At 38.1% G+C, this 63,508-nt stretch overlaps 3 protein-coding genes across 3 annotated transcripts; 2 read left to right on the forward strand and 1 right to left on the reverse strand.

Annotated features, from left to right (window-relative positions):
- The first annotated feature begins 31,823 nt into the window (after positions 1 to 31,823).
- On the forward strand, positions 31,824 to 33,008 carry LOC117621750 (bromodomain-containing protein 2-like). Its single transcript, XM_034352302.1, has one exon. It carries the CDS (start codon positions 31,824 to 31,826, stop codon positions 33,006 to 33,008), a length of 1,185 nt encoding a protein of 394 aa, XP_034208193.1.
- Positions 33,009 to 34,306: 1,298 nt separating this feature from the next.
- Positions 34,307 to 36,927, reverse strand: LOC117622181 (reticulon-like protein B17). The gene is made up of 8 exons (XM_034352767.1): positions 36,179 to 36,927; positions 35,948 to 36,098; positions 35,784 to 35,858; positions 35,545 to 35,686; positions 35,380 to 35,449; positions 35,193 to 35,258; positions 34,980 to 35,102; positions 34,307 to 34,632 (listed from the first exon to the last, which is right to left on the reverse strand). Exons 1-8 carry the CDS (start codon positions 36,696 to 36,698, stop codon positions 34,445 to 34,447), a joined length of 1,335 nt encoding a protein of 444 aa, XP_034208658.1. The 5' UTR covers positions 36,699 to 36,927; the 3' UTR covers positions 34,307 to 34,444.
- A 19,718-nt stretch (positions 36,928 to 56,645) lies between these two features.
- Positions 56,646 to 59,198, forward strand: LOC117621751 (tyrosine aminotransferase-like). Its single transcript, XM_034352303.1, has 4 exons — positions 56,646 to 56,700; positions 56,965 to 57,212; positions 58,706 to 59,044; positions 59,169 to 59,198. The coding sequence occupies exons 1-4, from the start codon at positions 56,646 to 56,648 to the stop codon at positions 59,196 to 59,198; spliced, it is 672 nt and encodes a 223-aa protein (XP_034208194.1).
- The last annotated feature ends 4,310 nt before the right edge of the window (positions 59,199 to 63,508 follow it).

Raw genomic sequence — 63,508 nt, forward strand, 5'->3', positions numbered from 1 at the left:
ACGACATGGTTTAGGCTTTAAACGACGTCATTTTAATATGTAAGTCGGTTTATATAATTTACAACGTCTTTAATTTCTTAACCCCGACGTGGTTTTTCAGTCGTCATTATATAAAAATATTCAAAATAAATTTAAAATTAATCCGAAAAATGAAGCTTCAAAATGATTGGCCTTACGTTCTTAATCCGAAAAATGAAGTTTCCGTCGTGGAATATTAAATTTACGTCGGTCCTTGTAGAACTTTAGCCTTGGTTTTTCTTTCGACGTTTAAAAACGCGCGCGCTATAAAAATTTTCGCGCGACCTAAATTTTTTAGATTTGGCTCTTATTCTTATACTTTGAACCCTGAAAACTAAAATTTTCAGATTTCGCGCGACATAACATTTCGCTCTCTCACTTCTGCTCTAATTAAAAGTTGCACTCTCAAGGCTCCGTCGAATCTGTGAGCTCGTCCAACCTGTAAGTACAAACCCTATCTTCCCCTTGTAAATTCATTGAATGATATTAGGTTGTATGCTTTGCGATCAGTTAATAATGTGCTTATAGGTATGGGTTCATGGATTTTCTGTTTAATGGGTTCATGGATTACATTATCTGTTATGTTGAATTTGGAATGGATTTAATTTTGTGGGATCTTTTAATCACCCTATGTTATGTTAAATTGGGAATGGATTTATTGTTTTCATGCTTGGTTTCATGTATATGTTGGTTTCTTGCTTGGTTTCATGTATATGTTGGTTTCTTGCTTGGTTTCATGCATATGTTGGTTTCTTGCTTGGTTTCATATATATGTTGTGTTCTTAATGGGTTTTGTGTTCTTGAAAATAAACTGAAACACGACGAATTTTTTGGCATACGACGACGATTACACGACGGTTTTTTTAAACTACCGTCGTTGTATTACTTATACACGACGGTTGTTTCATAAACCGTCGTTTGTATTACTTATAATAGACGACGTATGTTGAAAATCCGTTGTCTATATATTCCAAATACGTCTGTTTTTGTTTAAAACCCGTCGTCTCTGTTTTGTATTACTTGCTATTAAATCTTTGTATAATCTGCTATAGTGATGGTCATTGCCCGTATTTTCTCTTTATTATAGATAATAGGTTATAGTGTCGGAGATGGATAAGTCATGGATGCACTCGGATAGAAGATCGAAGGCATATGAATTTGGGGTGGAAGCATTTTTGAACTTTGCTGTAGAAAATCTTCTAACAACAACACATATCCGTTGTCCATGTGTTAAATGTGTTAATTTGAATTTGTTTGGGGTTAGAATTATAAGAGATCACGTATACTTTAATGGAATTGACCAAAGCTATAAGAATTGGACATTTCACGGAGAACCTTGGGAAGCAACTACTAATGCTAGTAGAAATGTTGAATAACAAAGTGGCTGCAGGATAAGCACAATAGCACTTTCATTCAATGGCTACGCTTCAAGGTATATGTTGTTGAATAACATATTTCTCTTTTAATTTTCTTCTTATTTCTATGTTATATTGAATTAAGATTTGATTAATTTGCAGGTTCAAAGTGAACTTGAGGAAGACAATCATGGCGTATCAGAAAATTTAAGGTGGCTGGCAGCTGGTCCAAACATGGCAGTGCCATTATATAGGAGCTATCTTATTAAAGGTATTAAATTCAATATCAAGGCACAAGATGATGTGCGGACAACTCAAAATAGTGGAGTTTATTTACTTGCACAAACCATGCAAGTTGCTAGTGCCAAGGATAAAAAGCCAATTCTCTCAAATATGGGTTTCTATGGTGTCATTCAAGAAATTTGGGACCTTGACTACCAAAAGTTTACAATCCCAGTCTTTTGGTGTGATTGGATAGATAGTTCTGGTCTTGTAGTCGACGAACTTGGATTTACCCTTGTAGATTTGAGTAAAATTGGACATAGGAATGACCAATTTGTTTTGGCTTCTCAAGTCAAACAAATATTTTTTGTTGGCGACCCGATGCATCGTGGTTGGTCGGTAGTTTTATCAATGCCTAATAGAGAATATAATGATGTTATTGGTGATGAAGTCTTAGGTGATGTGATAATTGAGTGTGAGCCATTTACTAGAGGATGCCAAATGTTGACACATTTGATGAACTGGTGGGTGAGTTAGGTGGTCAAAATATTCGAGATGGGTGTGAAGATATATATATGGATTGAATGATGCTTATGTAATTGGCAGTGTATGACATTCATTTTATAATATATTGTAATTTGATTTCTTCACTTTCATTATACAGGTTTTGGCCACAAAATAATCAGTGCAAAAAATATTGGATCCAGATTACATCATTATATTCTGCATAAAAAACAACGTCTGTTCAAATAAAACACGACGTTATGGTTAACCATTTATTCAGCATATTTACCGGCGTCTTAAAGCAACGTAACAATGAAGAACCACGACGCTATTGTGAAGCAATTATCCAGGATATCACGTCGGGGCCGGATTAAGAACCGCCATGTAATCCAAAATAACACGACTCCCAATAACATAATACCGACGTCTAAAAATGAGATAAATTATCTGAACATTAATTTGGAACCGACGTGGTTTAATAAACGCGTCGTAAATAATGATGTTGTTTAGAAGTTCAACGTCGTCTACATTAATAAGTACGTCGTGAGTAATGAATACATATAAATACAACGTCGACTATATAAATACCACGACGTTGTTTCACATTTCAACGTCAACTACATAAATACATACGTCGTAAATAATGACACTGACACCTATATCCACGTCATCATTTTTAGAAAAATCGAAGTGGAAAACTTATTTCACGACGGTAGTTTGGAAATAAACGACGTAGTAGTTTTCAATAACATCGTCTTCTCATGTATTTAAAAATGTCATATTTTTTCTTGTCGTGAAAATTATATTTAACAGCGTAGTGTTTTAGTTATCGTCGTTGTATGTCTATCTTGCGGCCTTGTTCTTCTAATATTTGTCATATTTTTCCTTTTTAACGACGGTGATTTGTTTGTGTTGGTCGTCTATTCTCATCCTCGACTATTTTTTAAAACTTATGCAGACTAAACACGTCTGTTTTTATTTTTTTCGACGTTGTTTTATTTAACAACGCCTAATATTTATCGTCGTTGTTTGTTTCTGAAAATAGGACGTACAAATTTTGTAATACGACTCTCATATATTAGTAACCGACGTTGTTTGTTTTTTCAACGTCTATTATATAAATACATACGTCATAAATAATGACACCGACAACTATTTCCACGTCATCTTTTATAGAAAAATCGAAGTGGAAAATGTATTATACGACGGCTGTTTTTATCTAGGCGACGTAGTAGGAGTAAATAACGTCGTCTTCTAATGTCCTTAAAGACGTCATATTTGTTGTTGTCGTGAAAATAATATTTAACGGCGTATTATTTTAATTTTCGTCGTTGTATGTCTATTTTGCGACCTTGTTCTGTTAATATGTGTCATATTTTTCCTTTTTAACGACGGTTTGTTTAGAGAGTTGGTCGTATATTCTCATCCCCGACTGCTTTTTTCGATCTTTTTGCAGTAAAAAGACGTCATTTTTTATTTGTTGATGACGTTGTATATTTTAACAACGACGGTGATTTAGCGTCGTGGTTTATTAGGGAAAAGATGACGGTGGATTCCACAACCGCTGAAAAACTGAATACACGACGGTGATTTACCGTCGTCTTTTTGCTTTTTTGTAGTAGTGTCTCTAGAATCATTGTTACAAACACCATACCCTTCAAAGTCTTGAGCTTTTCTTTCCTCAGCCATGCTCTTTGAAATCCCATTCATTTTACTACTATAGGCATCTCAATAGCCATCACAGCCAAACAATTAAACCACCATAGCCACAGCTTCAAATAATAAATTCTCAACACCCAAACTCAAGCATATCAAACACCAACCCAATCACAAGCATTCTCATTTCCTAAACTTGTGGGTCTTTAGCTCCCACACGCCAAGCTCTCATGCCAAGCTCATATAATCTCAGATCAACTTCAGCAAGTCATCTTCAACTCATCTAGAGCAAGCAACATCCTTACTAATTACTGGAATCTTCAATCTCAAGCCGTGTTCTTCCATATTCTTCCTTTCCCTCCCATAAACACATCCAGAGAGAGCAAGCATTACCACTCACCTTTAGAACCCTTCGATTTCAAGCTATGTTATTCCATTTCTTCCCTTTTTTTCCTTCTGGCAAGCCACCCAAGTGCCTGACAAAGCTTTCGTCAAGCTGCTGAAAATCTACTCAAGCCACCCGCCTTCTTTCTTTCTCTCTTTCTCTCTCTCTCTCTCTCTCTCTCTCTCTCTCTCTCTCTCTCTCAAAAAAGCTCCATCCCATATATGAAACACCTAACCTTTCATGCCAAGTCTAGTAGTATCTTAATTTACAAAGCAAACTCTCATGCCGAGTCTGTGTAACATCAATGCACCATCTTCGACTTTTCGTCAAGTTGCCAGAAACATCCGCACAAAACACTCAGTCGCTGGAAGAAGAACAAAGTACTCCCTTGGGACTTGCTTCTCCCTCGGGATACTTTGGGCCTAGTTCTCTCTAACTCAGAAATGGGCAACGAAGGCTTGATTCACCACTCTATGGAGGTCCAAAAATCAATAAGCCCGGATGAGCCTTCTGACAGAAAAAGACCCAAACAAGTTGCAATTAGGCTAGGAGCACACATTGCTAAAGAGCCACCCATATTGCCATTTGAGTCATGCACAATCAGACCAATTCCCCAAAGACCTTCCTTCGTATCCAACACACCATCAACATAATGTTTAAAATAACCAGCCAGTGGGGGGCGTCAATTTCTATCCGTGATTTGACAAAGAAACACTCCTATGGTGTGATGCATTAATTTGGTGATACTCCGCATCATATTTCTTCGGACAGAAGAGAATACGCTCCGCAGACATCGGTTCAGAACAAAAAAGGACTCCATTTTTGTCATTCCAAATTAACCACAAAACAATAGCAAACATAGATTGCTTAGCAACTCAACTGGGATCATCTCCAATGCAGCCAACAACCAAAAGCAGCATCATCCACTATCAAGGCTAGAAAAGTTTGTGGCAAGTCCAACTGCTCCTAGACTTGATGAATTGCCTGCCGCACAGTGTCAGTCTCGTAGGGCATGAACAGCGGTTTCGCAGCCATCAGAACATCTGAAACAATTTTCCTCAGTTAACATCTTCCGTTGACGAAGGACAGCTCTTGTCGAAAGGTTGTTCTGAGCTAATCACCATAGAAAATGCTGTATTAATTGAAGTTTGAATCTTTTTGATATTTGAATCTTCAGAGAGAGTTTAAAATTTTTTAATCTTCAGAGAGAGAGAGAGAAAACCCTGATATCCATTTGGTTTTTGGTTCAGATGAGTCCTGTTGACTCTCCCATATTTTGGTTATCATATAGGTTTAGTTTTAGTTTCATAGGAAAATATGATTTTGTTATTTTTTAAAAATAACCGTTAATAATTTTTGAGTAGATTTTCTAGAGCCTAAAATTTATTCTATGATTAAAACCAATTTGACATATTACCTAGTGCTAAAATGGTTTAGGTAAATTTTATGCTATTGTGTGTGTGTATTATATAATATGAATTATTCCTTTTACCCTGTCAAAATAAAAGTAAATTCCAAATCCTAAAATGAAAGCTAGGAGGATAAAAGGAAGATCTTGCACATAACTTCTCATTTTGAAATGGGGTGAATTGCAGAAATTGTATTGTTATAGCATGTGTTTTCTTAATAGATTATAAGAAAACTGGAAAATACATTGGAGGATAGGGGATGGACTCAGGATTCCAAATTGAGGTGGGCTAAATCTTCAAGAGAGGAGGAGCAGAGTCCACAGGAGTAGCAGGGCCAGTGACCACTCCAGGAGTCGAAAGTTGAGTAAGCAAAATTTACATGATAAACTCGACGGTGTGAAAAATATTCATGTTAAACTCAACGGTGTAAGTGAATTTTATTTTATATTAAAATAAGCAAAATTTACATATTAAATATATTTTTTTCTGGTGAAGAGGCGACGTCTTTTTTTTCAGAGAGAAGAGAAAAACATGCCTAAAGACAGCATATTCAACACCAAAAACAAAACAAAAAAGTATTAAAAACACACTTACAATAAATTATATAGTATTCTTTACCAACAAACAATTATATATAGTATTGTTTATTTTATACCACCCATGTGTGCTAGCCTGCCCAAGCCCAAGGCAAACATTTATTATTTTTTTAATATTTCTTTAACCTATATATTATATCAATTTATGCCCAAGCCCAAGACAGGTGGGTATTTTTTTAAAGATTGGGGAGGGCTAAAATTTACTTTGGGCTATAAAAAAGTAATAGGTAAGGTTGTACTAAGGCTGTACGGGGTATCTAAGAGCCATCCGATTAAATTGGAAGGTTAGTTTTCAAAATAGGCTGTATTGTAGAATAGAGAGAGGAATGATGTAGCTGATGGGTCGGCTACTTGGAGTCACAATTTGAATATGGGTTGCTGCTTTTTTGAAGGGAGTCCTGCCAGGCTTGGATATCTGTTGCTTAATTATTCGTTGGGAGCTGTTAAGGCTCGTTTGATTAGTGCTGGAGAGAATATGTATTATCTTCTTAGAGCATTTGATGAAAGGTTTCCTGCCTTGAAAATGCTACTATCCTAGTCAGTATTTGAAATGGCTGCATTTGATGTGAGTAGACGAACATGCAAGAGATTTTCAACCTCTTGTCTAAAATAGGAACTGATGATTGAGTTCATTTTTAATGTTTTTTTGGGTCAAGATTAAGGCTGATGATAAGTTAATTCAAGAAGAAGGTGTAGAATCCCTTTCAGAAGAGGAGCTTCGTGAGGTTTGTATGGAGCGCGGCATGCTTGGTTTGCGTTCTGTGGAAGACATGCGCAAGCAGGTATACTATGCTTACACCAGATACTCCTTTCTTTGCTTGCAAATTAGGTGGTTGAAGCTTCAAATACCATTTAGACTTGGTAACTCATAAGTAGTTGATGGCAGATACAAAATGTTGGCTTTCTTATGTACTTCATCTATATGATCTTTTATATTGTCAACAAGTAGAATGAAATAGTGTTTTATAACTATTTTTTAAAAATCTTTTAGTAACAAAATTGTTGTGTTTGCTCATCAATTCATTAACGTCTCTATGTAGCTTCGTGATTGGTTGGATTTGTCTCTCAATCACTCCATGGATTTGTCTCTCATTGAAGTCGATTTTGATCCTTTCCAGGTATTCTTAAGCTCCATCAAATGTATACCCAACTTTTTGGGTTTTGTTTATTTCTTATTTATTTTTGCATTCAGAAGCCTTACACTTCATGTATATCTTGATAGTGGAGCCATTTTTAATCGTTCTTTGTTTGATGTGTGTGATGCAGGGCTTTCATTATGTCTGGAATTTGTACTGCTGGTGTTTTTTTAGCAAAATTTGTTTGCATGCCTTTGTGGACATGTGGCTCTATATGAAGAGAGCTATCAACGTCGTCAAGAGGGGGAAGAAGATGTACGAGGATGGCCGCTCGAAGGTTTACGAAGCAGGGAAGGCGTTGTAGGCTCATGCTCATCTGCTGAAGGATAAAGAGGTTGCCGAACAGCAGGTGAAGGCTATTGAGGCAAAGCTTGCAAAGATCAGGGTGAACCTGGATGTGGCAGTAGACGCAGCTTGGGAGTTCGAAGAGGCGAAGCAGGTAGTGGAAGTGGTTCTTGAGGCAGCGGAGCAATCAAGGGCTGATGAGATCAAGGCAGCTGTGAAGAAAGTAATTACCCAGTATCGATCATCTGAAGACTTCACAGTTCTTCTTGACAGGGAGGTGCGTGCGAGGATGGTGGATCTGATTTACAGATTCAAATGCTTCAACCTTGGAAAAAAGTTGAATCTTAACTTCCTAGCCAATTTCCCACCATTGCCGGAGGTGCTGATGGAGGATTATGAGAGTGAATATGCCCCTGCTAAGAAGTCTACCGAAGGCACGACCTCAAATGTTGTCGATGCTGTCACTGACACTGCCGTTTAACCTTCCAGTCTTTTGTTTTGTGTTTGTAATATTTTTGAACAAAGTTTGCCATAAGGCACTTATTTCGAACAACGTGTTAAAAGGTAATGGTATTTAAGCTTTAAACGTCGTGTCTTTTATGACTTTGTCGTTTAACTCATATGTATGTTGCACATATATATATATATATATATATTAAATTTGTTTGCCGATGGCTAACACAACATGCATTGGAACATATTTCAGTTGTTTATTGCAGAAGGTATGTACCCTTATTGGCTATTGTTGTGTGTTCATAGCCGTTTATTGAATATGTTCTTAAGATTGCCTCGATGGGCCTTTCATTGATCATATGCCGAACGGTTGAACTAATAACAAAGTGTAAATGCCGAGGGTATTCTTAGACTAGAAATAGCAACAAAAACTTGTCAATGGCTAAGATACTTCTATTTGTAAAAAGATCTAAAAAAGCAGTCGAGGATGAGAATAGACGACCAACTCTCTAAAAAAACCATCGTTAAAAAGGAAAAATATGACACATATTAACAGAACAAGGCCGCAAGATAGACATACAACGACGAAAATTAAAATAAGACGCCGTTAAATATCATTTTCACAACAATAAAAAATATGACGTCTTTAAATAAATTAGAAGACGACGTTATTGATTCCTATTACGTCGCCTATATAGAAACAACCGTCGTAAAATAAGTTTTCCACTTCGATTTTTCTATAAAAGATGACGTGGAAATAGTTGTCAGTGTCATTATTTACGACGTATGTATTTATAAAGTAGACGTTGAACAACGAAACAACGTCGGTTACAAATATATGAGAGTCGTATTACAAAATTTATACGTCCTATTTTCAGAAACAAACAACGACGATAAATATTAGGCGTTGTTAAATAAAACAACGTCGAAAACAAATAAAAACAGACGTGTTTAGTCTGCTAAAGTTTTAAAAAAATAGTCGAGGATGAGAATAGACGACCAACTCAAACAAATCACCGTCGTTAAAAAGGAAAAATATGACACATATTAAAAGAACCAGGCCGCAAGATAGACATACAACGACGACAACTAAAACACTACGTCTTTAAATACATGAGAAGACGACGTTATTGAAATCTACTACGTCTCTTATTTACAAACAACCGTCGTGAAATAAATTTTCCACTTCGATTTTTCTATAAAAGATGACGTGGAAATAGTTGTCAGTGTCATTATTTACGACGTATGTATTTATATAGTTGACGTTGAAATGCAAAACAACGTCGGTGGCATTTATATAGTCGACGTTGTATTTATATGTATTCATTACTCACGCCGCACTTATTAATGTAGACGGCGTTGAACTTCTAAACAACGTCGGTTCCAAATAAATGAGAGCCGTATTACAGAACATATAGACGGCGTTGATTATGATGAGAGCCGTATTACAAATAACGTCGTTTAATTGATATTAGGCGGCGGTTATAATGAATTACCGTCGGAATTCATTTCGTTCCTCTTCGTTTATAAAAGAACTTGCGACGTGGAAAATGTATGATGGCGTCGTATTTTTTAACGTTCAGATTATTTATCTCGTTTTTTAGACGTCGGTATTATGGGATTGGAGTCGTGTTATTTTGAATTACATGGCGGTTCTTAATCCTTCCCCGACGTGATATCCTGAATATTTGCTTCACAATAGCGTCGTGGTTCTTCATTGTTACGTTGCTTTAAGACGTCGGTAAATATGCTGAATAAATGGTTCACCACAACGTCGTGTTTTATTTGAACAGACGTCGTTTTTTATGCAGAATATAATGATGTAATCTGGATCCAGTATTTTTTGCACTGATTGTTTTGTGGCAAAAACCTGTATAATGAAAGTGAAGAAATCACATTACAATATATTACAAAATTAATGTCATACACTGCCAATTACATAAGCATCATTCAATCCATATATCTTCACACCCACCTCGAATATTTTGACCACCTAACTCACCCACCAGTTCATCAAATGTGTCAACATTTGGCATCCCTCTAGTAAATGGCTCACACTCAATTATCACATCACCTAAGACTTCATCACCAATAACATCATTATATTCTCTATTAGGCATTGATAACACTACCGACCAACAACGATGCATCGGGTCGTCAACAAAAAATATTTGTTTGACTTGAGAAGCCAAAACAAATTGGTCATTCCTATGTCCAATTTTACTCAAATCTACAAGGGTAAATCCAAGTTCGTCGACTACAAGACCAGAACTATCTATCCAATCACACCTAAAGGCTGGGATTGTAAACTTTTGGTAGTCAAGGTCCCAAATTTCTTGAATGACACCATAGAAACCCATATTTGAGAGAATTGGGTTTTTATCCTTGGCACTAACAACTTGCATGGTATGTGCAAGTAAATAAACTCCACTATTTTGAGTTGTCCGCACATCATCTTGTGCCTTGATATTGAATTTAATACCTTTAATAAGATAGCTCCTATATAATGGCACTGCCATGTTTGGACCAGCTGCTAGCCACCTTAAATTTTCGGATACGCCATGATTGTCTTCCTCAAGTTCACTTTGAACCTGCAAATTAATCAAATCTTAATTCAATCTAACATAGAAATAAGAAGAAAATTAAAAGAAAAATATGTTATTCAACAACATATACCTTGAAGCGTAGCCATTGAATGAAAGTGCTATTGTGCTTATCCTGCAGCCACTTTGTTCTCTTTCTAAATTTTGGATAAGCGGTCTTGATGTGGATCATATGTTGCCTACATGACACGAAAAATTCAAGCATTACGGTCCCAAATATATAAGATAAACATAAAAAATAATTTAAAATGGAAACTTAAAGAATAAAACTCATACGTACTCGATATAAGGTAGGACTTCCTCCGTATTCTCCAAGACATATAGATGTGCTTGATTCACCAGGTCCTGATCAACTACGCTCACTGTGCAACCTGATAATGGCTTTGAAACTCCCATCTTTTGGCTTGAAGGCACTCCAACTGTACTAACATCGGATAAATGCTGAGTACAAAACTCTACCGCTTCTTCAGCTATATACCGCTCAGCAATGCAACCTTCGGGACGAGTACGATTCTGAACATACCCCTTCAGCACTTTCATATATCTTTCAAGCGGATACATCCACCTAAAATATACTGGCCCACATAGACGAACTTCTCTGACAAGATGTACTACTAGATGAACCATGATATCAAAGAATGAAGGGGGAAAGTACTTCTCAAGCAAAAACAGAGTAACTACTACATCTTCTTCCAACTTATCTAGCTTGGAAACATCAACAGTCTTTGCACATATAGCATTGAAGAAGAAGCACAAGCGAGTTATTGCATACCTTGCAGGCTTCTCCAAAACAGAACGAATTGCCACAGGGAGCAATTGTTGCATTAAGGTATGACAATCATGTGATTTAAGGCAAAGAAGTCTTGAATCTTGTAAAGATACAAGATTTTTAATATTTGAAGAATAACCTTCAGGGACCTTCATACCATAGAAAAAATTGCAAACCTCTCTCTTCTCTGCTCTTGACAAATTCCAAGGCCCAGGAGGCAAACGAGTGCGTCTTTCTCCATACTTGGGTTGCAAATCAGTTTTGACCCCCATGTTCAATAAATCTAATCGAGCAGCAATCCCATCTTTATTTTTTCCAGGGATCTCCAGCAATGTACCAATGATACTATCGCAAACATTCTTCTCAATGTGCATAACATCTAGGGCATGCCTCACGGGAAGGTATTTCCAATACTCGAGATCAAAGAATATTGATTTCTTCTTCCAACAAACTCTGTCACCATTTTCAACCATATGCAGCACTTCTTCTCGGTTAATGGCTCGGGAGGTATGCCATATTCAGGTTTCCCATTAAAAGCTGCACGTTGCCTCCTATATGGATGATTGATTGGTAACCATTTTCTATGCCCAATGTAACAAATTTTGTGGCCATTTTTCAACCTGTGACTAGGTGTATCATCGCCGCATATTGGACAAGCTTTATATCCTTTAACAACACAAACAGATAAGTTTCCATAGGCGGGGAAATCATTAATTGTCCACATTAATGCAGCTCTGAGTGTAAAGTATTCTCCATTATGTGCATCATACACTCCTCTAATCCCAACCCACAAAGATTTTAAATCATCAATCAAAGGCTCCAAGAAGACGTCTATATCATTTTCGGGTTGTTTAGGACCGGAAATCAATAAGGTTAACATCATGAACTTTCGTTTCATGCACAGCCATGGAGGAGATTATATGTAACTAAGATAACCGGCCAACAACTATATCTGCTACTTAGAGAACTGTGGGGATTGAATCCATCAGATGAAAGAGCCAATCTCAAGTTTCTCGGCTCATTACCAAACTCAGGCCATTTATCATCAAGAAGTTTCCAAGGCGGGGAATCCGCCGGATGAGACAGCTGACCGTCAATTGATTTTCTAGCAGCATGCCAAGTCAAACTCTTAGCTGTCTCATGTGATTGAAACATCCTTTTAAACCTTGGAATTGGAGGAAAATACCACACCACCTTCGCTGGCACACCCTCTTTCAAGATTGAATCTTTGCCTTCCTTCCACCTTGATATACCACAAGTAGGACAATTAGTTGAATCCTCATACTCCTTCCTATACAAGATGCAATCATTGGGGCATGCGTGCATTTTCTCATAATTCAGCCCCAATGCACACAAAGTCTTTTTAGCCTCATACATAGAGGTTGGTATTGTATTTCCTTCTGGAAGCAAATCGCCTTGAAGTATCAATAATTCTGTAAAGCAGACATCACTCATCCCATGTTTTGCCTTCAAATTATACAACTTCACTAATGCCGATAACTTCGTGTACTTTCTACAACCAGGGTACACTGGTTGATCTCCATCCCCAATCACATTGGCAAACTAATACGGATCGGAACCAAAATCACCAAAATCACCAAAATCATTATCATCCATATCAATTTCTTGAGACACAAAACTGTACCTACTATGGCCATCATCTTCTTCAACATTTCTACTAGCATTAGTAGTTGCTTCCCAAGGTTCTCAGTGAAATGTCCAATTCTTATAGCTTTGGTCAATTCCATTAAAGTATATGTGATCCCTTATAATTCCAACCCCAAACAACTTCAAATTAACACATTTAACACATGGACAACGGATATGTGTTGTAGTTAAAAGATTTTCTACAGCAAAGTTCAAAAATGCTTCCACCCCAAATTCATATGCCTTCGATCTTCTATCCGAGTGCATCCATGACTTATCCATCTCCGACACTATAACCTATATCTATAATAAAGTGAAAATACAGGCAATGACCATCACTATAGCAGATTATACAAAGATCTAATAGCAAGTAATACACAACAGAGACGACGGGTTTTAAACAAAAACAGGCGTATTTGGCATATATAGACGACGGATTTTCAACAGACGTCGTCTATTATAAGTAATACAAGCGACGGTTTATGAAAAAACCGTCGTGTATAAGTAATACAACGACGGTAGTTTAAAAAAACCGTCGTGTAATTGTCGTCGTATGCCTAAAAAGGCGTCGTGTCTCAGTTTATTTTCAAGAACCCAAAACCCATTAAGAACACAACATATATATGAAACCAAGCAAGAAACCAACATATACATGAAACCAAGCATGAAAACAATAAATCCATTCCCAATTCAACATAACATAGGGTGATTAAAAAATCCGACAAAATTAAATCCATTCCCAATTCAACATAACAGATAATGTAATCCATGAACCCATTAAACAGAAAATCCATGAACCCATACCTATAAGCACATTATTAACAGATCGAAAAGCATATACCTAAAACCCTTTAACAAAACAACCTAATATCATTCAATGAATTTACAAAGGGAAGATAGGGTTTGTACTTACAGGTTGGACGAGCTCACAGATTCGACGGAGCCTGGAGAGTGCAACTTTTAATTAAAGCAGAAGTGAGAGAGCGAAATGTTATGTTGCGCGAAATCTGAAAATTTTAGGGTTCAGGGGTCAAAGTATAAGAATAAGAGCCAAATCTAAAAAATTTAGGTCGCGCGAAAATTTTTAGAGAGCGCGCGCTTTAAAACGTCGAAAGAAAAACCATGGCGAAAGTTCTACAAGGAACGACGTAAATTTAATATTCCACGACGGAAACTTCATTTTTCGGAAAAAGAACGTAAGGCCGTTTATTTTGAAGCTTCATTTTTCGGATTAATTTTAAATTTATTTTGAATATTTTTATATAAAGACGACTGAAAAACCCCGTCGGGGTTAAGAAATTAAAGACGTTGTAAATTATAATAGACGACTTACATATTAAAATGACGTCGTTTAAAGTAGAAACCATGTCGGATATTTTACTGCACGACGTAAAATATGTATTCCACGACTCAACCACCGTCGTTAAAAATTAATACCCTAAACCCTTAAAACTAAATTATACAATTTAAAAAAATTAAGTTTATAAAAGGGTTTATGGTTTTACAGCCTAATATATACCCTAGACTACCAAAAAATTATACTTTAAAAATAAACCCCAATAAATAAAAACCCTAATCTCTAAACCCTAGACTCTAAACCCTAAACCATAAAACTAGAAGTGATTTTATGACTCATCAAAAAAATTTTGTTTTGGAAGGTCATTTTAAATTTTTGTTATTCAAAATGAATTTTTTCAAGGTTTAGGGGGAAGAAAATATATCAATGACTTCATAGGAGTTGACTTTTCTTTTTTCTGATTTATTTTAAATTTATTTTGAATATTTTGATATAAAAATAATAAAATATTCTTATCACAATAACAAACCACGTCGGGGTTAAGAAATTGAAGACGTTGTAAATTATAATAGACGACTTACATATTAAAATGGCGTCGTTTAAAGTAGAAACCATGTCGGATATTTTACTGCACGACGTAACATATGTATTCCACGACTCAACCACCGTCGTTAAAAATTAATACCCTAAACCCTTAAAACTAAATTATATAATTTAAAATTTTAAGTTTATAAAAGGGTTTATGGTTTTACAGCCTAATATATACCCTATACTACCCAAAAATTATACTTTAAAAATAAACCCCAAAAAATAACAACCCTAATCTCTAAACCCTAGACTCTAAACCCTAAACCATAAAACTAGAAGTGATTTTATGACTCATCAAAACAATTTTGTTTTGGATGGTCATTTTAAATTTTTGTGATTCAAAATGAATTTTTTCAAGGTTTATGGGGAAGAAAATATATCAATGACTTCATAGGAGTTGACTTTTCATTTTTCTGACTTATTTTAAATTTATTTTGAATATTTTGATATAAAAATAATAAAATATTCTTATCACAACAACAAACCACGTCGGTGTTAATAAATTGTAGGCGTTGTAAATTGTAATAGACGACTAAGTTGTTAAAATGACGTCGTTTAAATGAGAAACCATGGCGGCTATTTAACTATCCGACGTAAAATATATATTCCACGACTTAACCGTTGTCGTTACAAAGTACTACCCTGAACCCTTAAGAAATTGAAGATGTTATAAACCATAAACGACTCAATTGTTCAAAGAACGTCGTCTAAATATCCTTTTACGTCGTATTTGTTTAAAGCGAAACAACAAAATACGACGGTTTTTGATTTTATTAGGTCGTTGGAAAGGTATTACACGTCGGTTACGCAATTTGTATGTTTTTTTTTTTAATTTAAGAAAACCTCAACAAATTTTTACATTATATATTATAGACAAAATTTGTACATTATACATAAATATCAAGTGTTCAATAATTCCCCTGTTCAATAATTTGGAAAACAAACTCTGCCCATTCATTCCGGACTTCATCAATTGCTTCTTGGGGGTATGAAGCTTCTTGGTTTCCCTTGGCATACTGCATAAACAATGACTATTAGGGTTTATAAATAAAAAGAAATTCAATCACAGACGACGATATTTTTCATAACCGGCGTAGTATATCTATTCAACGACGGTAATTTTACATGACCGTCGTTGATAATACAAAAAACGACGTGAAATGTATGAAGGTAATTTCTTCTTACTTTCTTCTCAAACGCCAAGGAAGGATCCATGATGATGTCCCTCATGAAGCGCATCACATAATACCCGCATTCGACACTGTTGGGTTGCTTTGGTGTGCCTGACAGAGTTTTCCAAATTACTGCTTTACGGCCTACTCTGGCTATGTGAGAATTATATATTTTTATAGCACTGTTCACGATGTTTTTGGCCTCTTCATCGACCACACGATTTCCGGGCAGAGGATCCAGAAAATAGACGGTTTCCCTCTTTGCTCTCACAATCAGCAAGATCCAATGGCGGCTGCACAAAATTAATATAAAAACGACGGTTATTTACAAAAACGACGTATTATAATATTTCACACAACGAAATAAAGTAGCAATCGACGACATTATATATTTATCACGACGATAAATAACTACCGGCGTGGTTAGTAGTTTCAAACGACTCAATAAAATAAAACACCGACGTGGTTAGTTTATACGTTGTCATTTATTGAAAATCATAAAAACAAAATCCTGTTAAGGAGACTAACCCTGGATTGTAAGGCATCATGAAAATCTGTTCGCCGTCCGTCTTCTGAAGTCGAGCTGCTACCAATCGTGATCTGTCAGCTATTGTGCCAGAGTTGGCACTAACTGTAGTAGGGTCGATAAAGCCAACCATGCTGCACATATTTGCTTGTTTCAAAACATCATGTAAGTACCTAAATACATAAAATAATATAAACAAGTCAGCAAAAAAAAACACACGACGGTTATGTATAACAAAACGACGTATTATAAAATTTCACATGACGTACTGAAATAGACAAGGACGTTATAATATATTTATCACGACGGTACATACTAACGACGTGGTTAGTTAGTTAAGACGACGCAATATATAAACCAACGACGTATTATTTTAGAATGACAACCTCATATATACAGCAACCACAGTAGCTCCTATTTCTTCCATGCCTGCAAATTGTGTAATATCTTCAGGCAGGAGGAAGGTATCGCGTTCACGACCAAACACCTCCTTATCAATTGTAAATTGCGGGGTCTTATCCTCAGGCACGAGTGTCGTTTCCACATAACGACAAAGGGTTTTTAAAGAAGATGGCGCCTCCATATTTGAATAATCACCAACTTCAATAACCTGTTTAAAAAAATAAAAAAAATGACGTGGTAATTCAATAAAAACGACGGTTTAAGGAATAAAACGTCGTCTGAAAAGAATTTAACCGACGGTGAAAAAACCGTCGTGGTGAATAATTTATTACGTCTTAGAAAAAAATTCCGCCGTCTAAGTTGTAAACAAACGACGGTTTAAAGAAAAATATCGTCGTCTGAAATTTTGAAAAACAAATAAAAAAGGCAAAGTTATGTGAACATACCTTGTCGTCATGCTTTTCTTCATCTTCTTTCTCCTTTTCATCTTGTTTTTCTTCTTTCTTCTCTTCATCTTTTTTTTCTTCTTCCTTCACTTCATCTTCCTGATGTTTCCCATTTTTGGCAGTATCATCCTCAAAATGTAGGGATCTCACATCACCTCCAGAGCAGCTTGCTTTGTCGGACATTGGATTTTTGGGACTTTGGCTAATTCTTGGTTTAAGCATGCTTGGATCAAAATTGGGAATTAATTGGGAAAGCTGACTAAGGAAATGCTCCCTCTCAGCCTCTACCAATTGTTTGGTTCTAGCCTCCATCCTTAAGGCCTCTTCCCTTGCCTTAGCCTCCATCTTTTTAGTCTCTTCTTGAAGGAGAACTCTTAAACTCTCCTTCAAGCGGTCGTCAAAGCTAACCCTCTGTGGTTTGGGTAAATTGAAATACTGCCTTGGGGAAATCCCAGCACCTACTCCGCTCAATCTGCCAGGATGCTCGGGGCCCAAAGCCATGGTCAGCACATCATTGCTGCCATATACACTGACTTTGCCTTCCGAGACTTTTTTTTGCAATTCATCCTAAAACAAAGATATATAAAAAAGTAAGAACAAAAAACACACGACGGTTATTTATATACAAACGGCGTATTATATAATTTCACACGACGCAATAACATATAAACCGACGTTATTATAATTTATCGCGACGGTAGTTATACCGACGTGGTTAGTTTTTTAAAACGACGAAATGAATAAACCACCGACGTCTTATGCTATAATTACAGAAAACAGAGTAGTGATTCCTTATTTAGACCTTTAACGACGTTTTTTAAAAAGTTTTGACGTGGTAATATCATTCACACGACGCTAAAATGAACCACCGACATCTTATGCTATAATTAAAGAAAACAGAGTAGTGATTCCTGATTTAGACCTTTAACGACGTTTTTTAAAAAGTTTCGACGTGGTAATATCATTCACACGACGAAAAAATATAACATAAGGCGTAATAAGAATTTTTCACAGTTTAATAAAAATTTAAAACAGAGTGAGTAGGCTTACAATTAATTTTGCTTTTTCTGCCACCTTTGGATCGGGGATGTTACCATGTTTGTCCTGTCTAGCTCTCTTCCATAAGGTAGATCGATCAATTTCTACCCCAGGCATGGTTTCCTCCAATTGATCCTCCAATCCAGCATATCCTTTTTGAGACAATCGATGATTGTACTCAAGTTTCTCCCTAATCTGTGCATGTTGAGAATGCACAGACTCAAAATCTTTGGATAACCTTGAAGCTACAAAGGCATCCCATTGTGCTTTCTCTATGAATTTATATGTTTCGGGGGGTTGGCTTAATTTCTCCTTGTCATTGGTGTATGGAAGGATATAATGCCTCGTTAGTGTAGACTTGAAATCCTTCCATTTCTTGGCAACAGAAGATAAAACAGAGTTCTTGCCCCCTTGACCTACCACAAAAGCCATGTCAACTGCTTCCCAAATCTGCTCCTTTATATCCTTGGGGATTTGAGACCATTTCATGTCCACAAGTGGAACTCTAGAGCGTGCCAAAACACCAATGTAGGACTGCATCTCACTATGTGCTTGGCCAATTCCTTTCCCCCTTTTATTGTACTCAACAATTGGCCTCAGTTTCTGAATTTTTCTCTTCACAACACGAGGCATTGTGCTCATACCTCGACCAGACTTTGAATCATCAGAGATTTTTGTCTGGCTGGTTGGTTCTGTCTCAGCAGATGATGAAGCAAACTTCATCTTCTTCGAAGACTTCATCTTCTTCGAAGACTTCTCTTGAGGAGCTACCATTCCAAGCTCCTTACCTCCATTTTTCTTGGAGCCAGAGTCCTTACTTTGGTGTTGAGAAACCATTTTTACAGACAAAACTGCAAGTGAAAATATTTCAGGAAAAGATTAAGAACACAAACGACGGTTATTAATAAAATACGACGTATGATATGATTTTAAGCGACGCAATGAAATAATCTCAGACGTAATAAATGTTTAAAACCATTATTTATATAACGTCGTGGTATTTATGTTCACACGACGTCAATAGTAATACACCGTCGTCTATATAAGGATCAAAAACCCTTCTTTCTTTCTCTGTGAATGTTTGATTGCAGATCCAAAACCCTAAAATACCACGTCGTGGTATTAACATTCACACGACGTAAAACAATAAGATATACTATCGTCTATATTAGATACCAACCCTACTTTCTTTTTCTTTATATTTTATCAAATTAGGGAAAAACAAAAACCATTGTTCAGAGAAATCAAACCTGCAATTAAACAAGCAAAAAAAAAAAAGACTATAATTTTAAAAACAACTTTGTCAATTTTCAGACGACGCTAGAACCACTGACGAACCGTCGTGGTCTACATATTTAACCACGTAAATAAGAAGCTACCGTCGTCTTATTTAGTTGAGGTAGTTGTCTTCAAAGTTGGAAACTTTCCCTCTTTGTCTGTATATTTTATCAAACTTGGAAAAAAGTAAAATGATTTTGGCCAGAAAAAAGGTAAAAAGATTTTTCAAACAAAAAGCGTATGAGCATGCAAAACAGTAACCAAAATAGTGAAAATGAAAGCTTACCTTTTGCGTGCAATGAAAGCAAGAGGAAGACGATCGATGTTTAAGTTCAGAGACGACGAAGAAGGCGAGAGGAAGACGATGAGATACTCTAACAGTGCTCTGACAAGGAAAAAAGACGAAAAGTTTTCTCTGGGAGATTGAAATTTTTAATCGGGTTTGGAAACAGTGCATGTGTAAGTCAGGTAGACGAAAAGTTGCTTATATATAAAACCATTTCAAAAAAATAATACGGCGGTTACATATAACTACGTCGTTTTTAACTAACACGACGCAATATTTGTTGTACGACGTGGAATCTTTTCATTTAACGTCGTTAGGTTTAATATAACCAACGTGGATTTTAATTTTTAAATTACGGCGGTTACATATAAATATGACGTATAAATTACAAAATACGATGGTACATTTAACTTCGGACGTGGTAAATAAATACGACAGTAGTGTTGTAGGTACCGTCGTAGTAAACTCAAAAATTAAATTACATAAGTAATAACTCGCGTCATGGTAGATTATTTAACACGTCGTTTTTATTAATTTACCGACGTGGATTTCTGTAATATACGTCGGTCATACCGACGTTGATTTTACAATTTAAACGGCGGTTTTTTTTTGTAAGGACCGCCGTTGGTTTTAAAAATTTATTCTATAAATTTGTCGCTTTCATTCATTTTCGGTTTACATTTAGGGTTCCAAGTTCTTCCTCTCTCAGAGACACTGTCTCTCTCATCTCAAAGACAATAATTTGGATGTCTTTCTCAAAGAGAAATTGAGCTTACTCGCATCAAATCTATGTCCACAAGAAGAAGCTTGTCAACTAGCCTTCTCACTTCCTTGATCAAGCCTGATAGGACACTTAGTGCTTCTGAATACTCCTTGCTTTCCATCCACCACAGCGTACTTAACTTGGCCTTTACCCTGTGGCATTGGGCCAATGAGATCGAGTCCCTATTGGGAGATGTGCATCACCTGAGGGGGATGTGATAAGTTGCCAAGATTTACTAGTACTTTTGTGGGTCCCCAGTTCCACATGTCATTCTTTGGTTGGCCGGTCAGATATAAGCTTTACGACAATACTTCCCTCCTTACCTTTAAGGAGTAACTCCTCCCTACCTTGTATTATGGCTCAACCACAAAGTGGCATGTGTCCTCTCTTTTTTAATTGTCAAAACAACTTTATAAAACCCCCCAAACTATATGGTCATTTTCAAGTTCATACCCAATTTTAGAGACATTTGCGAGTACATACTCAAACTCCCGGAAACCCCACAATTTGCCCCATATGTTACCTAAACTGTTAGTGAATTTGTTAAATGCTGATGTGGCAAATGTGGGACCCATTTTTTGATGATGTGGACTTCCAAGTGGACAAAAAATTAATTTATGGTTTAAATTATTTCAAAATTGAAAAAGCAAAAATTAAAAATAAAAAAAAAATCTAGCAAAACCTAGCGGTGTAACACCCTGACCCTAATTTAATTATCCATCTTAATTAATTAATTTAATTAATTGCAAAATTCCAATTTTGTCCTTGGTAGGGGTATTATGGTCACTTTTTAATCCAAAAGGATTTGGGGGAAATGATTGGTACTTTTACGTAGATCGTACCGAGATGAGTCCATAGACACGTAGTGGGCATGAATCGAAGTTATAACGAAGAAGTTACGATCAAAACAAACTCAATGGCACAATTGTAATTATTTCGAAGTGGGTTTAATAAAAATATGAAAAACCCTCATTTCTCTCTCTCTCTCTCCCTCTCGTCGCGTTTTTCCCCCCCACCCCAAACAGCGGCACGGCTTCTCTCCTTTGCGGCCGCCACTCGTGCCGGGACCGGTCCCAAAATGACCGGCTAGTCTTCCTCTTCCAGCCCCAACCCATCCCAGCTGCCACCGCTGCCGGCAATCCTCGAAAATTGCTGAAAAACTGCCGAAATTTCGTCCAAACTTCTGACCTTGTTTCGAACGATTTCGGCTACCAAATCTTGTGAACTAGGTATGCTTTTTCATCCTCTCAATGTGATCTAGCTGCTGGTTGTGTTGTTTATGATCAATTTCTGCGTTGTGGTTGTTGAATAAGAGATATAAGTTTTGGCCTGTTTCGGCCCGTGTTTCCAGCCACTTTCGGCCACTTTTTGGGGTAGGTCAAAGACCAAAAGTTGCTCCACTCAATGTCTTGATCGGCTGTTTGGATATTTTCCAATCGCCGAAATCTCTTTGGACACCCACGCGACGGCAGCGCATGGGCAATGTTTTGGTGTCCCTCTTGGTCCCAAATGTTCCTTATGTAGTCACGAACAAGACGGTATGCTCGGATTTGAATAAGGTTATCGTTTGACCGTCGATCGGATATCGCATATTAGGAGTTATCCGGGTTTGATATGTTCGAACTGTTGGATCGACGCCAATTTAATATATGTTGATCTAGGCATCCCTAGGATCGTTTAGGATTTTGCGGATCATGAATAGGAGCCCCAGATGTTCCGATTCAGTAACTTAAAGTTTGCCTTAAATGATAACCGTCCGATCATGAGCAACCCGACCGTTCGATCCGAACCAAACTTGCAGGACATGTATTCTAAACCTTGTGGAATCCATAGGGACTTCCTGATCGAAAATAGGAGGTCATGGGCCCTGCGGGCCCCGTTAACCCAATTTGGAAAGTTTGATTGCTCGATTGACCCAATTTGGAAAGTTTGACTGCCCCGATTGACCCAATTTGGAAAGTTTGACAACTCGCTTCCCGTATCCCTATCTCTTTTTAGGTTGGCATAACAAAGAAAGAGAGTGCCAAGAAACAACACATACCCCCCCGCTTGACCGAGCATCTTCCGAGGCTATCGCATCATCCGAAACACGTAGTTGGACTTTCAGAACGTCTCGTTCCTTGTGCACTTACTTGAAACCAGGGAAAACTAGGATTTTAATTTAAAGTTTCCTTTCAAGGCGTTTTATATTAATTTCGTACTCATATTCTGAAATAGGTACTTCAACCAAGCGTACGCAGCAGGCGGGACCCTCCCAGGGTCAAGTAGCGTGAGACTACTTCAAATAATAAGCATTGTTTTATGATGGAAAAAGTATGCATATTGATTATATGGTTTATTGAATATATTATATATTCAATTGTGGAATTTAATATTTTCGTATAGTATTTGCATTATATTCAGGTTTTGGCATATTTGAGTATCTTGAGTTTATATATCTGGATTTTGAGAATTTCTATCTCTGATTGGTTATGTGTGGGGTACGTGGGATGTTGGTTTGAGATTGTGAAAAGAGAGCGGATTATAGTTATGCCAGTTTGAAGTGCTATAAGCACTACCCTATGTACTTCCCTGAATTTGGAACTTTGGATTTGGATTGTTGAGATACTTGGATATGTTGTAACCCGGGCACCCTTGACATGGTGTTTCATAAACCCTTAGCGGGGTGGTCTGCATGCATAGGACTTGTCATAGGCGTATGAGTATTGAGATTTCCGCTGTACGTGCTGGTGAGCTTAGTCCTAGTTGGACGGCTTGCTCTCTAGCCACATGGTCCATTGAGGATTCTTCCATGTGGACTAGTCAAACAATCCCCTAGTTGGATTGTTTCCCCGGTACAAACTAGGTGGTATCTTACTTATTTATATATATAAACATGTCATATTATATAAACTTATATATATATAACTATTCTTTCATTATTATTTGTCAGTCAGGATACTTCCTCGCTCGCCGTGCCAACAGCACGCATCTTGAAAGAATGGTTCTGGTATATTAAAAAGGTTTGATTGGGTTGAGAAACAAAGTACCTTTATGCGAGTTCAGATTTCTTTATGGTTTTGATTCAACGATTTATACATATATGGCTATTTCAATTTTGAATGCATATGGTTTTGGCATCGTTTTCTAAACGGTGGGGTTATACTATGTTGGTTTCAATTATGAACTAAACTTATTTTTGTCCACTCACACTTTTTTATTTTGCGCCCCCCAGCCAGTAGTGGACTGAACTGAGCAGTAGAGCCGGGTTGCGAGCTTCTGAATCCTGACCTTACGTTGGATGAACTTTTAATCCTTTCTATTTTGTTGAACTTCATTTTCATTTGTAAACTGAATTCTCTAGATATGCTTTGTTATCGCCCATTCTAATGCTGGAGGCCTATTATGTAAACTGATTGAATCTTTCTGTTGCATGCTGCCTTTTGGGATATTAAATTGTGTTTTCAACATGTTGAAAATTTGGTAAATGTCCAATTTATAGGGGAGACTCTGCCGAAATTTTGGCAGAAAGTCTCGGTCTTTAGTAAATGGGCCTGACATCGGGATGATGCCGGAAATACCACGGGATTCGTCCCGGATTCCAAGGAATTCAGGGCGAGTCCTATCATGCAGCCACCCCTCCCCCAACCCCAAACCGAGCAGCCCCCCACAGCTCTGACAAGCGACATCCAAACTCAGCCAAGCTTCAGTAATTTTCAGGCAATGGTATGAAACCCATATTCCCTGAGTTTGGAGAAATTTTAGACACCCAAGCTCAGAAACATTAACAACCAAATCAGACTGCAAGTGAAAGGGGAACTTTTTGATTTCAATTTCCATTTTGGATTTCAAAATTTTTTGTTTTCCAAGCAAACGTCGTGGGCCATCCAAATCCATGGATCCAAACAAAGTGGAAATCGAGCGCTTGCTATTGGACTTCACATCCAAGATCTAAGCAGCTGCCGCCACTTCACAATTCTAATTCAAGAGATCGAGCAGCTATTGGACAACTTAGATAAGATCTTGGCCGTCACCAGCTCCTGGCCACCTACAAGCGAGTCAACCACCCCAACTAGTACACAATTCTCCAGGTTGAAGCCCATGGCGGCTGGAGATGGTTATGGGTTGGGATGAGAGATGACGCAATCGCCAAACTTCATCTTCGTCGCCAAGAGAGGGAGAGAGAAAGAGAAAGAGATCGAGAAAGGGGTAGGTGTGGTTGATTGGGTTATGGTGGTGGGTGGTTGGTTGGGCTACGGTGGTGGGTGGTTAGTTGCGCTATGGTGGAGGCTGCTAGGGTTGGTTGGGTGGTGTTGGTTGGGTGGAGAGGAGAGAGGGGAGATAATTTTTGTTTTAAGTTTTTATTTATTTATTTAATATAATTTTACTTTTTTTAATATTTGAAAAAATAAAGAAGTTTTTATAAATTTTTGGTCCACTTGGAAATCCACATAATCAAAAAATGGGTCCCAAATTTTCCACATCAACATTTAACAGATTCACTAACAGTTTAGGTAATTGAGGGGGCAATTTGTTGGGGTTCCGGGAATTTGAGTATGTACTCGTAAATGTCTCTAAAATTGGGTATGAACTTGGAAATGACCATATAATTGGGGGTTTTTTTATGTAGTTTGTCCTGTATTTTTACACTTTGACTAAACCCCTCGCTTTTTACCAAAACAGAAAATAAATAAAAATAAAAATTTCCCATTGTTTTTTTTTTTGTCACTTTGATTTCTCAATCATTTTTTAAAAAAATTATGATTTTCCTTCCTTTGTCTAAATTTTAAGTCTTTGTAGTCCTTTCTAACTCTGATTTTAATAATCCCTCTGCAACCAAAGTTACCACTGGCAACATTTGTAAACATAGTTTCTTCATAGAGGTTTTTTCAATACATTCTCAAAACTTTTGAAGTAAATTTTGTTGAAGAACTTTATACTCTATCATGTTAAGTTGTTTTTTGTTTTTTGTTTTTGTTTTTATTTTTATCAACACAATCCTTTATTTTTTTTTTACTTTTTAAGGTATGTCAAAAAAAAAAAAAAAGGGACGAAATTAAAAATTATGCCAAGCTCTTCTATTGAACTAAAAATAAAATGGAAAACAGAAAAATAATCTGGGCCTCGTTGGAAAAAAAAAAAAAAAAAAAACAAACAACAGTTTGACTTCCAATATTATGGTCAAACATCAGAAGTCCAAATAAAGCTTTGGGCTATGACAAGACTTCTTTTCTCTTCAGAACCGGCTTTCGTCCATCGCCTGACCCAACCCTGTTGCCTCTCAAAATCCCCAAATTTATTCGACAAAACAAAATCCCTGAACCTAATCCTCAGAACGACGTCGTCGCTTGCACCATCGGAGTGTCATGAGCCCTCAGTCAAGTTGGTAAAGAGAAGGTACACACTGGCTCTTTCCAATGCTATCTAATCAGTTTAAAGATTGCATCTTTTTAAATCTAATAGACAAGTGCATCTTGGTTTTGTTTCCTTTTTATTGTGATTTCTATTTTAATTATGTTTATTCCATAATTGATTGGAATTGTGAAGTTAAAGAGAGAAAGTTATAACACTTGTCGCTGCTAAAATATGAATATGGTTTGAATGTATTAGGTTGAATTATATTATTCTCCATAAGGAGGTATATGTAGGAGTTTACATGAGTGCTTTATAAGGAAATAGATACAATAATCAATTAGGATAGTATCTCCTAATTATACAAAGATTTGTCAACTAAATAAAATGGGAAAGTAAATCCCTTAATTAATCAAGGAAATAAATCTTCTTGATTAATTAGGAGACTCACGTCAACACTTCTCCTTAAGTTGGTGCATATATGTCACTAATACCCACCTTGGTAAGTGAGTAATGAAATACTCTGCCACAAACAACTTTTGTTAAGATATATGCTAGTTGATCTTATGATTTTACGAATGGTAGGCGGATGATCTTCTTCTCAATCTTCTCTTTGATAAAATATCTATCCACTTCAACATGTTTGGTTCTATCATGTTGAACTGGATTATAGGCAATGTCAATGGCTGATTTGTTATCACAATGTAACTCCATTGGCTTTCCTGGCTTGAAACCCAATTCTGTCAATAGTCTTCTGATCCACATTAGTTCACAAACTCCGTAAGCCATTCCTCGATAGTCTGCTTCTGCACTAGACCGAGAAACCACATTTTATTTTTTACTCCGCCAAGTGACTAGATTACCTCCCATGAAGGTAAAGTAACCTGAAGTAGAATGTCTATCAGTAATAGAGACAGCCCAATCAGCATATGTATATCCAACAACTTCGAGATCTCTATTTTTTGAGAACATTAATCATTTCCCAAGTGCTGACTTCAAGTATCTTAAGATCCGATCAACTGCATTCCTATGGGACACACTAGGTGAATGCATAAACTGACTAACCACACTTACAACATATGCAATATCTGGTCTTGTGTGTGCTAAATATATCAACCTTCCAACAAGGCGTTGGTACTGTTCCTTATTGGTTGGTTCTTGATCCATGCCTTCACATAACTTGTGATTCATCTCGATGAGTGTATCAATAGGTTTGCATCCAAGCATTCATGTTTCAGTAAGCAGATCTAATAAATACTTCATTTGAGACAGAAATATACCAGTTGTGGACCTGGCTACTTCAATTCTTAGAAAGTAATTCAAATCACCTAAATCCTTCATCTCAAATTCCTGAGACAAATACTTCTGCAGTTTCAGTTGCTCTCATGTGTCATTTCCAGTTACGACTATGTCATCCACATAAACAATCAATGCAGTAAGTTTTATTTCATCACGCTTCAAGAATAAAGTGTGATATGTATTACTCTATATATATCCAAAATTCTTCATGGATTTAGTGAATCTGTCAAACCATACGCTGGGGGATTGCTTTAACCCATATAATAACTTTCTGAGCTTGCAAACTTGACTCTCCTTGTCACGAGCTAAGTTACATCCTGGTGGTATGTCCATATATACTTCTTCTTCCAAGTCTCCATGTAAGAATGCCTTTTTTTTACATCAAACTAATAGAGACAAAAGGACTCTGATAGTTTTAATCTTGGCTACTGAGGCAAAGGTCTCTTGGTAGTCTATCCCATATCTTTGTGTGTACCCCTTCGCCACCAATCTAGCTTTATATCTTTCAATGGATCCATCTTCTTTGAGTTTCACAATATAAATCCACCTGCATCCCATTGTCTTCTTTCCATGAGGTAATGGCACGAGTTCCCATGTGCCATTCTTCTGGAGAGCTCGCATTTCTTCATTCATGGCTTTTTTCCATTTTGGGTCTTCCAGTGCTTCAGTTACACTGTTGGGAACAGGTATGTCGGCCAACTGTTCCACAAAGTGTACCCGTGACTCTAATAATCTGCTGATGGATACATAATTGTTGTTAGGATATTTTCCTTTGGCATTTAGATCTGCTTCGTAGTGTACTGGAAGTTTGCACAGTTCTTTCGTTTTGGAATCTGATATGCAGGCTCTGTGCCTTCTGAAATCAAATTATCATGGGATATTTCATTAATGTTATCAATTTCACGACAAGATGTTACTTGAATGACATCCTCAGCAGGTGATTGGTGTGGTACTGGAGCTAAAGATATCTCCGGAGTGGGCAAAATCTTATCAGTTTCCTCATCTTGAGTTGGACAGCAAGGAGACGACAGATCAGGCTGAGGCTGGTTTTCGGGTAGCGACCGGTCGCTTCCAAGCTGTTACCGGTAGTTTTCTGGCAGAGTCATAAGCAACTAGTCATTATTAGGCTGCGATCGGTCATTTTCAGGCAGATTCATTGGCGACTGGTTGCTTTCAACATGCGATCGATCGCTTTCAGGTTAGGACGATTCTAGAGGAAAAAAGTCAAAAATTTGAGAAGTGTTGGTGTCTCAATGCTCCTCCTGTGCAGTTGAAAAAATATGTCGTTTTCCCGGAACACAACATCCATAGAAGTATAGACTTTCTGATTAGGAGGATGATAACATTGGTATCCTTTCTGATGAGGTGCATAGCCAATGAAAACACACTTTTCGGCTTGGGGATCTAATTTGCTTCGTTGGTGATCATGTAAGTGGACAAATACAACACAACCAAAAATTCGGGTTTCCAGGCTTGGGGTAAGAGGTGTTTGGATATGGTGGTGAAGTGTTTGAAGTGGTGTTTGAAACTTTAGGATACTAGAGGGAATTTGATTGATAAGGTATGTTGCAAAAACGACGGCTTCGCCCCAAAATGATTGTGGCATATTGGCACCAAAGAGAGAGGCACGAACGACTTCCAATCAGTGTCTGTTTTTTCTTTCAGCCACCCTAGTGTAAGGGCATAAGCTTTGATGTATGATGTCATGATCTTGTAAAAATTGGTTAAGAAATTCTCCGCCATTGTCAGAACGAAGAACCTAAATTTTGGCATGAAACTGAGTTTCCATCATTTGATAAAACTGTTGAAACCTAGAACTGACTTCCCCTTTTGTTTTGAGAAGGGAAACCCAAGTCATGCGTGTGCAATCATCTATAAATGTAACAAACCATCGCGCCCCTCCCGGAGTGGCAATTTTAGCAGGTCCCCAAACATAAAATGAACAAGGAAAAATGGAACCAAACTTTGATTTGAACTTAATGGGAACGGGACACGATGACTCTTAGCCAATTCACACGTATCACACTAGAAGCTGGAAACATTAAGACTAGAAAATAATGATGGAAACAACTTCTTAAGATAACCGAACGAGGCATGCCCAAAACGTTTATGCCATAACCAAATTTTATCTCTCTCCCCCTTAAGACGAGTTCCACTGGTTGTGAAAGCTTGACCACCCTTGACCTCACTATCTAGTGCCCAATCCAAGTAATAGAGTTTGCCCCGCCGAGTACCTAAACCAATTGTCGTTCCTGTGAGGATGTCCCAAAAAACACAATGATTTGGCCAAAATGTTACAGTACACCCTAAAGTAGTACTAAGTTGTGCAACAGATAACAAGTTATGGTCCAAAGTAGTACCATTAGCATTAGACACCACCAACGGAGTGGATGATTTGCGATTAATAAGTTGGCCAGGATCAAGTGTCATGTGATCCGTAGTGCTCAAGTCGATAATCCATGCGGAGTTTTCGGAGGACGTATGAAAAGTAGAACATTTGGTGGTGGTGATAGAAGCAAGAGTCCGAGTAGCCGGGTCAGCAGATTGACCGCATGCTTCTGTGAGTCTGCAATAAGATGGAGAATTGTAGGGGTTCCTGACATCGCAGCGGAAGTAAGATGTGATATGAGAAGGTGAGAAATTTGATGTAGGAATTGGATTTAAGAGGTGTGTGTATAAGATTTGAGGGTATGTGTTTCGGGATTTGGATAAGAGGATTTGAGGACTTTAGATTTGAGGGATTTGGATTTGGGGAATAGATTTGAGGGATTTGGATTTGGGGAAAAAATATGAGGAATTTGATTTAGAGTTTTGGATTTGAATATGAGAAATTTGAGATAAGGGTTTAGAGCCAACCTAGGATCGATTGCTCTGATACTGTGCTAAAATATGAATATGGTTTGAATGTATTAGCTTGAATTATATTCTTCTCCATAAGGAATTATATATAGGAGTTTACATGAGTGCTTTACAAGGAAATAGATACAGTAATCAATTGGGATATTATCTCCTAATTACACAAAGATTTGTCAACTAAATAAAATGGGAAAGTAAATCCCTTAATTAATCAAGGAAATAAATCTCCTTGATTAATTAGGAGACTCACGTCAACAGTCACAGCAATGAAATATTTGCTTCTCGTCGATATTGTGCAAGCGGCAAAACTGTTCCACAGTCAGTGAACATGGTACTTGAGATGGTGGTTTATTTCTTCACCTCTGACGTATTTTGTATATGCCCAATATTTTCATTAAAAATCAAAAAAAAAAAAAAGGGAAGCTTTTTAAAAATAAATTAGCATGAAATATTCATATACTATGCTCACATTACTTCTGGTTGTAGTAAATTAAATCTTCAGGTAATGTGAGCATTAATTTATAGCAAAATGTGTGTGTGTATATATATATTTAAACATTAGAATACAAGTGTTGAATCCATACATAGATAGTCAATCAAAGGCACGTATAGATATAGCCACCTAATGCTTAATCATTATAAAATAAAGTGGAACTTAGAAAGATAGATAGATACAACTCATGATTGATCAGTTGATCAGTTTAAGTATCGCGGCATTGATAAAAATCGATCATTTTGATTTCGGTATCATTGGCTTAGTACGACTGAAGATCATATAAAAGCAATTTAGCTTCGAAGCTTATCAGTGATGTTTTATTACCATCACTGATGGAAGTTTTATGCACATTGTTTTTGAATTTTTTGAATTAGTTTTCCATTATTAATTGTTTTATCCATCGTAGAGGGTTTACATTATTAATTGTTTTGAATTTCCTTATAAAATTTTCCATTATTAATGCATATACCTTCATTTTGCCTTTTAACTGATCGACTAGCCCAAAATATTAGTGATCGGGGTAAAAAAAAAAGAAGTCCATTTGGTAATAGGAAAGGAAAATACTTTTTTTTATTATAAATTTTTATCCGCGTGGTTTTTACTTTATCACGCGTATATCACTGCTACAAATTTCACCGAGTGACAGCACCGACCTCCATTCTGGCATACTCCCTCCATTCTCTCTCTCTCTCTCTCTCTCTGTGTTTCGCTGCAAACCCTAAACACTGCACTCTTTAGTTTCCGAAACTCTCTCTTCTCTGCAACGACTGAGTGAGCGAGGCAAGTATTGGGTTGAGTGGTTTAAGAAGCAACGAGTTCTTCCTCTGTTTGCCTGCAACGATCGAGTGGTTTTCTCTTTCTGGGTTCAAGAAGGAGCGAATTTTCTCTCTCTGTTTCTCTACAACCATTTTGTGATTTTTGGGTTCAAAAGCAACGAGCGATTTCTCTCTCTCTCTTTCTCTCTGTGTGCAACGAGCGCATTTTGGGTTTTGAGTTAAGAATCAAGAATGGCGTTGTCTACTCGAAATGGAAAGCGCAGACAATTCGAAGATGGTGTTGGTCCCTTTGAGAAGAGGAAGAGGTCTTGTTCTAGGGTTTCTGAGCCCAAACGGAATGTAGCCGTGGAGGAAAAGCCGACTGCTTGTCTTCCTCTGCGCAAGTCTTCGTCACCCATACAGGGCAAGAAAATTATCCCTTTGGCTTCGTCTGCTAGAAAGCCTAGACAATCCGAGGAGGAATTGGGTTTTGATGGTCTCTGTCAGACCCAGAAGAGCAAGAGGCAAAAACTGGGTTTTGACTGCAAAGAGACGATGTATTGTTCTAAAGTCTTGGTTTATCTGATGAATCTCCCCCATGCGAGGTGTTTCGAGAAGCCTGTTGTCGATCCTGTGGCCGAGAATTTGCCTGGTTATTTCGAAGAAATCTGGAGGCCTATGGATTTCGGTACTGTGAAATCCAAATTGGAGACGGGTGCCTACTCCAGCGCTGATGGCTTTGCTGCTGATGTCAGGCTTATCTTCTCCAACGCTTTCAGATATTATCCGCTTGGGAGGAAAGAGCGTGCAGCAGCCAAGCATCTCAATGGGGTTTTTGAGACCAAGTGGAAAGAAGCTGTGGAGAAAAAGTCAAAGGCTGTTTGTCCTTATCCTCTGCCCAAAGTCGAGGGTTTGTCACCCAAACTGAAGCAGGGCAAGAGCTCTTCTCCTTCCAGGGTTAATCTTCAAAGTCAAGGGCTTGGGGTTTCTCATTCAACCAAAGATGATGACTTGGCCACCCTTGTTCAACATGCCATGGATCAGGCCTCAGAGAATCTTTCTCCATGTAGGGCTAGTCGAATTCAGTTACTAAAGCTACAATTTTCAGATACGATATTAAAAGCAAACAAGACACTTAAGGGGCTACCTGATTCTCCACGAAGGAAAAAATTGATGCAGCGGATGAAGCAAAGGAAATTGGCTCGCCGTGCCATTTTGAACGTGGAGAAGTCAGTGCAATTTGAGGACTCTTTACAGGATCTCAAACAACTTGAGATGCTGTGTGGCTGTGGCAGTGGAGATACTTTTCTACAGGTCCACCTCGGATTGCCGCTTAAGAAGTTGGGTCTATACCTCAAGGAAGACGATGAATTGCAAGGTCAGGATGGGAAGACCTTTTTGAATGGAGATTACGAGGAAGGCGAGATCCATTCATGAAGTATAGGTGGTGTAGAAGGAAACTGAGCATAGGTTATAGGCCACCTTATTTGTTGTATATGATGAATAGGTTAGAGTTTCCACTTTGTAAATGATTTGCAATTCTTTAGGAAGAAACAAATTGAGGATGTGATTCTGAATTACTCATTTTTTTAAAGTGAATGATATTATTGAAGTTTCTATTTCTGTTTGTTCTCTAATTGGAATTTGTTCTCTATTTTCTATCCATTTGAGGAAGTTTGTTTCTATGTTAAAACAGCATACTGGTTCTAAAGTGGAAACTTCACCCTGCCCCTTCTATTTTCTATCTGTTGATTCCTGGTTTATGTGGGAAGCAAAAGTGGATAAGAGTCTTTCCAGTTCTTTGTAGAGATGATAGAGGAGGGGCTTCTCCCTCAGAGGGTTACTTTTGAGACACTCTACAAAGGGCTAATACAATCTGATATTAATTAGCTATTGCAAAATATAACATGTTAGCAAGACATCATAGTTTTAACATGTTTAGTTTGTCAAACTGTAGTAGCATTTACTTTTCTATTTTTGCAGAAATTCATCTTTGGGATATTTCTTCCAGGTAATCACATGCACTGCTGAAATGAGTCTTTTAATTTCCTTTAGATGATTCATATGATATCATTTTCATATTAATTATCTGGTGTGCAAAGGATAATGAAAGTTTAATCCTGGAAAGTCAGATATCTTGGCAACATCTTCTTTCCACTTGTTTCTGGGTAATGAAAGTTTTCGGCCGCTGGAAATCATAAGATTTGCTTAACTTTCTATCACATTTGGTGGAGCCTGCTGGTTTTCTTTTTCATTTCTTTTGCATCATTTGAACATGATATATTGGCAGAAAATGACATTAGAAGGGAACAATGATAATAGGATTACCTTTTGGTATTGCCCGAATGAGAATCCATTACCCTGTAGTAAATTTGAATCAGTTTTTGTTAATACAGAGCCTTCCTTCCCTGCACTAGTACGATTTTCACTGGGAACTTCCGTTATTGAAGTATAGTATTTGCATTTTATGAGATCTTGAGGTAATGTGAGCATGGTATATGGATTAGAATGGCCAGCACCGGTGGATTTTTATTTCAGTAGTAAATTGTTTTTTTTTTGGGGTAAATAGAGCTCTGGTTGGAGTTGATATATTATTGTATTTTTTCACCTTTGTGAATGTTTTCTGTCAATGTTTTCGGGAAATAGTCCTCAGTTTTTCTTTAATCATCAATGACACTGAAAATCAAACAAGGAAACCTTAGGTGTTCCACGTTTTAAGCAATTGCCACCGCTGATGAGGGCACTCCGAAAAAAATATTTGGAAACCATTTTTATTTGTACATGTTGAACATGGTCAATGGATCAGTCACATCACAGGATCAGGTACAAACACATTAGTGTTAAAATGGATGATGGACAAATTGAAACTACAACTACTGCTTGCTTGCTACTTCGGCCACTACTAATGCCTGTTCCTGCTCTTGTTTTCCTTCTGCTTCTGGTTCTGCCACCGCCACCGCCAATGCCTGCTGCTCCTCCTGCTCCACTTCTGCTTCCCCATTCTCCAGCGGTTGCACCATATGTTGCCGGCAGTAACGAAGAATTACAAGAGATAAAAATGCTGCAAAGGTTAAAAAAAACATCATTTCGCATAAGAATCTTCAGGACAAGGATCCTACAAGATTGCAAATAGAAGCCATAACAAACAAGATTGCAAATAGAAGCGATGACATAGATGACTATTAAGTTCTCAGAGAAGTAATTGTATCTTTCACATTAATCTGCGCATTGATCTATTTAAATCACTAGTCAGCAAACTACGAATTAGACAGATTTCAAAAGGCCATAAAATTAAAGGAAAACTAAGAGCGCTTTCGTTATGAATATCTTTGTAAGTTGATCCTAATTTATACCGGTTTCCACATGTTGTTCCAGGGATGAAAATATCCTGCAATGCAATAAAATTACCTGTGAAGATACGGGTTCTCACAGAAGACAGATTCCAAAAAGCTGTGGCTGCCGATGCTGCTACAATCTTTTTGTGTGAGCAAGCTCCCCATGCTTCCAACACCCACCATTTCAAGCATTCAACTGCATACCGAAATTAGATTTCGTTTAGTGCGGGATGAATATAAAGGCAGACTTTATAGACATCAAGTACATTGGTGGGATTCTAAATACCTTTTTGGTTCATTTGGATGGAGTAGCATGAGTACAGTTTTGGGATTGTGAAGCTGATAAAAAAAGCTAGCCATAATTTTACACAATTAGTTAGCAGCATATACTCCCATTAAAGATTTAAAACAACAGAAGAATAAAAAAAAAAAAAATAGTTCATTGATTGGCAGATGGGCATGAAGTCTTATACCAAGCATACAGAGCCTCCAAAGTGTTATAAGATGCCCATACTCCGCTCCCAGAAGAAAGAATGGAGCTACCTGTAACCAGAAAATTGAGCTCACTTTACTAATCATGCAATCAATCCCAAACACTGTCTTAATCCATCAACAATCAGAATTTGTTTTGTGATTACCTTGAGGGTCATGGATGGCTCTCCCGAGAAAAGCGCTCTGGTCTTCGATATGGCAAGATTTGTAGCAGGAAGTATCATTTTGGCTACACCAAGAATGTCACTTTCTTTGAGCATGAAATCAAGCTTTTTCTCAACACCATTTCTGTGAATTGAAATATAGAGATCATTGGCAAATCTTAGCCAACAGAGAAAGACAGGTGGAAATCAAAAGTAATACAAAAAGTAAGTGAAAATTGCACCTTTGACTGATTGAGTTGGAGGCAAATGAAGCACCCAAAAACAAAAGTCCTAGTTGGGAAATCGCTGAGAAAATGCTGAAAGAAAAGAATTGGATACAATTACATGCTTGATACTACCATTGAAATAGGGAAATCAGGGAAATTTGAAAGAGAGAAGTAGTCACCTAAAGTTGATTCCTTTGGCAAAGCAAGAGGACAAGAAGAAAAGAGACCCCAAACCAAACCAAAGGCTTGACCTTGCTACGTCTCTCCACATAATCAGATCATTCATTAGCTGACCGATTCGATCCAGGCTACCGCGGTACTCATCATCGACTATTAACAAATGAAATCATAAAAACCCAAGGAATTGAAAAGACCAAAGAGTGAAAGAAAAGAGAGCAATTGGGACATACTTGATGATGCGCTTGGGGAAGGCAAAGAAAGGACCAAGCTCAGCTTTTCCTTCTTGGACCGCCTTTTCCTTGGCTTTGCAATCTCTTCCACCAAACCCGAATCTTTATCTTCTCGAATCTCAGTCTCTGACCGCCTCCGCGACCTTCGAGTGTTCCTCGGCGAGGCACAGCCCAATAAGCCCATCTGGGCACCTCTGCTTTTGCACCTCCGGCGTGGCCCTGCGGCCTCGACCACGGGCTCATCAGCCATTTCCAGTCGATCCGTGAGACGGGCCTTGGACCTTTTTCGGAGAGGTGAAGGTGAAAGAAGGAGAAGCTCGCGGAGAGGGAGGGAATCGGAAGCTCTGATAGAGTGAGCAGAAGGGGACGGAGTTCTCTTGGGTGATGATGTTATGAGGCCAAGAGAGAGATGAGGAATTTGTCCGCTTTGGGCAAGCCGTGAGGCTGATTTCGTCCTGGACGGTGGTTCCGAATGAGAATGATGATGATAAGGAGGTGTTGCTGCTGCTGTCGAATCCATGAGATTGAGATTGGTGCGTTTTATTTATACGATCAGATTTTGCTAAGGATTTTGTGGGTTGTTAATGAAAGATATCAGTTTCTTGGGTCAAAGATTTTATGGGTCTTGATTCAAAGTGCAAGATCTCTGGGTTTTAATTAAGAGATTGAGGGAAAAGAATTTCGGTTTTGGGAAGGGTTTGTTCTTGGTTCTTGAAAATGGGTTCTGCTGGATTGTGAGGTCTCTGAAGTAGCCGTTAGGGGAATAAGAGCACTATATTTGAATTTTAACGGCGGGGATAGTGGGGCCGTGAGCTCAACGGTAAGAAATTAACGTGCCGTTTATTTGGCACTGTTTGTGGTCGGCTTCGCTCTCCCATACATTATATTATAATTTGGTCAATCCCAATGCAAATAAATTAGGGGGTCTCCTGAGTGACATCTGTATTTTCAAGTATCATTTGCAAAAAAATCTACAAAATCGAAAACCATTTAACCATTTAATTATGTGGTAATCATTTTAGTGTGTATTAATGGTTTATAATTTGTCTAATTTTTTTTCAAGCCTATAAATAAAGAATTGAAAATTAGAGAGTAAAAAAAGGGGCATAACTTATAGACCAATGGTCTTAAGTTCGAACACCTATGGCACTTAATCGTGTGTGTGTGAGAAATTCTCTTTTTTTTGTGGTTTAAACTATTAATTGTATTTTAAAAAAATTAAAAAAGAATCCTCTTGTATCAATTAAATATAAGGTGAAATGGGCCCATAATCGTATAAATTTAAAAATAATGTATGTCTATAAATATATATAAATTGTTTTTAAAAAAAATTGTTTCACCATGCACTAATCACTACCAGAAAAAGGGCATAAAGCCACAGTTTTCCTAGCCACAACATGCCAATTGTGGCTATTGAATAGACTTTATTTCAAAATATTACCAAATTAATCAAATTAGATTTTAGCCTAAAATCAATTAAGTAAAGAAGAAAAAGAAAGTACACAAGATCTTTACTTGGAATACCCCCCAACGATCCTAAAATCTTGAAAATATCCTAAAATTTTTCATTTGCTCAATTTTTCATCGGGCTTTGATCAATTAAAGGTAGCTCGGGCTCAGTAAATTGAATACGATATATGAATACGATGTACTCAGTAAAGGCCTAATAATTTAGGCAAGGTAAGGCAAGTAAAGACATAATAATTCAAGCTCAATCATAGTCTGTTATGATATACCGTGTAAAAATTTCAGAGAGATATACCGTGGGTCACTACTAATGGGTCCAATACTAATAATGTCTCCAACTTGTAGGGGTCTTTTTATTCTAGCAACCTGACGAATGGGCTTGGGCTGCCGTAAAGAAAAGACAAATAAAATTGCCCTTATGCCTGGGTTCGAGAACCAGGCCCCAAGAGCCTTTTCGGGCTTCCTTTCCTTCTGTCAAAAGGCCTCATAACTTTTGGGATACGGCTACTGGAGTAGGCTTGATGGATATGGTGGTTGAAGGACGTACTTCCAATCTTCTTGGCTTTGACTTAGTTCTTTTTCCAGCATGGCAATGACATCTTCCTGGGTGACAAAAGATGGCCCATTTTGTTCAGAACCCTTTCCAACAGCAGCAAATTCTTCTTGGGAAGTTTTCCTGTTTTCTTCGCTTGGCTTGGAGACTGAAATTTTCAGTTCCTTGATTGTGTCCACAATCTCCCTCTAGGTTTCCCCCATAACATGGATGGCCACAACAAGGTCTGTGAGAGTGAAAGTTCCCTCACTTGCATGTTCTTCCTCTCTTGGGGAGGCATTTTGCCTTGATGCTGAGTCACCATGGTCTGGCCCGTCTTGGGAAGCCCTGGTATTGCTTCTGGTCTTCTTTTTCAGAGGCATTGGTGAAGATAGCAGCCTGGTCCCTAGTGAAATCTCCAATTTATGTAAGGGGTTTTTTTGTTCCAGCAGTCTGACGAATGGGCTTGGGATGCCATAAAGAAAAGACATATAAAGTTGCCCCTATGCCTAAGTTCGAGGACCAAGCCCAAGAGTGTTTTGAAAGGGTCGTGGAGCCTTAGAAAACATTTTGGATCCCTTTAACAAATGAACCAGACGATTGTGACAAATCAGTAATATGGCTTGGCTTGAGAAGCTTGTGGCATGAGAGCTAAGTCTTCACGAGTTTAGCAGTAGAGAGAAAGATTGCTTGGATTTCTTATGGAAGCAAAGGTTTAAAGCCAAGGGAGAGAAGTTTGGAGGGATTTTGACTAAGGAATGACAAGACCCGCCCCAAATTTCCTTGGAAACAGGGACGATCCCGTCTTATTACCGACATCACCCTGATGCCAGGCCCACTTACTAAGGATAGAGACTTCCTACTAAAATTTTGGCAGAGTCTCCTTCGTAAATTGAACAATCCCAACAAAATTCAACCTGCACAAAAATATAATATAGTCCCAACCAACAGCATGCATTCAAGATTTAACAGTACACTAAATGGTCTCCGACCTCACAAGTAAAACCTAACATGGGCAATAACAGAGCATCTATCGAATTTAGTTTACAAGAACAATCAGTTGAGTAGAAAGAAATTACTCAAAACCTAAACTACTGAAATTCACGGTTCATGGCCTCGAACACTGCTTGCAACTCTCTTTGAGCGACTACTGTCTGGGGGGCGCAAAACAAAAAACATTTGAGTGGACGAAAACAAAGTTTGCAATCAAAACAACATAATAACCTCGCCGTGTAAAAATAATGCTCAAGACATGCAGATTCATACTTTTAATTAATGATAAAAAACATCATTCTCCGAAACCCTTTAAAACCAAACACTCTATCCAAAAACCTTCTTCACAAAATTTATATTGCTCCCACCAAACCACTACATATACTTTAACTAATTTATACTCATACGTATATATATACTCATTTTGCAGTCAAATGGTGGGATAAGTTCGGAGTCGACATAATTATTCACCAAGTTTAGTCAGATTTTCCACCACTTCAAATGCCACCAGTCAAAGTTACTTCTCCAAGTAGTTCCAGTACCTCCCTCCAGGCAAATCAAAAAGAGAGTTAAAAGAATTAGCAGAACAAATCCTAGCCCAAGTCACTCAAATGCATGATGATGATGATAGCGATGATGCCAGCCCAAAATTCGAATCTTCATCCAGTCAGCAGCCCAGTCAACTTCCATTTAGTCAAAAGCCCAAGCAGAGATGGTCCGACTATGCCCCTGACAGTCAGGATCCTATGCCCGACAGTCAGGATCCCTTTGATTTGAATGCAGATTAGTCTTTTCTTCAAAGTAGCCGAAAGCAAAGATGCAAAGATGCCTACAATCAAAAGATGCCGAGTTAAAGTAGTTTACCCAAAGTTAAAGCAGTTTACTCAGAGTTAAAAGCAGATGCCCAGAGTTAAAGCAACAGATGCCCAAGTCAAAGATGCCTACAGTCAAAAGATGCCGAGTTAAAGTAGTTTACCCAAAGTTAAAGCAGTTACTTAGAGTTAAAGCAGATGCCCAGAGTTAAAGCAACAGATGCCCAAGTTAAAGTAATTTTATTTGCAAAAGTTATTTTGTCCTCTTCCAGATGCCAAGTCTTTAAATTAATGCCTCAAGTCATTTGTAGGAATAACTTCTTTTTACTGTAAAACTCATCATTTGATTTAAAAGAATGTTTTCTACGGGAATAATATCTACTTTTATTAAAGCGTCGATCATTACTTCTTTTGACTTGCCTAGACGGGGGTATAGGAGCTTAGACCATACTGTTTGCAGAAATTACCTAATTCATATTTAGCATTTTTTCTATGCTTCAATTGATTTACTAATTTTTAAATCTACACGCATTTTCATTCCGACTTGATTAATTGTGCTAATTATATTGCCATACGTTAATTCATCAAAATTACTTTGTCCTGACTCATTACTTAAAACTGTTCTAATTTTGTGAGCAAATAAATTCGGAAGACAGTTTATGAATTTTTCTTTCCAAAACGATTGATTACTATCATCTCTTAACATGACTCTGGAAATAAAAACATCTTTATACCATCTAAAATCACTTAATTTAGGGCATCGTAAATTACTTAGTTGATCATGAATCCTAGCCGTTGTGCTACTGGGTGTACCTATGAAGTGCTCAATTATCGTATACAAAAGGACATTAACTCCGTCTTCTATACTTCTTCCTATGCGTTCATCAAAGATAGGATAACCTTCATCATTTGTTTTATAGGCATGGATTATTCTTAATTTTGCGTCTTCTGTGAGATGTTTATCCCACCAGAAACGAAGTGTTCCTGTGAAGCCTGTCTGTAAAAGGGAAACTATTTCTGATTGCTTCAATTGATGATTAGTGGCATAACTATTGGCTACCATGGACATGTGTTGTAATTTGTTGAATATCTCCTGTTTGGACAAGCCATCGATATTCCATTCGTATAGCTTATCAGAAGATACCGAAAACTGACCCTGGGTTCTTTCTTCATATTGGACATCTGGAGGCGTAGGCTTAGGGTACCAATTTTTGGTAAGACTTGTGGGATTGATTTTACTTGTTAGACGACTAACTTTAAGACTCCGGGAATCCTGATTAATTTGTAGATTATTAAAGGCTTGTTCAATTTTAGAAATATTACTAGTTTCTGACTCTTGACTAGAGATTGATTCTAATGACATGGCTGACTCACTATCAGAATTAACTTCACACTGTAAGACTTTAACTGAAGTTTCCTCTTCTTCTTTTCCTTTGTCTTTCTTAGGTTTAACTAGGGTTAATTCCTGAAACGTTTCTTCAATCTTTTTCATGGTTGAATTTACTTTGAAGGAAGACTCGGGTTTTAACCCATTGAACTTAACTAAAGGTTTTTCTTTCTTTGGTTTTAAAGTAATTTCACTGGGGTTTAACTTGTCAATTTTAGTTTCTATTTTATCTAATTGTTTGCCTATGACTATCAGACTTGTGTCGGTGTAATTATTTTGTTCCATGACTCTTTTATCTAAATCATCTTTTGACTCATTAACCTTATAAGGGCTAGCTATGATTTTGGCATTTTTATGATTGATTATTATTGACTCGACTGGGGGGTGTGTACTAATGACTTTGGTGTTGTCGGCTTTTTCCCATTTTTCCTGAGTTAAAGTAACTAACTTTTGACTCATGTATTTACTTTCTATGTAATCTAGATAAGGTGATTCTGACCTAGTTTTTTTTAAGTATTCTTTCCATTCATTGAAAATTTCTTTTCTTTGAACTTTGGGGAAAGAAGCATGATAATTGGCTTTTCTGGATTCATTTTCTGGGGCTTGGAAATGGGCAACTAATTTGGACCAATGAATTTTAAATGGTTTATTAAGAGTTCTTAATTGGGCATCACAAACTTCAAAGGTGGAACCTTCAAAATCTGTTCGTGTAGGTGACTCTGGTTGGACCGGCAAAATTGGTTCAGTTGGGACTTTTCCGTAACTTGGTTGAACTACCTGTTTTTGCTTTCTTAATTCATTAATTTTGAAATCAATTAGGGCTCTATCGGCTTCTAAATTGCGTTCTGTAATTGAGGATGATTCTGCGGATGAATGTCTAGCAGGTATTTTAAAAGACTGACTAGGGGTTGGCAATTGTTCTAACTGGACTGTGGATTTAACTGGCCTATCAAAACTAATTTTAACCGTTCCATCTAAATAAGGTTGAATGTAATCTAAATCGTTCAGACTACGTTGAATCGGCTTTGGAGGGCATTCAGTTGTTAAATACCAATCCTAGGGTAACTTAACATCAGACCATCTAATCATTTGAGGTACTGTGACATTCGCATTTGAAGTATGACTTTGAATTAAAAGTGTTTGATTCTTTGGGCTTTTCTTAAGGGCTTGAAAATTCATATTTGTACCTGTGACTTTGTAATAAATTGTGTAAGTAAAAGCTAAAGGTTGACTACCGAGTAAAACATTATAACCATGAGTTTTAATATTTAAAGTTAAAACCTTTAGTATGTGGGGATCACTTAAACTGACTGTGAAATCTGGGTAACAATCAAAATGAACTGGACCATGGAATAAGCTTGACTCTATGATTCCTAAGACTCCATCCGGGAAATCGTTAAATCAAGCATCTCTTAAACTTAAAAGAATTGCTGCTTTTAATCCTAACTTAGTTAAGGGTTTAACTGCGAATTGAACTAATCCTATATGTAAAAAATTATTACCTTCTTTTCTATGCTTCTTAATTGATTCAAGATTAAGTAATTGGCATGTTTCATGTTCTTTTCCTAAGGCATAGACTTGTTCTACTGTTTTAACATGCGTAGTTGTCTTGAATGCATTCATTGACCATTTTTGCTTATAAATTTCTTTACTAGGGACATTGGGAATATTCCAGCCATTACAATGTAACTCACTACTTGTGGACTCATATTCTAATTGTTCTTCATTAACTATGTCTGGAACTTGACTCAAACTAGTTCTAGAACTGGAAGAATTAACTGAATTGGTTCTAAGAAAATGACTCATTCTTACAAGTGTTTTACTCAAAGTTTTAAAAGGTAGAAGATCTACAGGGACTCCTAAGAGTTAACTCATTGTTACCTGGAACCTAAGGCATTCTCTCTCTCACACTCGTGCCGCACCTCTCAGGCCTCTACTGCGGGACTTACTGTTCAACTATAGGTCTTACCGTGTTCTTTTGAGAGAGTGAACCGAAGATGACAGACAACTCTAAGATAACTGTTTAGAAGAACTGAAGAACTTGCTAACTCAGAAAACCTAAATAAGCCACTTTGGCGATATGAGTAGCAGACCTAGACACAACTGTAACTTTTACGGCTCTGATACCAAGATTGAGAGAGATCCAAGACTCAGAGGGAAGAACAAGACTCAGGGAAGACCAAGGCAAGAAAAACAGAAATGAAATAAATCAAAATAGAATTTAAGTAAAGCGTAGATGCATAAGATTCTCAACTCACAGATTGCATGAATGAAAATACAATTAATCATTTAAAATAATGCTTAGGAACGAAAATAGGATCTGAAAATTAACTGGATAATTTTATTGACTTCATAAAACTTTGAAAACATGAAAATAAAACTTACAGCAAGCAAGGCCACGCAAGACCCTCACAGCTCCCAGTCTAGTTCACCAAAGGTACAGATAGGATGTAAAGATAAGTGTTGCAGAGTCTTAAATAAATCAATTAGTGTCTTAATTAAGCAAGAAGAACAAGAAGAGTTGCTAATAGATTTAATCAGTAAAATAGAAAATCCATAGTTAAAAGCCGATTACTTAAGAAAGCTTAGAAAGGTCATAAGTCAAGAAGAACCCAGTCCTAGCCAAGTCCCTACGATTAGTCTTAATACTATTTTAGAAATTACCTAATTCATATTTAGCATTTTTGCTATCGGCTTGAATTGATTTACTAATTTTTAAATCAACACACATTTTCATTCCGACTTGATTAATTGTGCTAATTATATTGCCATACATTAATTCATCATAATTAATTTGTCCTGACTCATTACTTAAAACTATTCTAATTTTGTGAGCAAATAAATTTGGAAGACCATTTATGAATTTTTCTTTCCAAAACGATTGATTACTATCGTCTCTTAACATGACTCTGGAAATAAAAACATCTTTATACCATCTAAAATCACTTAATTTAGGGCATCATAAATTACTTAATTGATCATGAATCCTACCTGTTGTGCTACTGGGTGTACCTATGAAGTGCTCAATTATCGTATACAAAAGGACATTAACTCCGTCTTCTATACTTGTTCCTAGCCAAGTCCCTACGATTAGTCTTAATACTATTTTAGAAAGATTCAATAAAAAGAAAGAAGTCACCTTTCAGGATCTTCAGTTAGAAGTCAAAACAGTCAGAAAAGAAATTTTAAGTTTAAAACAAGTTAGTCAGAAATTACAAATTGAGAATATGAAATTAAACAAGATCTAATTAAATTATTAGAATCTAGAGTAGAGTCCAGTAACCCCTTTGGTAAACACAGTTCAGAGTCAGAACCTGAGTCTTCAAATGATAACAAGAGCGATAAAGTCATTAAATTAATTAAGCAAATCAATTTTAGAAAATGGTACTCCCGAGTTAGTATTTTCATTAATGAATTTGTAAATACAATTGCTTTATTTGATTCAGGAGCAGATTTAAATTGTATTAAAGAAGGTCTAGTTCCAACTCAGTTTTATAAAAAATCAAGAGAAGTTTTAGGAACAGTGTCTGGTAAAGCCTTAAAATTAAATTATGAATTACCCAAAGCCCATGTATGCCAAAACAAAATATGCTTTAAAACGTCTTTTGTTTTAATTCAAAATATCACAGACGAAGTTATTCTCGGTTTACTCTTTATCTCTTTGCTTTACCCTTTTCAAGTAGAATATGATGGAGTTACGTCTAGTCATTTAGGTGAAAGAGTTAAATTTGAGTTTTTAACCAAACTATATATATATATATATATATATATATATATATATATACAGAGAGCTTCTATTGAGGTATCCCTCAAATTAGCTTATTTGAGGGACACTCTTGTAGGGTCCACTTCGAATTGTATTTCATTAATCCAAACCATTTATGTTTTAGATAATCATTCATAGATCATCTCTACAAAAAATTACTTGAATCCGATATTGTTTGACCACTCAATTGTGTTATTGAAATTTTAGTACTTTCTTGAAGCACTGTGTTCATTGATTTTGTAGGACATAATTGGATGTCGAAACGGTTTCCGATTTGTCTAATTTTTTGCAAGGATGATCTATGAATGTATACTTAAAAAATAGATGATTTCGATCGTTGAAAAAAATTTCGTAGGAAACCCTAAAGGGTGTCCCTCAATAGAAGGGGACTATATATATATATATACACACACACACATAGTATTTATCACACTACTTAGGTATCGGGGAAACAATCCAACAGGGGGATTGTTTGGCTAGCCCGCAAGATTTTCTGTTGCTATCCTGCGTCTAGGGATGAGCGGTCCAATCCGGGGACGAAACTCCATAGCTAACAAGCCGTTAATTCCAACGCCACGTGTGATGATTTCTAGCAATTCACATAATCTTCCCATACGCCAGAAATTCCAACGCCATGTATGGGAAGTGTCTCACACACCGGAAATTCCAACACCACGTATGGGAAGCCTAGTAACTAGGGGATGGTACTTACATAGTATAATCATATATCTTCCCTCAATAACCCATCATACTAAATTCCCAGATCCCCCAAATTTCAACTTCAAATTTTCCAATCAAAATCACATTCTCAATTTAATATTACTAATATCTCAACTTATTAATTTCTCAAACTTTAATCCAAAATATCTATATGTATATAAATAAATGCATTTCATGTATAACCTTTCAATCATAGAAAATAATGCATATTTAAAATAAAATCATAGTTGGACCTGAGAGGGTCCCGCTTGCTGCATACAAGCGGTCAGAGCTCCTATTTTGAGATACGAATTCTTAATCAATATAAAATCACTTCGAAACGGAATTCACAAATTAAATACTTATTTCCCCAAGTTCCCGGTGCGTGTACGTAGGACAAGGTATTCTAAGGTCCAACTATGGTTTTTGGAAACACGTCCTGTAGGTTTGGTCCGAAATGGACGGTTATCGCAAAGCATAAACTTCAAGTTATTGAATCGGAACATCTGGCGCTCCGATTTACGATCCGCGAATTCTCACACCATCCTAGGAATGCTTAGATCAACATATTTTAATTTCGAAACGATCCAACGGTTCAAACCTATCGAACCTGGATAATGCACAATATGCATAAATCCGTTCGATAGTCAAACAACCTCGGAATTGAAATCCGAGCACACCTACAGGCTCTTGAGGGCCAGGAGATCACATCAAGATAAAATGTGGTCTCACCATCTTGCCCATGCGTCGCCAGACGAGAAGGGTAATGTGGGTGTGTAGGGTAATTTTCGGCGACGAAAATACTCCAGACCACGATTCACCCTTCCTACCCTAGCTACTACTCGAGGCGGGGATCATTTTATTCAACTACGGGAAAGTCCAATTTGGACGGCAACCGGCCTGAATTTCACTTTGAAATTCGGCCAAAACCTAGGTTTCAAAATCGGAATCCTAAACGACAAATCGATCAAATCCTATGCAACAGACAGCTAAAGCTCGGGAAAAAAGTAAGAAACCTCACCTGTTTCACCGTGATTGGGCGGCGGCACAATGACGGGAAAGTTTTCAATTGAACCAGTCGAAACCGTGGCCGAAATTTGAGGTTTCCGACTGGGATTTCGGGTGCTGCGTGATTGGGACGTCAAGCTGGTTCGAACGTGACCGGTCTCAATTCCTGCCGTGGCCGGCGCTGCTATAATCGAAGAGAGAGAGCAAGTGACAGTGTCGGGGAGCGAAAGAGTTGTGCGCGTGCCAGGAAAGAGAAAGCCAGTTTCAGATTTTCTATACCTAAGTTCGAAATATTTACAAGTTTGCCACTAAACTAATTTTGGTCGCCGTTTCTTTGTTACAACTCCGATTCAAGCCTACCACATGTGTACGGACTCGTCTCAGTACGACCTACGTAATCATATCACTCGTTATCCCAAAATCCTTCTGGATGAGAAAATAAACAAACTACCCCTACCACAAGGGTAAATTCGTAATTTCAATTAAATACTTTAAATGGTTAATTAAATTTGGAGTCGGGGTGTTACAATCTACCCCTCTTAAAAAAAATTTCATCCTCGAAATTCACGTACCTGTTAACGGAAGAGATAAGGGTACTTGGCCCGCATCTGCGCCTCGGGCTCCCAAGTAGCTTCTTCAACAGTTTGACTTCTCCATAAAACTTTTACTACATGACTGGATATAGAGCGCAACATTTGTTCTTTCCTATCCAAGATCTGCACAGGTTGCTCCTCATGTGTCAAATCTTCTTGCAACTCCACAGGTTGATGTTCCAGAACATGGGAAGGATCTGGCATGTACTTCCGTAACATGAATACATGAAACACGTCATGAATCCGAGATAATTCTGGGGATAATGCAAGTCTGTAGGCAACAGGTCCAATCCGCTCTGTGATCTCATAAGGTCCAATGTAACGAGGGCTTAACTTCCCACGTTTACCAAACCTCATCACACCCTTCCAAAGAGATAATTTCAAGAACACCTAATCTCTAACTGCAAACTCAAGATCCTTGGACCTGTTACCTGCATAACTTTACTATCGATCTTGTGTGGTTTTCAACTTCTCTCTGATTATCTTCACCTTCTCGGTTGTTGCTACTATCCACTTTTTCCAATTTCTTGTCACCTACTTCATTCCAACAAATAGGAGTTCTACACTGCCTCCCATACAACGTCTCATGTGGAGCCATCTCAATACTCGAATGATAATTGTTATTATAAGCAAATTCTATCAAGGCAAGGTGACTATCCCATGCATCCTTAAGCTGCAACATACAAGATCTCAACATATCCTCCAGAGTCTGGATAGTCATTTCTGATTGCCCATCAGTCTGTGGGTGAAAAGCTGTACTAAACTGCAACTTAGTACCCATAGCTTCCTGTAAACACCTCAAAAATCGAGAAGTAAACCTAGCATCCCTGTCCGACACAATGGACACAGGTGCTCCATGCAACCTCACAATCTCGTCCACAAAAAGTTTCGCCAACTTTGACAAAGAATAGGTCTTCTTGATAGGTAGGAAATGGGGGAATTTGGTAAGTCGATCAACTATCACCCAAATTCCATCATGTCCCTTAGAAGTACGTGGAAGCTTGAAAACAAAATCCATGGTAATATGTTCCCACTTTCATTCAAGAATCGGAAGTGGTTGCATAAGTCCTGATGGTTTTTGTCGCTTCGCTTTCACTTGTTGACAAATCAAGCATCTGTTCACATACTTGGCAATGTCCCCTTTCATATGCACCCATGAATAATATTCCCATAGGGTCCGATACATCTTGTACTATCCGGATGCATAGTGTAAGCGGAACAGTGAGCTTCCTCCATAATTTCTCTTTTCAAGTCCTATTGTTCTTGGGCACACATAGAGGAGTATCAATTACCAAAGCCCCATATTTTCTTATGGCATAATCTGTCCGTGTACCATTTTCCACTTCTCCCATTATCCTACAGAGTGTCGGATCCTCCAACTGAGCTGCAATTACACGCTCCACCAGAATGGGTCTCACATGTAAGCTAGGAAGGATTCCACCCTGTTGAGTCATTCCCAATTCTACTCCATCCTTCCATAGTTTCACCAATAAAGGAAGATAGGCCGTTCTGAGATGAGCTAAGTTTGCAGTAGTTTTCCTACTCAGTGCATCTGCAACCATATTAGCTTGGCCCGGATGATACTCAATCGTACAATCATTGTCCTTAATCAATTCCAGCCAACGCCGCTGTCTCATATTCAACTCGTTCTGAGTGAACAAGTACTTGAGGCTCTTGTGATCAGTGAAAATCTGACATGTCTCACCATACAAGTAATGTTGCTAAATCTTGAGAGCGAACACTATTGTAGCAAGTTCCAAATCATAAACATGACAATTCTGCTCATGCTTCTTGAGTTGCCTCGAGGCATAAGCAATCACCCGATCGTGTTGCATCAGAAAACATCGCAAGCCTTGTAAAGATGCGTCACTGTAGATCACAAAGTTTCCCTAGTTGTTTGGAAGAGCCAACACTGGTGCAATGGTCAACCGCTTCTTTAGTCCCTAGAAGCTCTGTTCACACTCCTCTGTCCACACAAACAGAACATCTTTCCTCGTCAACAAGTACGTGAGAGGTGCTGCTTTTGAAGAGAACCCTTCCATAAATCATCGATAGTACCCTGTTAACCCTAGAAAACTCCGTACTTCCATCACGCTTGTAGGTTGCACCCAATTCACAATAGCCTCAAATTTCTGCGGGTCCACATAAATCCCTTCAGTTGAAATTACATGTCCGAGGAATACCATTCTGTCCAACCAGAACTGACACTTACTGAATTTGGCATAAAGCCGCTTCCTCCTCAAAGTCTTCAATACTAATCTCAAACGCTTTTTATGCCCTTCCAAAGTCCTGGAGTAAACCAAGATATCGTCTATGAACAAAATTACAAAGTGATCCAAGTACGGTCGGAACACTCTGTTCGTGAGATCCATAAAAGCTGCTGGAGCATTCGTCAGTCCAAAAGGCATCACCATAAATTCATAATGATCGTATCGAGTTCTAAATTTTATTTTGGGAATATCCTCTTCCATCCTCAACTGATGGTATCCTGATCTCAGATCAATCTTTGAGAAATATTTGGCACCCCTCAGCTGATCGAACAAGTCATCAATTCGAGGCAAAGGATACCTATTACGTACTGTCACCTTATTTAATTGCCGGTAATCAATACATAGCCTCATGGTCCCATCTTTCTTTCTCACAAATAACACCGGTGCACCCCACGGAGAAACACTAGGTCGGATAAACCCCAAATCCACTAACTCTTGCAACTGAGTCTTTAACTCCCATAGCTCGGCTGGTGCCATCCTATAAGGAGTTTGATAAATAGGGTTGGTGCCTGGAAGAAGTTCCGTAGTGAACTCGATTTCCCTTTCAGGGGATAACCCAGGGAAATCATCTGGAAAGACATCTGGGAAATCTCGAATAACGGGGATATCTTCCAGATTCAAAGTGATCTCTCGAATATCGATAATATGAGCTAAATATCCTTCACAACCCTTCTTGAGCAACCTTTTAGCTGTAATAGCAGAGATAAGACAGGTAGGGAGGACTCTACGCTCCCCACAGAAGATAACTTTAGGTTGCCCTGGACTCTGAATTATTACCTCTTTCCGGAAACAATCTACAAATGCATGATGTTTTTCGAGCCAATCTATTCCCAAGATAATATCCAAATCCACCAAATCTAAAGGAATCAAGTCAGCTTTCGACCATGCATCGCCTACTTGGACATAACAATTTCTGAACACCAAGTTCGTATACAGGACTTCTCCCGTAGGTAAAGAAATACTAAAACTTCCTGTCATGGGTGTGGGTCTAACACTGACATACGGTATGAAACTAAGTGCAATCCACTAACCCGTAATCAGTCACATGGAACTTTGTCCCAATAAACTGTCGATCTCAACCCAAACAGTTCCATTTCTAATAGTGATGTACTTGCCATCATCCAGTTAGCGATCTCCACTACCCTCCTTTGATTAAACCCACAACACCTTCTTGCTCTAACTTACTACTACTCAGCTGAACCTTCTCTAATGGTCCATCGCAACTTTCCTACAGGAATAACATCGAGCTCACACCAGCAAACCCAACAGGCCTTCGTTAAAGCCGTTTCGAGATCACAAGAGTTATCTCATGGTCTCATCAGAATGAGAAATATAATCTTGTTACAACCGAAATTGCTATTCCTTAAAAGAGTTAGTTAACCCTCACAGTCAACCCAACAACCTTACCAATTGGAAGTCAAAATTCACCACGTGTCAGAGGAAATGAACTCGCGAAACGTACTTGGAACGTCTTATGAGGTCAACCACACCAAAGAGGCATCTTTCCAGAACGGAACACCAAACGCTTAACATTACTAAGGAAGCACACAAGGTGCGGAGTCCACAGGAAATTGAACCTAATGCTCTGATACCAAGCTGATAGGAGCCGCCCCAGATTTCCTCAGAAACATGGACGAATCCCGTCTTATTACCGACATCACCCCAATGCCGGGCCCACTTACTAAGGATCGAGACTTCCTACTAAAATTTTGGCAGTCTCCTCTGTAAATTGAACAATCCCAACAAAATTCAACCTGCACAAAAACATAATATAGTCCCAACCAGCAGCATGCATTCAACATTTAATAGTACACTAAATGGCCTTCGGCCTCACAAGTAAAACCTAACATGGGCAATAACAGAGCATCCATCGAATTTAGTTTACAAGAACAACCAGTTGAGTAGAAAGAAATTACTCAAAACCTAAACTACTAAAATTCACGGTTCGGGGCCTCGAACACTGCTTGCAACTCTCCTTGAGCGACTACTATCTGGGGGGTGCAAAACAGAAAACATGTGAGTGGACGAAAACAAAGTTTGCAATCAAAACAACATAATAACCCCACCGTGTAAAAATAATGCTCAAGACATGCAAATTCATAGCTTTTATTTAATAAACAAAAACATCATTCTCTGAAACTCTTTAAAACCAAACAATTTATCCAAAAACCTTATTCACAAAATTTATACTGCTCCCACCAAACCACTACATATACTTTAACTGATTTATACTCACACGTATATATATATATATATATATCTATCTATAAATATACATAGTATTTATCACACTACTTAGGTAACGGGGAAACAATCCAACCGGGGGATTGTTTGGCTAGCTCGCAGGATTTCCTGTTGCTATCCTGCATCTAGGGATGAGCGGTCCAACTGGGGGACGAAACTCCATAGCTCACACACCGAAAATTCCAACTCCACGTGTAGCTCCAATACTAAGTCCTACGCGCACAGACTACATTATCACACGCCGAAAATTCCAACACCATGTGTGATGATTCCTAGCAATTCACATAATCTTCTCATACGCCGGAAATTCCAACGTTACGTATGGGAAGTGTCTCACATGCTGGAAATTCCAACGCCACGTGTGGGAAGCCTAGTAACTGGGGGATGGTACTTACATAGTATAATCATATATCTTCCCTCAATAACCCATCATACTAAATTCCCAGATCCCCCAAATTTCAACTTCAAATTTTCGAATCAAAATCAAATTCTCAATTTAATATTACTAATATCTCAACTTATTAATTTCTCAAACTTTAATAAAAAATATCTATATGTATATAAATAAATCCATTTCATGCATAACCTTTCAATCATAGAAAATAATGCATATTTAAAATAAATGTTCACTCACAACTAGTCCCATGCTGCCTGACCCTGAGAGGGTCGCGCCTGCTGCGTACGAGCGGTCTGAGCACCAATTTCGAGATATGAACCCTTAATTAATATAAAATCACTTCAAAATGGAATTCACAAATTAAATACTTATTTCCCCAAGTTCCCGATCCGTGTACGTAGGACAAGGTATTCTAAGGTCCAACTATGGTTTTAGGAAACACGTCATATAGGTTTGGTCCGAAATGGACGGTTATCGCAAAGTATAAACTTCAAGTTATTGAATTAGAACATCCGGGGCTTCGATTCACGATCCGCGAATTCTCACACGATCCTAGGAATGCCTAGATCAACATACCTTAAGTTCGAAACGATCCAACGGTTCAAACCTATCGAACACGGATAATGCACAATATGCATAAATCCGTTCGATAGTCAAACAACCTCCGAATTGAAATCCGAGCACATCTACGCCCTCGTGAGGACCAGGAGATCACATCAAGATAAAATGTGGTCTCACCACCTTACCCACGCGCCGGCAGTGCGTGGGTGTATAGAGTAATTTTCGGCGACAGAAAAACTCCATACCACGATTCACCCTTCCTACCCTAGCTACTACTCAAGGCAAGGATCATTTTATTCAACTAAGGGAAGGTCCAATTTAGACGGCAACCAGCCGAAATTTCACTTTGAAATTTGGCCAAAACCTAGGTTTCAAAATCGGAATCCTAGACGACAAATCGATCCAATCCTATGCAACAGACAGCAAGAGCTCGGAAAAAAAGTAAGAAACCTCGCCTATTTCACTGGGATTGGGTGGTGGTGGCAGCGGCGCAACGACGTAAATATTTCCAATTGAACCAGTCGAAACTGTGGCCGGAATTCGAGGTTTCCGACTGGGATTTCGGGTGCGGCATGACCGGGACGTCGAGCTGGTTCAAATGTGACCGGTCTCACGTCCTGCCGTGGCTGGTGCTGCGAGAATCAATGAGAGAGAGAGAGAGAGAGAGAGAGAGAGAGAGAGAGAGTGACGGTGTCAAGGAGAGAGAGAGTTGTCCGCGCGCGAAGAGAGAGAAAGCCAATTTCAGATTTTCTATACCCAAGTTTGAAGTATTTACAAGTTTGCCACTGAACTAGTTTTGGTCGCCATTTCTTCGTTACAACTCCGATCCAAGCCTATCGCATGTCTACGGACTCATCTTAGTACGACCTACGTAACCATACCACTCGTTATCCCATAATCCTTCTGGATGAGAAAATGACCAAACTACCCCTATCCTAAGGGTAAATTCGTAATTTCAATTAAATACTTTAAATGGTTAATTAAATTTGGAGTCGGGGTGTTACAGGAAGATAAGGAGATATGGAATAAGAAAATGTGGTGTCTTGAGTAAATTTCCAATTGCTCGACAAAAGCTTGGTCGCATTCCTGGATGGTATGTTTGCTGGGTTGAAGGTGCCTCATTTTATAGGCAGTGGAACTAGGGGTGGCAATTTCGGATACGACCCGATACACGACTCGAAACCCGCACGAGAAATTAGCGGGTTCAACCCGCACGATAAAAAAACAGGTCAATTTCGGGTCAACCCGTTCTGACCCGTTTAATAAACGGGTGGGTTTCGGGTCAACCCGCTATAATACTTTTCTAACCCGTTTATTAAACGGGTCGTGTCACGGGTCGTGTCAACCCGTGTACAACACACTAACCCACTAAAAAATAAAGACAAATGGAGATTTCAAAACACACACAAGGGGTTTCGAACTCCTACCATCTTCATTTCTCTCAAACACCTTATCCACCATGCTACAAACAATTTTGTGATTTTATAGTATACCTTTTGATATTTATAATGTTTCTTTTTCTTTTGTGTTTTCCTTTCTTTTCGGTCTCTCTTCTCCTCTTCTTTTTTTTTTTTTTTTTTTTCGTTCTTTCTTCTTTCTCCCTTTTTTTCTTCTTCTCTCTTTTCCTTTCCTCTTCTCTCCTTTTTTTTTTCTTCTTTCTTTTCTTTCTCTTTAGTTTTCTCTCATCTTTCTTTTCTCTTTCTTTCCTTCAATCTTCTCTCCTCTCTCTCTCTCTCTCTCTCTCTCTCTCTATTTTTCTTTCTTTCTTTTCCTTCCCTCTTCTCTCATCTCTCTAACTTTTTTTTTCTTTCTTTTCCTTATATTTTCTCTACTCTCTCTGTTTTTTTTAATTTAAATTTTTTCGGTTGTGGGTTTTGTAACATGCATGTTATTATTTATGAACCCGTTACACGACTCGAAACCCGCACGATAAAAGACGACCCGAACCCGACACGACACGTTTATTAAATGGGTTGGGTTCGGGTTGAGCATTCTTGACACGTTTATTATTCCGACACGACACGACCCGTTGCCAGCCCTAAGTGGAACCCTCGATTTTATTAAGCTTCTGCCCATTTTTCCTTCACTTTCTTCCATTTGATCTTATTTGGTGAAACTTTCCCAGCCTGAGCGCATAGGCAAGAAGCTTTTTGGAGTTCCAAGATCTTCACACAGTTGGACTTCTTCATGTAGGTGAGGCGCCGCCCACTTTTCTTCTTGGTTTTCCTATTTGATCTTGCAGAAGAAATAAAAAAGGGTAGGGGCGTTAATCTTATGGGTATTCCTCCTACACATGTGAATTTCCTCTGGTTTTTGCAGTGGCTTACCAATTGACTTGGTTTTGAGGCTTTTGACAATGCTAAATACGATGCTAGATATTTTATAAAGTGCTGGGCTAGGCTTTTTCCTAAGGCATTGGGTCATTGGAATTTTATCTCCAGTGGCTTGCGAGTTTGGCTTGGTTTCGTCAAGCTGCTGGAAGTAACCTATTTGCTTTGTTTTTTGACAAGGTGCTGGATGTCTTAGCTGATGTGGGACTTTCTTATGCGGTGCAGACCATTGGATATTCTCCTAAGGCATTGGGCCACTTTTCTCTCTTTCTTGATTACCCATGTGTTTGGGCTCAAGAAATAAGCTTGAGTTTTAGTGCTCCCAAGTAGACCAAAACTTCCATCCCTTGAACCCTCAATGGGCCTCGTGAATACTTGTAACCATCCATACCTCAACCTACTCAGCAAGTCCCAGGCATTTGCTTGGCTTGGACCCACTTAACCTTGTAGCGTGGTTTGGTGTCAAAATAACGGTCTTTTGCTTGGCATTGAGTGCTTATTTGGCGTGCTTATGCTCGAGTTCTACCACGTTGTAAGAGGCTATGGCTAGGCCAGGTGGCACTTAACAAGTCAGTTAGCGTGGGTTCACTGAGCCAATGAGTTTTACGGGCTCGTTTTGACCTTTCTGCGTGGCAGGCTGCTTTGCACTTGGGGTGGCATGTGGACCACAACTTGTGCAAGCGCGAAAGACAAATTCTTGCATATCCCAGTTGGGATTTTTCCCCAGTTAAGCGTTGTGCTGGGCTAGAAATATGTTTGAGCCAACTTTAGATTTTTTGGACCTCAACACAACTTATTCACGTGTTAACTCGGGGATCAAAACTTTAAGTGAAGAAAAGGGGAAAAAGTATTATGTTCTTTTACCAAAGTAATATTATATTGTGCAGGATCGTATAAAGAAAAAAAATATATTTGGCACAAAAATATTCAATTAATGAAAACACATTTTGGTTTGAAAAAGAAACATGTTTTGGGGCAACCTGTTGTTCACCTTTTCGCAGGGTTGCCTAGTATTTTTATGTGTTTAACGTAGACAATTGTGGCTACATGACAAATCACATAATTGTAACCTAGTAGCTAGTACAATATTCTCTTACTACATGACAAAAACTAGCTTTGAATTTACTTTGTAAATTTTAGAATTAATGCCTTAAAGTTAAAATATCAAGAATTCCTTGTGACTATTTGTAGCAGTAAAATAAAATAAAAAGTTTAGCGTGTAGGTAATTTCGTATAGTAAATAAATAATTGTGGAGCCCACAATTTCATAAATAAAAAATTACCAAGCCCTTTGTGCCTAATCCAAATTTTCTATAAATATAAGCCCTGCTTGGTCACGCTCTCCTCACGCTTGAAGCCCTCCTATATAAACCCAACACCACCCACCAAAACCATTGCAGCTTCCACCATGGAAAATGGTTCGCAGCGGAAATGGCAGTTTGAAGGGAACGAAGAGCTGAACAGTGCGGCAATCTCCGTCCCCGGAGCTCTCGCGATGCTAATGAATAATGTTAACAACCCAAATGATCAGGGGCGAAGCTAGAATTGTAAAGTTAGGGGGGCCAAAGTAAAAAATACAAGTATATAAAATACCTAAGTATTCAATAATTACATGTTTAGAGCAAAACATTTCTATTTTAGTCATGTCTAATTTGTTTTAGAGGGAACTTTAACTTAAATTATAAGTAGTTTATTACAAATTTTATATGTTATATATAATATAATAGAGAAAGAGATAAAAATTTGGGAGGGCCAGGGCCACTCCAGGTCTAGGAGTGGCTCTGCCACTGCAGATGACGGTGATCATCATCCGCAGCGGCCCACCATTATGCTGGGCTGCGGTGACCCTACTGAGTTCCGGTCATTCTGGACTACTCAGTCGGCTGTTGACGCCGTCACAGATGACCTCCAGTCCTTCAAGTTCAACTCTTATTGTCTGACGGGCAGTGTCCTTGAGGCAAGAAGGTATGCATGCGTATGTTCTGGTTTAATCTAAAGCTTGGAGACTCATTTCATTTATTTGCTGCTTAATTTCTTATAATTATTTTACTCCAATCCCTTTTAAATTGGGAAATTCACTATTATACCCAATATAAGGGTCCAAATTATAAAAATACCCCATATAAAATAGACTTTAGAAACACACCCAAAGTCCATTTACAACATAACAAAGAGGCTTTTAACTTCTTATAAATTACAAAACTGCCATCAATTTCTTAAAACAAACCCAACTCAAAAATCTCATAAAAATACTCAAAACACTCAATAAGGCATCAAAGTAATTTAATAATCAATATTAAATTCAATAAGGCCAAATGTTATTTTTTTGATTTTTTTTGAGTTTGTTTATAAAAATTCAATAAGATTTATTTATAATATTAATGTTAAAAATGAATATATTACTAAATATTTCTTTTAAATTTCACGCACGGTTACATCCTCTCCGTCTATGGAGGTAGGGCCAGACTTCCAATGAAATGGACAATTTGCAGTGAAAAGGACTGTCACTTAATTTTTTTATAATAATAATACACCGCCACTCGTTAGTGGTGATCCCACATATACTGTCTGCCACTCAGCGAATATGTCATTTGTTATGGCAAAAGCACCACCACCAAAAGCCAAATGATTTGATTTGTTTTGTTACAAAAAAGATTAGGGAGGAGAAGAGACCCGTGTTCAACTTGGTTGTCTATGGTAGTCTTCAAGTCTTGCAAACGTGACTATTTTTATTAATTTTTTTTTTAAATAAAAGCTATAAGGGAGGAGTTTCTCACATATACATTATCATAATGTTATGGAAGTTCAAACGTGAGACCATTAACCTACAAATTATTTATAAGACTAATGTTCGTCTTCCAAAAATTAATAACAAATAGTTTACATTGATTCACTGATTCTCTATAGAGATGATCAAAGTGATATTGACAAATAGTAAGTATTGGAGACATATATTGCTATATCATATACATATATAAAAATATATGTATATTATATATTAGTCAACCGAAAAGAAAAGAAATTCTCGCACATTCACCTCCCAAACTCATATCTAATAACATGTACCTCAATAACCAGTCTATACGTATATTTGATACATCATCTTCTACAAATCAATCATCTATTGACACATTATTGACATGTTATTGCTAAGTCATGAATGTCATATATATTTATGCGGACATCTGGACGTTATTATAGTGTAGATGCCATGTATTTTCTACTACCTCTCCCTGTTTATAATATATATATATGACATCTGCACGATAATAAAGTGCGGACATCCGAATGAAAGAATAACTGTATATATGTGTGTCTTTATTATATTTTGAAGAGAAAAAACTATAGCTAGTATGAAACCAACCATTTATCTAATTTGAAGTATATGTAAATGATGATCTCTTTAATTTATAGTTAATGAAATATAATGAAATTGATCATGCACTTATATTTGTGATTTCCTAAAAGGCTATTGCAGAGTATCTCTCCCGTGACCTCTCGCACAAGTTACTTGCGGAGGATGTATATCTCACTGGTGGATGCACTCAAGCAATTGAAATCATGGTATCTGTTCTTGCACGATCTGGTTCCAACATTCTGCTTCCAAGGCTTGGTTACCCTCAGTATGAAGCTCGGGCGTCTTTCGACCACCTTGAAGTACGCCATTACGATCTTCTTCCTGAAAAGGGTTGGGAGGTGGATCTTGATGCTGTCGAAGCTCTTGTAGATCACAACACTGCTGCTATAGTTATCATTAATCCTAGCAATCCTTGTGGAAATGTTTTCACCTACCAGCATTTGGAAAAGGTGTGCATATATGTAGTTTCATCCCATACACCCTATCTATGTAAAATGTTCTCTTGCCATACATGATGATTTTGAAGCTTGTGACCATTGATCAGTTTGATTTTTGCTGTAACATGTGATTCAGATTTACAGTCTGACAATAAATCATTACTGAATTATCAATATTTAAACAACTTCACTACTACAAAAAAGCAAAAAGACGACGGTAAATCACCGTCGTGTATTCGGTTTTTCAATGGTCGTGGAATCCACCGTCATCTTTTCCATCATAAACCACGACGCTAAATCACCGTCGTTGTTAAAATATACAACGTCATCAACAAATACAAAACGACGTCTTTGTACTGCAAAAAGATCTAAAAAAGCAGTCGAGGATGAGAATAGACGACCAACTCTCTAAAAAAACCGTCGTTAAAAAGGAAAAATATGACACATATTAACAGAACAAGGCCGCAAGATAGACATACAACGACGAAAATTAAAATAAGACGCCGTTAAATATCATTTTCACGACAATAAAAAATATGACGTCTTTAAATACATTAGATGACGACGTTATTGATCCCTACTACGTCGCCTATATAAAAACAGCCGTCGTAAAATAAATTTTCCACTTCGATTTTTCTATAAAAGATGACGTGGAAATAGTTGTCAGTGTCATTATTTACGACGTATGTATTTATAGAGTAGACGTTGAACAACGAAACAACGTCGGTTACAAATATATGAGAGTCGTATTACAAAATTTATACGTCCTATTTTCAGAAACAAACAACGACGATAAATATTAGACGTTGTTAAATAAAACAACGTCGAAAACAAATAAAAACAGACGTGTTTAGTCTGCTAAAATTTTAAAAAATAGTCGAGGATGAGAATAGACGACCAACTCAAACAAATCACCGTCGTTAAAAAGGAAAAATATGACACATATTAAAAGAACAAGGCCGCAAGATAGACATACAACGACGACAACTAAAACACTACGCCGTTAAATATAATTTTCACGACAAGAAAAAATATGACGTCTTTAAATACATGAGAAGACGACGTTATTGAAATCTACTACGTCTCTTATTTACAAACAACCGTCGTGAAATAAATTTTCCACTTCGATTTTTCTAAAAAAGATGACGTGGAAATAGTTGTCAGTGTCATTATTTACGACGTATGTATTTATATAGTTGACGTTGAAATGCGAAACAACGTCGGTGGCATTTATATAGTCGACGTTGTATTTATATGTATTCATTACTCACGACGCACTTATTAATGTAGACGACGTTGAACTTCTAAACAACGTCGGTTCCAAATAAATGAGAGCCGTATTACAGAACATATAGACGGCGTTGATTATGATGAGAGCCGTATTACAAATAACGTCGTTTAATTGATATTAGACGGCGGTTATAATGAATTACCGTCGGAATTCATTTCGTTCCTCTTCGTTTATAAAAGAACTTGCGACGTGGAAAATGTATGATGACGTCGTATTTTTTAACGTTCAGATTATTTATCTCGTTTTTTAGACGTCGGTATTATGGGATTGGAGTCGTGTTATTTAGAATTACATGGCGGTTCTTAATCCTTCCCCGACGTGATATCCTGAATAATTGCTTCACAATAGCGTCGTGGTTCTTCATTGTTACGTTGCTTTAAGACGTCGGTAAATATGCTGAATAACTGGTTCACAACAACGTCGTGTTTTATTTGAACAGACGTCGTTTTTTATGCAGAATATAATGTTGTAATCTGGAACCAGTATTTTTTGCACTGATTGTTTTGTGGCCAAAACCTGTATAATGAAAGTGAAGAAATCACATTACAATATATTACAAAATTAATGTCATACACTGCCAATTACATAAGCATCATTCAATCCATATATCTTCACACCCACCTCGAATATTTTGACCACCTAACTCACCCACCAGTTCATCAAATGTGTCAACATTTGGCATCCCTCTAGTAAATGGCTCACACTCAATTATCACATCACCTAAGACTTCATCACCAATAACATCATTATATTCTCTATTAGGCATTGATAACACTACCGACCAACCACGATGCATCGGGTCGTCAACAAAAAATATTTGTTTGACTTGAGAAGCCAAAACAAATTGGTCATTCCTATGTCCAATTTTACTCAAATCTACAAGGGTAAATCCAAGTTCGTCGACTACAAGACCAGAACTATCTATCCAATCACACCTAAAGACTGGGATTGTAAGAACCCAAAACAAAATATCTAGAAAACAAAGAAAATATCTTTTAGCAAAAAGACGATTTTGCCCTCGAATATTTTAATGGGAAAAAATTTAACTTTTTGATCGAGAAAGAATTTGGGAATTCCGCTTGCGCCGTTGCGTAGAGCCCGGCGAAAGGAGTCCGTAGACACGGAGTAGACCCGAATTGGAGTTTTAACGAAGAAATTACGATCAAAACATCGCGAAGGGCAAAATCGTAATTTGGAAAAGTCAGATTTTTAACCCCTCACTCTCTCTCTCCTTCCTCTCTCTCCCGTGCACGCGACCAGCCAGCCCTCCCCACTTCCGATCGCGCCTGCTGCCGCCACAGGCCACGGCTACCTCCGCCGTTGGTCCCGTTCGACTCAGCACGTCGCCGCCTTCCTCGCCTGGGCCGTCGCCGACATCAGCTCGCCGGATTTGGCCGGAATCAGCCATCTTCGCCGACTGTTATGATCAAACTTCCAGTTTGATTTTCTCCCTCATTTCGCCACCAATTCTTTCGAGTGAGGTATGGTTTTCCACCTATTTTGAGTGCTCTATCTGCTGGTTAACTGGGTTTAGATCAATTCAATCTCTAGATCACTCGATTTTCAATTTGAAAATCGGCCGAACTTTGGCCGCCGTGATCGGCCATTTCCGGCCACTTTTTGGGGGTGGTCCAAGAACAAAAGTGACTCCAAATAGGGTGTTTTACCTAGGGTAGGAGTTTGGAGTCTCGGTTCCACGATTTTTCGGCACACCCGAATCGCTTTGGACACCCAATCTGGCCGCGCGTGTGGCGGCGCGTGGGCCAGGGTGGTGGCACGGCTCTGGCCAGTTTTGAGGTCCTCGTATCGTCATGAGTGCGTGGGATTTCGCGGATCTCGATTCGGAGTCCGTTTGAGCCCCGAACGGATTTTCCATATCGCGCGATCCGTGGGTGCAGTGTCGTGTAATCGTCGGATCGCGCTGAATTTTGGGTATGTCGGTCTACACGATGTCAGGATCGTGTAGGATTCAACGGATTGCGAATCGGAGTCCCGGATACTCCGGAATCGCGAACCCTGGGGCTAGGGTTAGGGTTTTAAGCGATAACGCGATTTTGGTCAATCCGACCGTCCGATTCGGACCAAATTCGCAGAACATGGTTCCCGTTGTATGAGAAACCTTCCGGGAAGCTCAGATTGGCCATCGGACACCGTGGACCCCACAGGTCCGGGGTCGGCCGATCTGACGGTTTCTCGCTTAACAGAGTATCGTACCTTCCAAAAAAAACGGTCCCAGTGTCAGAAAGGGCTAGTGTGGGCATAGGAGTAACTCGAGTTGAAATGCACGTATTTCTAGGAGCCGGGGGCAGGGTGTTTAATGTAAATTTCTTTTATCCAGCAGTTGTTTAATTGATTATTCTTTGATAAGCAGGCACCAGGAGTCCGGCAGATCTACAGGAGGGACCCTCGAGAGGCCCAGCTAGCTCGGGCCAGCAGTGAGTGGACTTTTCTTTCTCAAAAAGATTTTATAATCATATTTTATATTTCATCTTGAATAAGTGATTTCAGCATAAGTTTTATGATGCAAATACCCTTATTTTATAAAATTAGACTAGCAGCAGATTTGTAATTTTGAGGCCAAATTAGTGGTTTAGTTCAGATTTACCAGAGTTCAGAGTAGATCAGTTTTTATCAGAAACAGTTATTTTAAACCACCATGTACCCGCCCTACAGTTGGTGATTACCCAGAGTTGGACCGATGTCGACGGACAACCGGTCTGATTTCAGTTAGTCAGTGCACTTGACTTGCCTCACGAGTTCCGGGGACGCTCGGACCGTGAGTGCCAGGATTTGCGGCTCGGCAGACTTGGTGTCCCGAGACCTGCCAGGATTGCGGCTCGGCTGACTCTGTGTCCCCGAGACCTGCCAGGATTGCGGATCAGGCTGACTACGGTCCCCTGCATCCTGCCAGAGCGACTCGAGCTGACTTGGTGTCACCGAGGAATCTGCCGGCGGACAGGCTGATCATAGTCCCCTGATTTCGCCAGTTTGCGGCTCGGGTAGCCTGTGTGACGCCCGAGACCTGCCAGGGAATTGACGGCTATCAGGGGTACAGTTAGGTGGCAGTTTTAAAGAATTTTAAAGTTTTTAATGCAGTTATGGTTTACTCATTTTTATTAGTAAATTCATTTGAGTTATACTGATCTATCTTTGTTTAGTATGTGGTTATAATCATGTTATCTATA

Source organism: Prunus dulcis, chromosome 3 (assembly GCF_902201215.1).
Source record: "Prunus dulcis chromosome 3, ALMONDv2, whole genome shotgun sequence".
Taxonomy (NCBI): Eukaryota; Viridiplantae; Streptophyta; class Magnoliopsida; order Rosales; family Rosaceae; genus Prunus; species Prunus dulcis.

Coding starts and splice junctions, on each gene's coding strand:
- LOC117621750 (XM_034352302.1), top strand. CDS start 31,824: ATGGCGTTGTCTACTCGAAATGGAAAGCGCAGACAATTCGAAGATGGT.
- LOC117622181 (XM_034352767.1), bottom strand. CDS start 36,698: ATGGATTCGACAGCAGCAGCAACACCTCCTTATCATCATCATTCTCAT. Junction 35,687..35,783: donor TCCAACTCAATCAGTCAAAG/GTGCAATTTTCA, acceptor TTCAATTCACAG/AAATGGTGTTGAGAAAAAGC. Junction 35,450..35,544: donor AGCCATCCATGACCCTCAAG/GTAATCACAAAA, acceptor TTCTGGTTACAG/GTAGCTCCATTCTTTCTTCT.
- LOC117621751 (XM_034352303.1), top strand. CDS start 56,646: ATGGAAAATGGTTCGCAGCGGAAATGGCAGTTTGAAGGGAACGAAGAG. Junction 57,213..58,705: donor AGGCAAGAAGGTATGCATGC/GTATGTTCTGGT, acceptor ATTTCCTAAAAG/GCTATTGCAGAGTATCTCTC. Junction 59,045..59,168: donor CCTACCAGCATTTGGAAAAG/GTGTGCATATAT, acceptor CATGTGATTCAG/ATTTACAGTCTGACAATAAA.